Genomic DNA, 72089 nt, shown 5'->3' with positions numbered 1-72089 from the left:
AGCCTCAGATTCTGAAGGAGTTGGGTAAGTTGTGTCAACTTATTCCTGGACTTATCGGCTCCTGTAAAGGAAAAAATCAAAACGGGTGATTATGTGGATTTGCTTTACTTATTACCTTCCAGTAAAGAATTTCTAAAAACAAAGAAAAAGGGACTGGTTGAAAGCATTCTCCATATGCAAATATAATTACAAGTGACCACCCACAATTAATGTCTTTTTAAACATTTAGATAAAATATTAGAGGCTTATCAGAGTTATGGTGGTATTGGCTGGTATGTTTACGATGACAAGTTTAGTCAGAAGATGTCGGTAAGTAAGGATTTAGCTTGGGGAACTAAAGACATAGATTTATGGGGAAGCTAATCCCAATACCACAGTTCCCAAAAAACACTCAGCCTCAAGGTAAACCTAAAAGTTGTTGAGCTTTTAATGAGAGCATGTGCAGATTTTTTGAAAATTGTCGATTTAAACATGAATGCAATGTCTGCTCAGGCCAACACCCAGCATTTAGATTTATGGCAAATTCAACATACATTTTCAAATGCAGTGCAGAGAAAGGGACAGACACAATGACAGTTACACAGAACTATAAACCCAGTGAGAATGAGGAATGAATGGATATTGGGAAGTTGTATCAGGAGTCAGAAGCAGCAGTGCAGAGAAAGGGACAGACACAATGACAGTTACACAGAACTACTCTAAACATCAATATCTACTTTTCAGAACTCCCAACGCTCTCTCCAGCCCAACCTTGGGATCACACGGACTCTATTGTTGTTTTTGTATAACACTTGCAAGCCGCCATACATGAGTCATAAGCCAAGTTTTAATGGATACCCACTATAGAAAGTACTATATTTTATATTATACAAATAAATATCAATCCTTTGTATTTATTAGAAAGTTATAGTTAATTGTGACATGTTGTGTTATTCTTTCAATGAGGAACATCTTTACCATCTTGAAGAGCCTCCCATACCCAGGTGCTATATGTTACGTATGGTATCCCAAACCCAGAACAAGCCCCAAGGTCCTGGCCTCAGCTCCTGCTTCTGATTAGTATAGCCGCCTATCCCTTAGGGAGGAGCCCTCCGCTACTCACATGCCGCCAGGTCATAAAGTGAGAGGACCAGGGAGAGAGTTGTGGGCAGGCAAGGGAACCAGATGTTAGCAGAAGAACTGGCAACTAGGAGCATGCTTGATCTATAGAACGGGACAAATAGACAGAGTGGTACCAAATCAAGAGGCAAGAGAGTAGTCGAGGGAGTGGCATAACTAGATGTCACTGGGCCCCACAGCAAATACATTTTAGGGCCCCCAAAATATCCAGAGGTTTTCCTGTTTTATCAAGATATACTAAAATTACTCATTAATCATGGCCTTATTGGGCCAATATACTTTCTGGCCTCCCCTGCAGCTGCAGGGTCTGCTTCCTCTGTAGTTACACCCCTAAGTCGTGGTCACAGGCCAGGTCAATCACACCAGTAACACAGTACAGAATTGTGATCCAAGAGAGTAGTCAGAAACAGACTAGAGTCGGAACTGGCAGCAAACTAGACAAGGTCAGGGACAGGCAAGTTCAAGAACAGGTTAATCACACTAAGAATCACACCCAGGTGTTATTATAAAATAGCCAGGAGGGGGTTTCACTGCTATAGAGAAAGCCATGGGCTCTGCTTCCTCTATATTTGGCCTGAATGTCTTTGAAACATGGTCATTTATGACACTCATAACTCAAGGTGGCACGAGTGTGCAAGCAGTACACATTGAGATCTAGTCTATGGAACCTCAAGCTTCACCAATTCCCTTAGGCAGTTCCTTCCAGCTGTTGAGATCAGAATGTGGAAGACACTTCATTGGATTCCTCCGAGAGCTTCAGTTTGACACTAAGCATGTCAAGGACTATTTGACCACTAATGGTTGCACATGGATTTTTCAATACTTCTCATTCTTCCGACATGGGTGGATATTGAGATAGAATGATCACACACAGAATACCAGATTGATATGTTATTGGACTTGAGCTCCACGAGGCTTACCCATGCAGAAGTATCAGCCATAATCAATTCCAATGTCTACACATCCAGAATCTCCAGTTATTTTCACCCCGCCTACTCTTGTCACCCAAAAAATTGGGAATGCCTCTGTTCCACCTGGTGAATTTGCAGCAGGAAACCTCTACCAGAGTCAGCAGAATCATGTGGAGCACCTGGACAACTAGTTATGGAACAGATGGACGAAGGAATACCTCAATCCTTTCAATGGTGCAGGAAGTGGCAAACCCTGACACCTAATCTACAGTTAGGTGACCAAGTCCTACTAAAAGATTAACAAGCCCAGAGGTTTGATTGGCCAATTGGACTTATCACAAAGAGCATTCCTAGTGATGGTAAGGTACATAAAGAGAGTGTTGGCAAGGATGGTACCACAAAGACGTTCAACTGACCCATCAATGAAATTGTACTACTCTTACCATTTGGGGACTAGACTTATGTTTAAAATGTATGTGTTTAATTTCTTATTTCTTACATGCATACATATTGTTATGTTACTACATAGTGACCAAAGTCCTATTTTATTTCCTTTGTAAACTCTCCTATTCCCCTCCCTTATGTGTGATGCCCCTTCTTGTCATCATCCTTTTCTTGTTCCTAACTTCCAAGATTAAGGAACTGCTCCAGAGTTTAGGAACAGAAATACTCCTTTTGACCTCCAACATTTGTCCATCCACCCCAAATAAAGAATCTTTTATCAGGAATGCTCAGCTTTGTGACAAAGATGGCAGTGCCCATGGCCACAACGCCATCACATTGTACATTGGTGTGAACATTTGAAAATGATTCCAGAGACCCAGGTTCAATGGGCAGATATAGATCTTACTTTAGTGAGTTCCTGGATGTGCTATAATTATTCTCCTGACTAGTGATGAGCAAAATCTTTCGCTTGGTTTCACCGTGAATAAAACGCCAATAGACTCCAATGGGTCTCCAATGTCGCACATCAAAAAAATGTATTGTGCCGCCTCCTGCTTCAAAAAAGAATTGTTGTCCATAAACTTCAATGCATTTGTTGGATTTTTTTGCTCTTTCGCAAATTTTCGGCGAAGCAAAACAGGTCAGATGTGCTCATCACTACTCCTGACTAATTCTTGCTCCTGAACTTTCTGCTTCATTCTGACTTTGCTGATCTGCTGCTTGTCCTGACCTTTTGTGTCTGGACTTCCATCTTGAGCATCTATGTTGTACCAAATATTGGACTTTCCTGCCAGTCTGTAACTTTCTCCTTGGTTCTCCAACCTAACAAGAACCACTAAGCCCTGACACCTCTGTGGATTCCAAGTCCCTGGTGAGTGGAGGTATCTGGGAAAGATTGCCCATTGCAGTTGTTGTACCAGCTCCATATAGGCTGGCCAGAGACATTTCACAGGGAAACTCAGCCACTATCACAGCAATTGGCTAGTAAGAATACCTTTATATGTTTAGGTTATGAGTTATGGGTGCCAGTAAGAAACAAATCTAATTTAGTTCTAGTTTTAATAAGAGGCCCCCACTCTCCATATGTTCCTATATATAATATGGAGGGAGGCAGTTCAAGGTCCCTGTACATAGAAGGAAGGAAGAGGAAGCTGGAAAGCCTGGCAGAGGAAGCCAAGAGGAGGAAAGAGAAGGTTCCAGAGACCAGAGAGCTGCATATGAACCCAAACAGCTAGAAGGCCCCACCAGAAGCAGTCCTTTGGAACAGTGAGGCATTCCCTGTGCCTGGAGTGATAAAAATCATGTGAGGAGTCCAGACTGGAGGAACAACCACCTGCAGGAGGATCCACATTGGATAGAAACTAGTAGCCAAACTGTGTGTCTGTAACTACTGGACTCATCTGAGGATTTATGGAAAAGCACCAGAAGTTGACTTTGAGGTAAGTACTGACACTTACTGACAAGTGACTGAAGGAGCGTTTGAAGACTTACAGAAACTGTATTGCTGGGACTGTGAGTAGCACTCCATTACTTTACTGGACTTTATTCTATTAGTCTGAGACAGGTTGCACTGACAGGTTACATAGCGAGGCCCTTATTGCCATTATGAAAGGAGACTTTCCTGTACAGAGAAGCTCGAGTTTGTCCTAAGCCATCAGGTAAATCCACCTCCCAACATTGGAAAATTGGAAAGACGGAGAAAACGATCTACTGTTGTAACGCAGTGAATTTGTACCACACCCATTGTATGGCCATGCCCCCTAATTATCATGTCCATTTTATAAAATTTGGATGGTTATGACATTTTGAACATTTCCAGGAGTTTAAGGGCCATGTTTTATTTCTTATAATAGTTTTACTAATGATGCTAAAACTGTCTTTTAAAGGGGTTGTTGTCAGGGAGCCAGGAGCTCCCTCCAGGGAGGTAGTCAGGATCGAGGAGGAAGCCCTCTTGAGGGATCAAAGTCGCGGTGTCCAAAGGGTTAAACAAACGGATAATCAAAGTTCAGGCAAAGGGGTTGTTGTCAGGGAGCCAGGAGCTCCCTCCAGGGAGGTAGTCAGGATCGAGGAGGAAGCCCTCTTGAGGGATCAAAGTCGCGGTGTCCAAAGGGTTAAACAAACGGATAATCAAAGTTCAGGCAAAGAAGCAAGATCCAAAGTCCAGGCAGATAGAAGCAAGATCCAAAGTCCAGGCAAAAGGTCAGGAAACAAACAGGAACAAGATTCAGGGAACCCAGGATAAACACATGAAATGAATCCTATACTTGGGCGCCATTCTGGCATCTTGGTTGCGCTTTTAAGTTTGAATTTGGCTCCATAGCAGGCAGATAGAAGCAAGATCCAAAGTCCAGGCAAAAGGTCAGGAAACAAACAGGAACAAGATTCAGGGAACCCAGGATAAACACATGAAATGAATCCTATACTTGGGCGCCATTCTGGCATCTTGGTTGCGCTTTTAAGTTTGAATTTGGCTCCATAGTGATGTCATTATCGTCCTTACGCCGACGTCGAAGCGCTGGCGTGTTTGCGCTGTCGCCGCTACCCACGTGGCGGCCATGGACGCCGCCATTTTGGGAGCGACGCCGGAAGAACAGATGTGCTGCCTGGAGCTCCTGGAACTGCTCTGGGCGGTGTTCGTGACAGTACCCCCCCCCACACAGGGGGCCACTGGACCACCAAGACTAGGCTTCTGAGGAAACTTAGAGTGGAAATCCCTCACAAGATGAGGAGCATGAACATCAGAGTGTCCTTCCCAGGAGCATTCTTTAGGGCCAAAGCCCTTCCACTTGATGAGGTACTGAAGAGAACCCCTGGAGATTCTGGAGTCAAAGATCTTTTCCACCTCATATTCTTGTTGACATCCACAGAGATAGTAGGATGGGGAGGCTGGATAACAGAAAAGCGATTGGAGGTAGCGGGTTTCACCAAGGAGACATGGAACACGTTGGGGATTCGCATCTCAGGGGGAAGCTGAAGTCTGACAGCCACAGGATTGATAACCTATGAGATGGAGAATGGACCCACAAACTTTGGACCCAACTTGGGAGATGGCACCTTCAACCGAATGTTCCTGGAAGACAACCAGACTTTATCACCAACCGTCTTCGATCTGCAAACGTCTTGTGAACCAGAGTGCTCTTCTCCAAGTTCGACTTGGTTGCAGCCCAAATAGCAGACATGTGGGTTGCATGGTCATCTGCAGCCGGGACATCAGATAACATAAAGTCCTGTGGGAAGGCTTGAGGATGCTGACCATACACTGACATGAATGGAGACCTTTCAGTGGAAGTGTGGCAGGCATTGTTATGAGCGAATTCCGACTACGGGAGGAGATCAGACCAGTCAATCTTGACAAAGGGAAACGTGATTCCTCAGGAACTGTTCCAAAGCTTGGTTCACACGTTCAGCTGCTCCATTTGTCTGGGGATGATAAGCGGAAGAGAACTGGAGAGTAATACCCAGATCTTTGCACAGGGAACGCCAAAACTTAGCTGTAAACTGGGAACCTCTGTCGGAGACAATTTCCACAGGAAAACCATGCAAACGGAAAATATACTGGATGAAGTGCTGAGACAACTCCACAGCAGAGGGAATCTTCTGCAGGGGAATGAAATGGGCCATCTTGCTAAAGCGGTCAATCACAACCCAGATCACAGTGTTCCCACTAGAGGGAGGAAGCTCAACTATGAAGTCCATTACTAAATGAGTCCATGGACGAGAGGGAATAGGCAATGGTTGCAATAACCCACTGGGGCTAGGCTTGGATGTGGCACAAACGGTACAAGCAGCAACAAAGTCTTTGACATCTTTTCGGATAGTCGGCCACCAGACTAGACGTCGAAGGAGTTCAAGAGTCTTTTCAGGACCAGGATGTCCTGCTTGCTTGGAACAGTGGGTCTGTTGAAGAATAATGTGTAAAAGAAACGGATCCGCACACACACCGATTAGTGCAATCGGGGATTATCCCCTTTTATTCAGCCACCAAACATCAACGTTTCGGGGGGGAACACCCACCCTTCATCAGGATACAATTATTTGTGCAGTCACCCATTTAAACCCAACTTCCCACGCCTTCTTTTCCTATCATGCAATTTGCCATAAAAATTAACCCTTATGTGGGATACAGGAAATTCAACCTATATGTTACATACAATAAAGCAATCAATTTGGTACGACGGTCCACAAAATGATCTTTTTCTTTCTCAAAGTGCCCATGTGCAATAATTATTATAAAATATGGTATCAAAACATTATTTTAAACAATTTTTTCTAAAAAACCACATACATTAAACACCATATTGCAAAAATCCATGTGTTGTATTATAATACCTTACTGCCCTTGGGATTTTCTAATAACCCTTAATATTATATGTGATCATTCAGCAGTTCTTATCTGTAAGAAATGAATAAAAACATGCAAGAAGGTTAAAAACAGTTTTTCTCTCATAAGAAACACGTATAACTAAAATTCTCGTTAAGGCCCTTTGGTGTGAGTGTTTTTAGCTGCCAAATCCAAAAGGCCTCCCGTCTCAACAATGACCTCTTATCTATTTCACCTTTCTCCCTGTGTATAACCTCTAATATTTGCCATCTGAGTTGAGAAATGTTATGTTTTGCTTCGAAAAAATGTTTCGCCAGGAGGGTTTCCTTTTTAAATTTCTCTTTCTCTTTTTTTTGGCCTATAATAGCCCCTTCTCCCTTCTCTTCAGGTTTATAATTCCTTATTCTACTCTTATGGGCAGTAAGGTATTATAATACAACACATGGATTTTTGCAATATGGTGTTTAATGTATGTGGTTTTTTAGAAAAAGTTGTTTAAAATAATGTTTTGATACCATATTTTATAATAATTATTGCACATGGGCACTTTGAGAAAGAAAAAGATCATTTTGTGGACCGTCGTACCAAATTGATTGCTTTATTGTATGTAACATATAGGTTGAATTTCCTGTATCCCACATAAGGGTTAATTTTTATGGCAAATTGCATGATGGGAAAAGAAGGCGTGGGAAGTTGGGTTTAAATGGGTGACTGCACAAATAATTGTATCCTGATGAAGGGTGGGTGTTCCCCCCCGAAACGTTGATGTTTGGTGGCTGAATAAAAGGGGATAATCCCCGACTGCACTAATCGGTGTGTGTGCGGATCCGTTTCTTTTACACATTGGTTGCTAAGGGACCCGGCCCGGTCAACGGAAGGAACGCACCACCAGCTTGCAGGATTGGTGAACTACAGGTGTGCGGTAGGATAATTACATTGTAATCTGTTGAAGAATAGGCAGACGTAGCTCGGAGGGAACAAACGCCATCCCAATGGGGGTATCCAGAGGAGCAGAAGACTGTCCAGCCAAGATTTGTTCAGCAAATTGAGGAAACAGGGATGCAATAATCTTGGCAGGAGGAATAGTTGGTTCAAGCCTTTCAGGAAGACGATCCACTGGAGTGAAACTTCGGGAAAGCGCATCGGCTTTCCGGTTCTTGGAGCCAGAGTGGAGCCAATTTTTGCGGGTAAAACGCATTACATCTGATGATAATTTATACGATATTGAGTCCAATAAAATGTTAACTAAATTTGTGGAAAGGGGATATGAGAAAACTAGTCTAGAAGCTTTCAGGGATGAAGTAAAGAGTATACCCAGGAAACAATTACTTTCAAAAAAATCAGTAGTTCAGCGAATACCATATGTTTCTACTTATGACAGTAATTCTAAAGTCTATCACAAGATAATTATGAAATATTGGGGAATTTTGAGCACTGATCCTAAATATGGCCATTTATTCCAACAGCCACCCTTATTTTCCTATAGACGTGAAAAGAATATTGGGGATTTAATTAAACCTAAAACATCTGATTGAAAAATCTTATTTAAATTGGACTTTCCCATGTAGAAATTGTGGGCATTGTAACAGCATTATATTGTGTAATCATGTAACACACCCTCAAAAAGGTTCAAAACATAATATTAGAGGCTGTTTCTCATGCGATAGTAGCGATCTAGTGTATTGCATTAAGTGCCCCTGTGGCCTCGCATATGTTGGACAAACAGCTAGACCAATAAAAACTAGGCTAAATGAACACAAATGTATGATACGCAACTATAAACCACAAACCCCACAGACTCCAGGCAGTAAACAGAAAGAAAAGGATACATCAAAAATAAAAAGGGAAACCACTGTCATCTGGTATGGTGCCTATAGATTGGAGAAAAGCTGATGTTATTCCAATATTTAAAAAGGGATTATGATCTCAGCCTGGCAATTATAGGCCAGTAAGTCTGACATCTGTGGTGGGCAAATTATTTGAAGGCTTGTTAAGGGATCACATTCAAAATGTTGTCCTAGTGAAAGGAATTATGAGCAGCAATCACATGGCTTTATGAAGGATAGGTCATGTCAGACTAATTTTTATGATGTGGCAAGTAATATTCTGGACAGTGGGGGGGGGCAGTAGATGTGATCTATTTGGATTTTGCCAAAGCGTTTGATACTGTGCCCCACAAACGACTGCTTTCTAAACTAAGGTCTGTTGGGCTTAATGAAGTCGTTTGCACGTGGATAGGAAACTGGCTACAGGCAGGGTCGGACTGGGGGGCCCGGGGCCCACCGGGACTGGTGTCCAGGGCCCCCCCCACCTACTTGTAAGGTGAATCGCCGCTCGGCATAATTGCCAAGGCGGCGCATCGCGCATGTGCAAACGGCGCTAGGCGCGCATGTGCAAACGGCGCTGCAATGTGCCGAATTTTTTAAAAAAAAAACTGTTTGGGAGAGGGGGTCTGGCCCGGCGGGGGCCCACTTGGGTCGGGGCACACGGGGTATTTTCCCGGTATCCCGCCGGGCCAGTCCGACACTGGCTACAGGATCGGGTACAGAGGGTGGTTGTTAATAGAACATTCTCTACTTGGAGTAAGATTCTTAGTGGGGTCCCCCAGGCAGGAGGGGGGACTCCTGTAACACCCCTTTCCCTCCTCTAATCTCATTGGCTCCCTCCTGTCTGCTGGGTAGTATGCTTGATAAAGGGGCTCGCCCCGAAACGTTGCACGTTCGCACCTAATTAACCAGCAAGGGGTAACCCTGCATTGAAGTTTCCTTGAGTGCCCCCATAAATCAGGCAATAAATCCATATTCATTTCCAGCAGTATTCCCTTAAATAGCAATTATATAATGAGAACTGAAAGACTTAAGAGGAAGCTTTTATCTTCATGATACATTTGCCGTCCCCTGTGAGATTGGGAGATAAAACAAGTCCCACTGGTTATAGAGAGAGAGTAAAGGTCAGTTTCGTTTCTTGTTCCTGATTTCAGTGATGGCGGCTGCTGATCTGAGAGCTGAGCTGAGCTGCTCCATCTGTACGAGCATTTATACTGATCCTGTATCCCTGCCGTGTGGCCATAACTTCTGCCAGGTCTGTATTGGGACAACATGGGACACCCAGGAGGAAACTTTCCAAGAAAATCCTTCCTGCCCTGAATGTAGAAATAGATTTAGTAGGAGACCTGAACTGACAACAGACTGGAAGCTGCGTGGCCTGGTGGAGAAATTCTGTCTGACTGAGACTGAGCCGGGGGAGACTGGGATCTTCTGCACCTACTGTGTCCTCTCTCCTGTACCTGCTGCTAAATCCTGTCTCCTGTGTGAGGCTTCTCTGTGTGAGACCCACCTGAGGGGGCACAGCAAGTCAGCAGAACATGTACTGACCCAACCCACCGACTCCTTTATGGGGAGAAAATGTTCTGTACATCACAAGGTTCTGGAGTATTACTGCTGTGAGGAGTCTGTCTGTATCTGTGTGTCCTGCTGTCTGGCCGGAGAGCACAGGGGCCACAGGGTGGAGCTGCTGAGTGAGGCCTCTGAGAAGAAGAAAGAGACACTGAGGAAAGTTCTGGAGAAACTGAGGCCAGAGAGAGAGGAGACTGAGAGAGGAGCCCAGAGACTGCAGGAGCGCAGGAGAGAAGTGGCAGAAAAAGCAGCCGGTGAGAAAGAGAGAGTCACTGCCCTGTTTAGAGACATCAGGGAACAGCTGGAAGCCCTAGAGAAGCGACTCCTGAGTAACATCTCCAGCCAGAAAGAGAAGCTCACACTCACTGATCTGATGGAGCAGCTGGAAATAAAGAAGGACGAGCTGTCCAGGAAGATCCGTCACATTGAGGAGCTGTGCAACATGGCAGATCCACTCACTGTCCTACAGGAACGGGAATCACATGGAGCTGCAGATAATGAGGGGGGCAGAGAGAGACATGATATAAAGGTCCCTGCTGTAGGGGATCTGGATGTGGATCTGATCTCAGAGACATTACTCACAGGCTTAGCTGCCATTGTGACTGGGGTAAAGGGAAGGATCTATGGGCAGGAGGCTACAGACCTATTACTGGATATAAACACGGCTCATAATCCTGTATCTGTATCAGGGGACAGGAAATCTGCTTCCTACTCACTCACAGACCAGCGTCACCCACAAACCCCAGAGAGATTTCATGTTCCTCAGACTTTAAGCAGCAGGAGTTTCCCCTCAGGGCGACATTACTGGGAAGTGGAGGTCAGTGAATCGGGGAACTGGAGGGTAGGGGTGGCCTATCCCAGTATAGAGAGGAGAGGGGGTCAGTCCTTGATTGGGATTAATAACAAGTCCTGGTGTTTGTGGAGATGGAATAATAAATATACAGTGAGACATGACAGTAAAGACACACAGTTACCCCACGTTCCTTCCTCCAGGAGAATCAGGATCTCATTGGACTATGAGGCCGGACGTCTGTCCTTTTATGAGCTGAGTGAGCCAATCAGACACTTACACACCTTCACTGCCACATTCACTGAGCCCCTTCATGCTGCATTCTGTGTATGGGGGGATAATGTCTGGGTGAGAATCATTAGTTAGGGAACTGCCCAACAGGAACCTCATTGAGAGAACTGCCCTTAGCTCAGTGATGGCAGGAAAGGAAAGGAGTTCAGGAGACACATTGATGTTGGGCAGTTCTCTAACCATGACTGAACAGCCTTTGTAACTAATACATTCAGCTAAATTCAATGTCTGTCTCACCAGAATAACATGTATTGCTTTTTACTTAAAAATCTGAGTACAGGTCTGGCATCCATTATCCAGAAATCCATTATCCAGAAAGCTATGAATTATGAAAAGGCCTTCTCCCATAGACTCCATTTTATCCAAATACTATTCATTTTTATAAATGATTTCCTTTTTCTGTGTAATAATAAAACAGTCGCTTGTACTTGATCCCAACTAAGATATAATTAATCCTTATTGGAGGCAAAACCAGCCTATTGGGCAAATTATGGAAAGATCCATTATCCGGAGTATTCTGGATAACAGGTCCAATACCTATATTTGTGTTTAAGTCACTCAGTGCCTCCCCAGTATCTCTGCCCCCTCCCCCCAGATTTGTTCTTGTTATATAAAGGAATCAGTGTATCGGAGTAGCTCAGCCCAAACATTATATATATATATATATATATATATACACAGCTTAGACTAATATTTCCCCCTTCTCCGCTGTGCTACAAATCCGCAGGCCCCAGGTACAAGAAGCTGCTTCGGCCCCACTGCTAAACAAACTCCTGCAACAGCCCCTGTACTCACACTTCCACCAGCTTTCGCTTCCGTCTCAATAACCAACCAAAATGCTTTGCCTGAATGGAACAACCAATCGCTGCACTGAATTGGCAAGGTGTAGAGAAAGAACCACATTTGACCAATGTGAGGGAGGCTGCAAAACAAATTTGAATGTAGGCCTCGCCCTCTTGGTCTCCATGGGAACACAGCCAAGCTGTCACTCATATAGATAGGTTTTCTCGGCTACAGTCGCGCTTTTAGATGATGTCATTGCGGGTGCTCTTAGCGGAGAAGCCATAGCGAATGTGTCTGGAGTATGAGTGCAGTGAGAGACCATGCCAATATTGCTTTGTGCATTTGTTGGCGCCATACTTCCCAGCTGTCCTGTATTTGGAGGGACAGTCCCTCTTTTGACAGTTCAACCCGCAGTCCCTCATTTGCACTGGAAACTCCAGTTTTTCTCTGCACTGAACAGCCAGAAAAAGAAACAAAGTTTCTAACTTAATTGGCTTTTAGCAGAGAGCCCAGAACAGCCTCAGCAGTAGATAAGATATTTTTGTAAGCAAAAAAGTAATTGTAACAATATAAGATAAACAGGTCCCTTGGGAGAAGTGAGACTCACAGCTTAAAGGGTAATTCACCTTCATTAGCAAAACTGTAACAACTGGAAAAAAAAACACAGAAATGTGTTCAAACTTTCATAACCTGCCAAATTTGATAAAATAAACATAATTAGGGCTGTGGCCACAAAAATGGACGCCACCAAAAAAATGTTTTGCCTCGCTAAGCGCTACAACTTTTTGGTCCCTCTTTTTGTTTCCAAAATGTTGGGAGGTGTCTGTTTCCATCCTGCATCAGCAACTAAAAGTGTTTCTGTACCTGATCTGATCCCCCCACCTATTGTTTCTCTTCTATTCTGCACAGGCTTTTATACAAGATCTGGTAACCAATTCTTTTTCTATTCTTAATATCCTGCAGTCGCTGGTCTGACTTAGGACTTGTAATATATCTGTAACATCTCTGAACATCAGTGTTACAATTCTTATCCCCCGTGTCCCAACAGATGTTAAAGGACAAGGAAAGGCAAAACAATAAAATCCCATTTTTACATTCTTTAATGAAAAATAAACCTTTCTCCAATATACTTTAATTAAAAAATGCATACAGTTTTTATAAGAAACCTGACTGTATGCAGTGAAATTCTCCCTTCATTTACTGCTGTGGATAGGAATTGTCAGACGGTCCCTAACTGCTCTGCAGGGAAACAATCATACTTATGTACAGCAGGGGGAGCCCCCGCCTTACTTCCCAGCCATGCAGAACTCAGCCCAGACCACACTGAGCATGTGCAGGGTCAGGGTCAGGCCAAGATGTATAACAAAGTTACAAGATGACAGCCCCCAGTAGCCAACTTTGAAAGCATAAATCATTTGTTTGATTAGGCTTGTGGTGCAGTAAGTTTATATTTAGTATACAAAATACAGCATTTCTAGCCTTATTCTATTTTACACTTTCCTTGTCCTTTAATCCTACAGAGCCTGCTGCAGCAGTGTAACTACAGGGGAAGCAGACCTTGTGACTGCAGGGGGTACAGGGCTCGCATGAGCAATTTCAACATATATCAAATTAATCAGCAATTTCAACATATATTGGTAAAACATGAAAACCTCTGGATATTTTAGGGGCCCTAAAATGAATTTGCTGTGGGGCCCAGTAACATCTAGTTCCACCACTGTCCTTCTGGGAAAGCCCTGGCCCAATCAGGGGGTTCCTTTTGCTTCTGTATTAAATTATTTAATGAGAGTCTAGATACACAGATATACTGGCAAATAGTTCCATGTAACCAGTGTGACTGTTATTAATGAACGTGAAACAGGTGATACACTAGTGCTGGTATTTTCTGACTAGAAGGAGAAGAAGAGGATCTGGGGGAGACTCAGCCAGGATTTCCATCTACACAGAGAGATCCCATCCTGTTTTTAACAAATCTGTTTTATTAATGCACATCTGATAAGCGTTACCAGAGCAGCCATCAGGGGGGGACAGGGGGGAGAGTTGTAGGGGGCCCCGAGGGTAAGTAGGGCCCCGGCCACGCCACACTTACTTGATTAGCCGGCCCCCCCATCTTTCTGAGAGCTGCTGACTTCGGGAAGGCATGGACGTTTAAGGGGCCCTGGCCACCAATTTTTTTCTCATGTGGGGTCCTAGCCACCAATATTTTTTAATGGGGGGCCCTGGCCACAAATGTTTTTTTTATGGGGGGCCCTGACCACCAATATCTTTTTATTTTTTATTAAAATGTGGGAACCCTAGCCACCAATATTTTTTTGTTTTTTTACTGTGTGGTGGGGGGGGGCCTGTAGGTGGGGCTTGCGGTGCGTGCAGCCCAGGGGGCCCAGGAAATTTTGTTGTATGGGGCCCTGTAATTTCTGAGCGTTACAGACATTTATTTAGCAGTTACCTTTTTGTTGTACATATTTTAATAAAAAATGAAACATAACTTTACAATCATTAACCTGAGTGATGTTGTCATTTACATATACAATGCCATTGGAGAAAAAAAGCATATTAAATGTACCATTTGTTTCTCAGGACAATATTGTGGAGGGTAACCATTAGGGAGGCAAACCCAGTTGTACCGTAATTGTTCAGGTCCCTGGAGGAGGGCAGTACTCCTGCTAGATCTCCAGATCTCAAGTCTGGCTCATCATCTCTCCACAGTGCCCACACCTTGTGCCCACACCTTGTTACATTTCTCCAGACAGCCCCTTCTCATATAAGTTGTTTTATACATTGGAAGTGATTTTAAATGATCTGCTCCCAATCTTGGAGCAGGTCCATTTCTTGATTTCCACTTCACTGCAACCATCTTTTTTGCATACATACATAGAATAGTTATGGGATTTCTCTGTGCTCTTTTCGGTGATATTTCCATCACCTGGTTTAGTAATAAAACCTTGGGATCCAATGGTAAGGGGACCTCAGTTTTCATTCTGATCAGCTGTGTTACCTCCCTCCAGAAACATTGAATGATCGGACAGACCCAAACCATATGCAGAAACTCTACTGGGGAATCTGAGCATCTGGGACATTCATCTTTTATATTTGGGTTCATAGTGTGAAGCCTATGTGGGGTAAACCCTGTGAATGTAGTTCAGCTGTGTCATTTTATCTTTACTGCATATGATTGCTTCAAAGGCAGCTTCCAGTATATCCCCCCAGTCCTCTGCAGTAATCCCGGGAATATCCCTTTGCCATTTATTTAACAGTTAGAGAGGTGCTCCCTGCCTGAGACTACTGGGCATAAAGGGATAAAAGAGGTTTACTGAGGGTCTCTTTTCTAATGCTTAGCTCAATACTTCTGGGAGTTTTATCTACCGATACATTTTGAAATCTACCGCTTGTCTCAGTTGTAAGTATCTGAAAAATAAACTGATGGGAAGGGAATAGTTTTGTTTCAGGACCATGGAATTTCTGTGGGTCGGGGATAGTGCTGAGCTGTTGTAATTTGGGATTGCACCAAAGTGGAGAAAATTCCAAGCAGTTTTGTTGTGATTTGGGGTAAAAATTGAGCACCACTTGCCATGCTTTCACTGCGGCTTTCATTAGAGGGGAGACATTTTTGGTATGTGAGGTTCCTCTAAACAGTAGGTTTTTCAAACCCTCTAGTGAACCCACCAGCTGTGCCTCAATGAGTGTTCCGCGTTTGTTTGCGACGAGAGAACCAGTTTTTCACCACTTCCGGCTGCGCTGCGAGGAAATACCAATAGAGGTCGGGAGCAGCTAGGCCCCCTGTGTGATTGGCAGTTGTAAGGTACTGTAGGGACCTATAGGATCTATTAGGCTCCTATAGAGTTAATCCCCTACCTTTGTATGTAGTTCTCTTTTCCCTTGTTATTGGGCCAAGCCCTTCTAACTGGTAAAGTGTAACATCCACACCTATTGGACAAAGAGTGTAATGACACTCCCCTGCCACACTGCTATATAGTGTTGTGTAGGGAGTGGCCTCTTCCTCTTTGGCTCCTGGTGTCTGTGCTGCTAGGTGTTTCCCATTGAGCCTGGGATCACCAAGGCCCCAGTAAAGCCATTACCCCAAAGGGACCTGTACCTTTGGTGCTGAAGTCGGGAACCAGGCAATCCCGTGAATGAGGATTAGCTATCATTAGGGCAGATTTGTAATAGTCTCTCTAGGAGAGAGAGATAGCCAGATTAAGGTAGCATGAGCAGTTCTGTGCTCCAACAAGGAGAATAGGAGGGAGTAGCCTCCCAAAGGCTTTTAAGGTGCCTTTAGTGTAAGGAACTCAGTGATAGGGAACTCAGTTAGCAGAGCACTGCCTGACCCCTACTTGATCGATCCTGTTTCACTTTGGTCGCTGGTCTTTGAGAGTGAGATATTCTTCCTACTGTTTGACTTGAGGAGTGACATCTGTACATGCTGCATCATCATCAATGCTATCCTTTCTCCTCTGTGATGTGCTAACTCCTACTGCAACTCCTGCGTGAGTAAACCTGTGGTCATTTGCCTTTGCATATCCTTTTGAGCTAAATAAACCATTTCACTTGTTTTCACTATCTAAAGAACCTCCTGGCGTCCATTCTTCTATCTTTCACACTTATATGCCTGTGAGTTGTAGTTCAACTACAGTTTAAAGGGGAAGCTTCCATTTGGCGAAGGCTCTGCCCTGGGTGAAGATTCGCATTGTAACCCATGCTCACTATCTAGCTGGTCACCCTTAACTCCTAATTGGCAGATTAGGCCAGAAAAGCGTTACATTTTGGCGCCCAACGTGGGGCCCCGCCCCCATTCCAGGCTATATTGTGTTTTTGGCAATTTTTGTGAAATTGTGCACTGTCCCTTTAAATTTTGCTGACAGGCTGCCGGACCCATTAGGCAAAGGGCAGTCCTGCACGCACTTGCTATTTTTGGTGTGCGCATAGTAAGGCCGTGGGTTCGGGCTTGGTGGTTCTCCCCGTTTCCCCTATTCGCCTGCGCCACTAAAGTCCCGCCAGGCGCATATTCGCTGGCGTTTGTGTTTTGCACTGTGAGTCTTCGCTGGCGCCATTTTAGCCCTCGCGAGATTTCGCAGGCGCCATCTTGTCCCGCTCAGATACTATTTGGCGCGCTTGGAAAAGGAGGCGGTCTATGACTATACGTCACCGCCACCATTTTGTGGAGTGTTCTGAAGAGGAAGGACGTGTTCTGACATAGTTCCTGCCTTAGCCTACTTTACCAATCTTAGCGACTGGATTCCTAGGCACTTTTACTCCATCCTAACAGCGGAAAGTTGCTCAACTACTCCCGCTCCTCACTGCGGATACCCAGACGGTTATACCAACTTGTCAAGGTCCTCAGTGCCGCACCTTTACCGGTCCACGGCTGTGGTCGGATCCTGTGCGGAGTTCACACCAGCTTTGTCTATTACCCTGCGGCTGCGGGTACACCATTTGCCGACCATCTTTAGCCACGTGGCAAGCGGCTGTTTCAAGATGGCGGATCATGGATGGGACGGCTGGCCTGATCCGGAAGCCGGTTCTGCTTCCAACAACTTTACCCTGAAAGACCCAATACCTGAAACAAGCAATAAAAGGTATGTGTGGAACGGCACTTTTGGGGAAAAATACATAACTGCCGAATGTAAGGTGATTGTGGCGTACTGTGGGCGCTGCGGCGCTGAAGGGGATAGAGCTTTCCGAAGAATTAGCTCTTCGTGCCATGTGTGTGGGTTTGGTTGCTGGATGGGGCCCCTAGCTGTTGTAGAGGAGTCCCCAGGGCCAATGATCATGTCCCCAGCACCTCCCGCACCAGAAGAGATTGTCCCCAGGGTGCCTGATGTCGCAGCTGTGACTGGCAATGAGCCTGCACCCCCTGCCTGTCCATCACCAATGCCACGCTGTTCTAGTCCCACGGCTGTGGGTGAAGAGCAAGCCTCTGTTGCTATGGGGGGCATTTCCCTGGATCCTCCCGCTAAAGATGCAACACCAGCCACACGTGGTAGGGGCCGCGGCCGCGCTTCCTCCACGCTTCCAAGGAGCACAGCTTCCACTAAGGGGAATGCTGATGTCTCTCTACCCAGTTCCTCTGCGGAGAGTAGCTTTCTCTCTATAGCATCTCCAGAGCCAGACTGGGCTGAAATGGATTTTGGACCTCTGCCAACTCCATCTTCATCGAATGATACAAAGTTTTTTTGTTATGAGCCACTGCCTCCTAAGAGCCCTGAAGTCGATAATTCCTTTTGGGTCTCCCCTGGGCGTGCTGACCCTAAGAAGCAGCGCACCGTTTCTAGGATCCAGAGGATCATCAATATAAAGGTGTATGACCAGTGGGGCTATTACATGCCATATGCCCCGGAATGGGTGTATGATGAGATGGAAAAGCACCTTGATGAATGGATCTACGGGGAGCTCCTCAGGAAGGAGGGAATTGGTTCTGGAGGCCTCTTCCACAGCGACGCTACCAAGAGGGAGCGTGACTTGAATTTCCTCAGCAACGTGGTTCACGAGTGGTGGTACGGCCGTACCATCCTGAAGCACTATGTCAAAAGCTGCGGAAAGTTTCAGGAAGAGAAGCATTTTGGGCTTAGTGAGCTCATATCCAATGGGGGCCGCGTTGACAAGCCGCACCCCAACTACTACCTTTCCTATGAGGACACACGGGCCAGATCATGCCTTGGGAGAGGGATCGACAAGCCTTCCTTAGAGGAGGTGTGACTGAAATTCCTCCGGGTGTATGACCCCCTCTATGTTTGCACAGCTCTCTCTGGACTCCAGTTTGTGAGATTTCCTTGAGGGTTGTCTTTGTTTTCTATTCGTCTAGATTGATGCCCGTTTATTGGGGCCTTCTTCAAAGAAGTCGTCTAGATTGATGCCCCTGTTTGGGCCTTCTTCATTTGTTTGTTCACCATTTTCAGTTGCTGGACTTCTGAACATTGTCTGGACTTGTAAATAGTTGGGTTCATGAGACAAAGACTGCTGAGCCCCCACCAAAACTCTTCTACCTCTAACTACTCGCTGAGTAGCACCTTTATTCTTCACCTTACTACTCCCCAAGTGGCTCTCAGTGACTTTGTACACTTGGGTAGGGGGGGGGGTGTGTGATATGGAATAAAGCTTTTGGTTATGGTGGGGTCATGTAACTCAACTGCACTGAAAAATGAGTGTTCATATGTGAAAAGAAATCTATGCTAATTTTTCTTTTCAGCTAAGCCTGTGCCTGGACCTCCTGATACACTATGGATGGTTCACGTATCGTAAGTTAAGTGCCTGAGTGTCCTTAAGGGTTCTCATGAAATGTAATAAAGTTATGTAACTGATGTTATTTGCACTGAAACTTACTCAATACAGTATTTGCACTTTTGCTCTTTACTGTTCTTTTCTCCACAGTACCCATTGTTACCAGGTATTCCTCAGGAGAGGATACCAGAAGAGTGATGTTCAATGGTATTGTTGGTTTGCACTTATACAGATGGAGCCACTCTCTTTTGTGCGTTTAATGCGCTGTAACACAAGATAAGCAGCAGCAAGTGCGATATGTCAAGTTGCCTCGTCGCGTTTATTGCAGTTACCAACATGCAATACCAGCTGTGGCCACTAGAGGCCGCCAAGCGCTAGCTAAAGCATTAGGTAGCATTATACATGCATTAATGAGAGAGAAATCGTCAGCAAATTTAACAAGAACATTTTTCTGGCTACTGAGTAAACTAACAGACAGCTGAGATGTCATATTGATTAAGGAATTGGCTTAATTTTAATACAAGGCTGCTTCAATGGGGCACTGGAGGGGCCTCCTGCTAACATCTACAGAAGGGGGTAAACTCTTACATTGCATTGTGAACGACTACATGCAATTGTAGAAGTACCTGTGAAGAACTATTGGGTCTTACGCTCAGAACATGCAACCATTTTATTTGCCCTTATGTAAAACTTGGACTGTCTTGCCTTCATTCCATTCCTTGCTGTCTATTAGTTGTCCAGTGCCGTCTGCATGCTGATATAATGCCTGTAGCTGCAGTCACAGATAGGTGCTGATCACTTGTATGCTTGTGTATGATCATTCACACAAGAATTTGTGGAGCCATGGGGAGGCAGAAATCTTCATGGTCAGATGGGTAATAGGTGTGTCCCAGCGTTTGATTTTGATGTGATATTGGGCTGTGAGACTGATATTTGGACTGTTCCCGAATAAAGTTTTTTTTTTTTTTTGCTACAACTTTAAGCATAGTGTAGATAAAGATGTATTTTATTCTCTTTACTTCAGGTATGGTGTTTGTAGCCTAGTGGTTTAAGTGTTAGACTTTCATCATATTGTTAAGTGTTCAATTCCCCGAACATACTTTTTTTTTTTTTTTTTTTTAATTTATATTAAAAAGTAAAATGTTCATTTTAATTCAAATTATGCCCAATCACATAATAATAAAGCACATAAAGACTGAAAAGAAATAGTGGCACCATGAACAGTGCAAGGGTAGCTCCGGCAATTTCAAGACATTTAGTCTACCAATAAAATTCCACCCCTGAATTATAATCAGTTTGTTAATACCACTATATCTTTTCATTCCTTAACTCTTTAATCTGCCATTAAACGAAGTTTGCATTCCAATACCAATCAGTGAACTTAATAAAACTTGTGGAGGAAAAAGGGATTGAACTCATAACCTTTGCTATGTAAAGCCAACACCTAGACCATTAGGCTACCAGGTCTAGACGCTTCTAATTTCCTTCTATGTGTCTGTACTCACACAGACACATGAAAGTGCTGAACGCAGGAAAAATGCAGCATGCTGCATTTTTCTGCGTTTTTCCATGGTTCATCGCTTACATGTGCCTGTGTGAGTACAGACACATAGAAAGAAATTAGAAGCGTCTAGACCTGCGCTCCCCTGCGGCTGAACGCAGCCAAACGGAACGCAGGGGAGCGCACGGCCAAATGCTAGTGTGTACGAGCCCTAACGCTGCTTCTTAAACGCCCTTCTGGCCTCAAGTTGCCGCCACTAGGGTTGCCACCTGGCCAGTAAAAATGATGGTTAGACCAAATGTTATTAATAGGGAAAAAAGATAAATATATAGGAAGGCCGGTATTTTTTTCCAGAAAATGTGGCAATCCTAGCCGCCACCCAGAGCCAGAATGGGACACCCTCCCCGTTTGGCTAGGCCCATGTAAAAAACAAAATATGTGGGCCAGCACAGCGGTGTGCATGGCGCATACGTGCCGGCTTCGGTGCATATGTGCCGGCGTCCATGTATATGTGGCATAGTTGGCAGATGCACACATACATGCCCTAGGCAACCTGTCCAGGCGCAGCACTTGCTGAGAGCGTGCATGCGCGAAGTGACGCCAGCGCATGTGCATATGCGCCTGTGTCACTTTGCACATGCACAAGTTCAACTGGTGTGTGCATGCGTGTAGGCACAAAAACAAGATGGGTGAGGGGACTGGACATGGGGTAGGCAACAGAGCTGGTACATGCCTGGCGCCCCCCAGCTTTGCACCCTAGGCATGTGCCTACTCTGCCTCAAGGAGATTTCTCAGTTTGCGACTAATCTTACCATGTGCCACCACCCTTAAGGTGGCCATACACGTAGAGATCCGCTTGTTTTGTGATTTTGCCAAACAAGCAGATTTCTGATATGCCTATGCCTACATTAAAGTGGGCAATATCAGGCTGATCTGATCGTGGCCCCTAGAGCCCAACAATTAGATCATAATGCAGGCATTAGGATTGCGGAACCACATTAACGAACACATGTGATCGTGATCTAACTCTGCCCGATCGGCATTTGTCCAACTCTCGGCCAGCTGATCAGAGAAGCCTGTCAGAGTGCCCCGTGCACAGGCCAATAAGCTACCAACTCAGTCTGTCAGCAGCTTTTATCAGCCCCTGACCAGCTTTAGGGTAGGGGCACACGGCGCGATTTCGCCGCAATTCTGCGCTGGGCGAGTTGTCGCTGCGTTTTTTAAGCCGAAATAGCTTTGTTAACTTTGGCGCTGGCGTCAATGCAAATCGCGGCGAAATCGCTGCGCTAATTCACACGCGGCGATTCGTTTTCTATTGTCGCCCGAAGTTGCCTCGCTGGGCGTTTCCGGGCGACAGTAGAAAAAGAATCGCCGCGTGTGAATTAGCGCAGCGATTTCGCCGCGATTTGCATTGACGCCAGCGCCAAAGTTAGCAAAGCTATTTCGGCTTAAAAAACGCAGCGACAACTCGCCCAGCGCAGAATCGCGGCGAAATCGCACCGTGTGCCCCTAGCCTTATAGGTACTTGTCTGAAACTGTAACTTGAGATCACTTAGCTCTAAACCATCCCCCCATTGCTCTGACTGAAAGCTGCTAGCCAGCAGCTGTGTTTTCCCTAATCCTGTTACACCAATTTATAGCACAGGCAGTGTGATAAGGTGGAGAGGTGGGTGTGGGGCAAGTAGCAGCACTAGCCTAATGATTAATGCCTTGTTTTGTCACAATGGTAGTCTAGCGAGTCAGGGGCTTGATTTTCATGTTAGAGCTAAAGTATTTAGTTCCCTTCTGCACCTCTCTTTTACAGGGGCAGGGGAGCAGGGTTAGGGAACCTATGGCTCTGGAGCCAGATGTGGCTCTTTTTATGGTTGCACCTGGCTCTTTGCTAAATCTTTAATAAAAAAAAAAATATATATATATATACTATATAACTAAGCTCTAGAATTCCACATTGGTGGCCTGATAGCAGATACTATACCTGTACTATTTTCTTATAATTTGCTTATGTTGCCTAATTACTATTTAATTGAACTTTTTGCTTAAATTGGTGGATATATTCAATATACTTGTATTTAGTTTTAAAAATATTGTATTGAATTACATTTTAAAAAATGTGATGTTTATGGCTCTCTCAGCCACAAAGGTTCCTGACCCCTGCACTATGGTGTTGCTTCCCACTTGGAGTAGCATGGATTAATTTGGGAGAGAACAACCCCAGAGATTATATGAGAAAACAAAGTTTTATATAAAGACATTGTATAAGCCCAAAACAAAACAGAAACAAATGAATGGGTTAATGCTGCAAGCTGGAAATGATGCAGTCCATACAATACATTCTCTATAGCAGTGATCCCCAACCAGTAGCTCCTGAGCAACATGTTGCTCTCCAACCCCTTGGATGTTGCTCCCAGTGTCCTCAAAGCAGGAGCTTATTTTTGAATTCCAGGCTTGGAAGAAATTTTTAATTGCATAAAAACTAAGTATGGTGCCAAGTAGAGTCTCCTGTAGGCTGCCAATCCATATAGGGGCTACCAAATAGCCAATCACAGTTTGTATTTAGCACTCCAAGCGACTTTTTCATGCTTGTGTTGCTCCCCAACTCTTTTTACATATGAATGTGGCTCACGGGTGAAAAAGGTTGGGGACCCCTGCTCTATAGCAATTGTAGTGCAATTCAAAACAAAACACACACAATTACAACTATGTGCTTGAACACAGATGATGTAATTGTGGCAGATGATGTAATTGTGGGGAAAATGCTGCATTGGGCGTAAAAACATGTCAATACTAAAAAATGAATAGTAATTGCTCTGTGTCTAGAGCTTTTTTTATATAGTTCTACTAGTTTTGGATATGTATATTTTCAGGCCCGGATTTGCGGCAAGGCCACATAGGCCCTGGCCTAGGGTGGCATCAATTGAGGGGCGGCATGCCGCCCAGTCGCACAAGCAGTTTTCTTGGCGGAGCACTAGCGCCGAACGGCTAGTGCTCTGCAACCAAACAAGATGCGCATAAGCGCTTTCTTTACAGAAGGAGGGGGTGACGGAGGATGCCGGCCTCGAGGCGCCCTCAGGGCAAATACGGCCCTGTTTTTCCTGCGTCCGGCACCTACATGCACCTGTGTGACTACAGGCACATTGAAAAGAATTGAATGCGTCTCAACCTGCGCTCCCCTGCGGCCGAACGCAAGAAAATGGAACTCCGTGGACAGGACCTGCGCAGAGAGGTAAGTATCGACTTAGCGGCATTTGCCCAAGGGGGGAGGTAGGCCAGGGGGGAGGGGGGAGGGGGGCGGGGGGCCTATGGGGGGATGGGGGCGGCGAGTTTTGCGCTAAAGCCCTTGAGTTCTCCTTTAAGGTAACTTTTAGTATATTATATATAGGGTTGCCACCTGGCCGGTATTTTACCGGCCTGGCCGGTAAAAATAATGGTTGACCCCAATGTTATTAATAGGGAAAAAAGATTAATATATAGGAAGGCCGGTATTTTTTTCCAGAAAAGGTGGCAACCCTAATTATAGAAGTTTTAAGCAACTTTTCCATTGGTTATTTTTTACAGTTTTATAGTTATTTGGCTTTTTCTTCTGACTCTTTCCAGCTTTCAAATGGGCATAACTGACTCCATCTAAAAACAAACGCTCTGTAAGGCTACAAATGTATTGTTATTATTACTTTTTATTACTTATCTTTTACTCAGGCCTCTCCTATTCAGATCCTATTCAGATCCCAGTCTCTTATTCAAATCAGTGCATGGTTGCTAGGGTAACCTGGACCCTAGCTACCAGATTGCTTAAAATGCAAATTGAAGAGCTGCTGAATAAAAAACTAAATTACTCAAAAACCTTAAATAATAAAAAATGAGGACCAATTGCAAATTGTCTCAGACTATCCCTCTCTACCTCATACTAAAAGTTAATTCAAAGGTGAACAACCCTTTTAAGGCAAAGGGCATTTTTTGTTTAATAAGATCCACTTTTGTGTAACAGAGCTTAAGCTTTGTCTGCCCTTGTTAAAAGTACAAGTGATCTTGCTAGCTTACTTAAATATAACAAAGGTTGCACTGATGCACTGATTTGTGGATTCTGCTGAGAAGAAAAGCTGAAGGTGCTCACATTAAGGTAGAGACACACAGGCAGATTTGGGGGGAGAAACGATCGGAGTGCCAACCCGATGGCAATTTACATTCTAGCCGGCGGTAAAAAGAGATTTGTCGCCGGGCGACTAATCTCCACGAATCTGGTCTAGACGCTGCTAATATCTTTCTATGTGCCTGTACTCACACAGGCGCATGTAAGTGCTGAACGCAGGAAAAATGCAGCATGCTGCATTTTTCTGCGTTTTTCAATGGTTCATCGCTTACATGCGCCTGTGTGAGTATAGACACATAGAAAGATATTAGCAGCGTCTAGACCTGCGCTCCCCTGCAGCTGAACACAGACAAACGGAGCGCAGGGGAGCGCATGGAGAAACGCTCATCTGTAAGAGCCCTTACAGCAATTTAGCATTTTTTGTAGTTCAAATAATATGCAGCTGTGGCCATTAGTGATGTGTGGGTCATGGTTTTCCTGACCAGCACCTGACCCTAACCTGTCCTGCTCCAGCCCAAGCCTGCCCGTACCCATACTTCCGGGGTCCTTATATAAACTTGCTCCGACCTGCCCCGACGATGACGTCACAATGAAGTCACAAAAGGGGCGGGTGAGCAGAAGTGAGACTAAAAAGTTGGTGGGCGGGGAGAGCAGGAGCAGTGCGCAGTCGTCCCAAACCCACCCGACCCACAGGTAAACACTGTGATTTTTTAAAAACAATGGCATGAACCGTGCCAAACAAACGTATGTGTGCCTTAAAGATAGGGTTGCCACCTGGCCGGTATTTTACTGGCCTGGCCAGTAAAAATGATGGCTGATCCCAATGTTAATAATAGGGAAAAAATATAAATATATAGGAAGGTCAGTGATCCCAATGTTATTAATAGGGAATAAAGATAAATATATAGGAAGGTCAGTGATCCCAATGTTATTAATAGGGAATAAAGATAAATATATAGGAAGGTCAGTGATCCCAATGTTATTAATAGGGAATAAAAATATATAGGAAGGTCAGTGATCCCAATGTTATTAATAGGGAAAAAATATAAATATATAGGAAGGCCGGTATTTTTTTCCGGAAAAGGTGGCAACCTTACTAAAAGAGCAGTTTCTACATGGAATCTCTTGTATACATTTAACTCACTAAGAGGAGGGGAAGAAAATGAATACATGTAAAAATCTATGATCAGAAGAATCTTGTCCTGCCTCCTTCAAACATGTATCTGCTTCAGTATATATTATAGGAGTTTTGTAAGCTAAACAGTAACATTAGTACTGGTAGTCTAAAAAAAAAAAAAAAAAAAATGAACTGAGTAGATTCAAACCCACAATTCCCATATGATAACCCTCTGCCCTAACCACTAGGCTACCAATGCCAGTAATGTACTGTTAGCTCCAAAACGTTCTCTTATGGCTGATAGAGTCAGTTAAAAACTTAATTAAAATTGATGTACTAAGGATACTATAAATCTTAACAGAAAATGACAAACATTTGCTAGTTTTTATTTATTCATTTATTTTTACCAATTTATTAATTAATTCACTTTTTAAACCTAGCTACAGGGCCAAGTTTATGGAATGAAGAAAATGTAAAGTAAAGCCTATAGTCAAAAATGTAATGCCCAAACATTTACTTGGATTGACTGTGTGTGCCCCAAATGGTTACATTTGGCTCCGTTTCTAAAGTCTTATCAATATTAAGTTTACAGTAGTTTGCTTACTGTCACGACTCACGAGAGCTTACAGAGCATTGCAAATGAACGGTATATTAGGCGCCACCTGGTGGCCGATTGTGGAATTGCGCCTATTTTAATTTAATTCTCTTCTTCTCTGACCGACGGGGCATCGTGTTTCCCTGCACTTAATGCGAACAGCGCGTTTATCTGGATTAGTTACAGCGCGACAAACGTACAATCAATTCTGGCTTCATCTGTATATTCACTTTGTTACTATTGTGTCTATATCATTTCACCATTGTCGGGACGAAATGGATTTTTCCCCCGGGTGTATGTAGGGACCTATAGGATCTATTAGGCTCCTATAGAGTTAATCCCCTACCTTTTGTATGTAGTTCTCTTTTCCCTTGTTATTGGGCCAAGCCCTTCTAACTGGTAAAGTGTAACACCCACACCTATTGGACAAAGAGTGTAATGACACTCCCCTGCCTCACTGCTATATAGTGTTGTGTAGGGAGTGGCCTCTTCCTCTTTGGCTCCTGGTGTCTGTGCTGCTAGGTGTTTCCCATTGAGCCTGGGATCACCAAGGCCCCAGTAAAGCCATTACCCCAAAGGGACCTGTACCTTTGGTGCTGAAGTCGGGAACCAGGCAATCCCGTGAATGAGGATTAGCTATCATTAGGGCAGATTTGTGATAGTCTCTCTAGGAGAGAGAGATAGCCAGATTAAGGTAGCATGAGCAGTTCTGTGCTCCAACAAGGAGAATAGCAGGGAGTAGCCTCCCAAAGGCTGTTAAGGTGCCTTTAGTGTAAGGAACTCAGTGATAGGGAACTCAGTTAGCAGAGCACTGCCTGACCCCTACTTGATCGATCCTGTTTCACTTTGGTCGCTGGTCTTTGAGAGTGAGATATTCTTCCTACTGTTTGACTTGAGGAGTGACATCTGTACATGCTGCATCATCATCAATGCTATCCTTTCTCCTCTGTGATGTGCTAACTCCTACTGCAACTCCTGCGTGAGTAAACCTGTGGTCATTTGCCTTTGCATATCCTTTTGAGCTAAATAAACCATTTCACTTGTTTTCACTATCTAAAGAACCTCCTGGCGTCCATTCTTCTATCTTTCACACTTATATGCCTGTGAGTTGTAGTTCAACTACAGTTTAAAGGGGAAGCTTCCATTTGGCGAAGGCTCTGCCCTGGGTGAAGATTCGCATTGTAACCCATGCTCACTATCTAGCTGGTCACCCTTAACTCCTAATTGGCAGATTAGGCCAGAAAAGCGTTACACTACTTAGGGCCACTCTTGTGTGGGCCCCGTTCCAAAACAATGTAGTCATAAGATTTCTTAACTTTGTAAAGATTGAGCTTGGAATCATTATCGGGCCTTGTCTGAACACGTATGTGAGTTTAGGTAAAATTATCATTTGAAATAAATTGATTCTGCCTAATAAAGAAAGAGGAAGATGCACCCAAGCTTCTTTTTTTACCCCTTTGTACCTTAATATGGGTTGAACATTCAAATCTATGAACTGGGTATGGTCAGCGTGGATTAGAGTTGCCACCCGGCCGATATTTTACCGGCCTGGCCAGTAAAACACCTGCCAAGGCCGGGGCCGGTATTACAAATTTACCGGCACTGCAGCTGCCGGTAAATTTATAATACACCTAACAAAAGCCCATGGCCTGCCCCCAAACTCACCTTTTTTGTCAGCTTCTTGTCAATCGCAGTGCCGAGGCTCCGCCCCCTTGATGTCATGATCCTCCCCAGCTAATCACACGCCGTGGCTCTGCCCCTTTTGATGTCACGGCCCGCCCCTTTGTTTCTGCCCCCGACACTGGCCGGTGGAACTTTTATTAAAAGGTGGCAACCCTAGCGTGGATACAGATCCCTAGGTATTAGGGATGGGTGCCTCGTTTCGCCAAAAAAACTAACGGCCATAGACTTTTATGGCGGTGTGCGTCAAAAAAAAAAAGACACCTCAAAACATTTTCGCTGCGCAACAAAAATTTTTGACGCCCATAGACTTTAATGGGCGTCTGCAACATTTCGCCAGTGGTGAATTTTTGGCGAAACGGGTTAAATTTGCCCATCTCTATAAATGACTAATTGCAGGCCGAGAGTGCTTGAGGGCTTGTCAGGTGGGGGAGGGTCTATAGGGAAAATCACAGATTTTGACCAGTTAATTTTAAAGGGGTTGTCCACCTTTTCTCACTGCTACCAAATAATGGTAGAGTATGTTCCCCAGAGTATGAGAATATGTGTTATGTAATGATTATGTATTTATGTGGCTGAATATGCTGTTTACAAATCACTGTAATTGCTGCAGTTCTCACAGAGGAATCCAAGAAAGTTTCCAGGGGGAGGAGCATTTCTCTTCTCTGCAGTGTGAGTCACATGGGAGCAGCATGACATCATCGGCAAGATTTTCCTTTCACTTATTGGCTAGCAGAAGAAACCTTTTCATTGGCTGTGTGTCTGTGGCTTCTGTTTTTTTTCAATAAACTTTATTGCAACTGCAGCTTGTTCCTCAGTATTTCTTTGCTGGATTTGATGCACATTTACAATCTTTCTGGTCATTTAGTTAATTTGTCTATAGATACTTAAGGGATCTCATATAAATAACCATCACATTTTTGTTCCTTTACCTTGAAGGGTGCAGCGTCAATTCCACACCTATCCCTCTACCTCCCCCACACACCACAATTCTCCTACCCCCAAATAATACATATACACCACTGGTTTGGAAAGAGATGGCCGCAGTTATTTATTTAACACAATAATACAATTATACAATTATAATCATGTATAACATTTTTAACCTTTTAACAACCGTTTGTATAACAAACTTTTAAACCTTTAACATATTATTCCCCCACCTGGGGAGGAGGGAATGGGGGTGGGGTATCTGTACCCAAACTGCCAAGATAGGTTCCTGTTCCATTCTCCTAACCCTAAACCGGGCTGCATACCACACTATGAGGACCCAGGCCTACCAGGCTACTTCCACTGACTATGAAAGACCCCCCTTTTAACTTGCAAAGATCCCCCCTGTAACTACGGCTAACACATATTACAGGGAGGGAGGGTGGGATGCTGCGTCCTTCTTCCTCCACGTCCCAGCGCCGAATGGTAAGTATTACCGCTGTTCCTTCCTCTGCTCCTTCGCCCGGGACTCACCAGCCAATCAGCACCTGCAACAGAAAAAAGGGGGAGAGCGGGGATAGCTGTACTCCTAAGGCCCCGTCAAGACCCTGTTGCCCCTATTCAGGCCATGGGGTCCCCTAACTATCTTACCATACTATCTTACTTTTCATATCTATATATATATGTATATATATACACACTAAATACAAGACTATTGCACACACTTCCATCCAGGTTACATTCCCTGGTGCTCCCAGAAGCTCATCAGTATAATCAATTACTGGTGAATACATGGAATTCTCTTAATCTTAATTCTGAAGAAAATCCCCTGTCTGCACCAGCATTTGCCAGTATATATATATTTTTTTAAAATAACATAGTTTTATCATGCTCAAGTTCACTAGAGTGCAATGTTAAACAGTATATAATATATGTTTCATGTGCAATTGGTCTTTTTTCTTTGCTTTTACTTTTCTCTGTCCACTTTCCAGTCTGGAATTTCAACAGAGTTGTTTTGCATCAGTTTATTTACCAACCAACCACTGTTTTTTTTAATTTATTAATAATAATAGTATTACTATGATGGCATCAATGACCACTATCATTTACAGTAGGGGGTACATTATCCCTTATAATACATGAGTGATACTCAGAGTTCCCTGTATAACTCAGCCTGCAGCCTTGTGCCTTTATATGGTCACAGAACAACCCCTCAGTGACTTCTAATATCCTTATCATTTACAGTAGGGGGTACATTATCCCTTATAATACATGAGTGATACTCAGAGTTCCCTGTATAACTCAGCCTGCAGCCTTGTGCCTTTATATGGTCACAGAACAACCCCTCAGTGACTTCTAATATCCTTATCATTTACAGTAGGGGGTACATTATCCCTTATAATACATGAGTGATACTCAGAGTTCCCTGTATAACTCAGCCTGCAGCCTTGTGCCTTTATATGGTCACAGAACAACCCCTCAGTGACTTCTAATATCCTTATCATTTACAGTAGGGGGTACATTATCCCTTATAATACATGAGTGACACTCAGAGTTCCCTGTATAACTCAGCCTGCAGCCTTGTGCCTTTATATGGTCACAGAACAACCCCTCAGTGACTTCTAATATCCTTATCATTTACAGTAGGGGGTACATTATCCCTTATAATACATGAGTGATACTCAGAGTTCCCTGTATAACTCAGCCTGCAGCCTTGTGCCTTTATATGGTCACAGAACAACTCCTCAGTGACTTCTATTTTCCTAAGAACTTATATATATGGGGTACATTACTGTACATTACTCTTGATGATAGTTCTTAAGGGTCACCATTTGTACAAACCCATGTTTTATAACCATTTGTATGTTTATCAGTCACAAGGTGCCTTTGTAATAGCAAAATGCCATCAAGCAGTGGCAGCTCCGTTGCTGAAGGGTCAAGTCAGGACCTTAGGGTTATTGAAATGGTAAGTTTAAATACATACATAAAGCTATGTGTTTGTGCATTGTGTGTGTGTGTATATATATATTTACAATCACAAATACATATGCATTACAGATAGTGAGAGACTGAGATGCAGATATTTGTTTTAATTTTAGAGAGAACAGATGTTTGCAGAGATGCTATAAAGCTATATATATATATGTTATAGCATGAGCCCATATCAGAGGTGCAGATTATTGTTTTCACAATGACCCTGAAATAGCGCCTGAGGATCTGAGTTCCAGATGCAGATGTTGAGGGACGTTTGGGTAATACCAACTGGTGCAGATCTGGTAACTGTGTCGACATGCCGACAGTTGATGAATCTCTATGCTGTAATGAAATTCATGATTTCCAACAATTTTTGGATCAAGAGCACAAAGACATTACTCATAATCAGGATATGCTCAGGCTTTGTTTGAACAGTCATCTCCTCCTGGAATTCATGATAAAGTTTAGAGGCAGAACAAGTGCAAGAACTTTCAGAATTCATTACAATAGGTTAGTAAACTATATCTATATTGTATTTTTACACTAAAACATGTTTTAGTTATATGGCCATATAGTAATTTTTGTCCATGCAACTGATCTGCATTTAGTATTATTATTATTTAGCTATTACATGTGAGATTCAAACAAATGGGCAAATCTGATCAGCTGGTGCCTATGAATTTGCTTTCAAGATAATTAAAAGTAAATTAGTGTATAACTGAATTTTATGTCGCTAAAAGTAATTCATACTCCCCCGTGTCATCAAAAAGGAGTTCAGGCACGAGGCACTAATGCAAACGCTGCTTTATTTTGGCCGCATTTGGTAATACAGGTATTGGACTTGTGCTAAGGACCTGGGTTTTTATGATAATTCTGTCATTTTGATCTTCATACTATAAAAATCTACCAGAAAATAATTTAAAGATTTGGGGGCACATTCACCAAGCTCGGGTGAATGAATAGAGGGGGAAAAAAACTAATTTTGAGGTGTTTTTTATGCTCCTCGACTATCGAATTGGCGTAAATTCGCCTGAGTAGAAAGATTCGAATAGATAGAGCGAAAAAACAGTGCGACTATTCGCCCATTTGATAGTCGAAGAACCGTCTCTTTTAAAAATCATTCGACTGCCTACTTCGCCAGATTAAATCTACCGAATTGCTTTAAAAGCCTATGGGAAAGTCCCATAGGCTTTTTTTCTACGTTTTTATATTTTTCTATGTTTTTATATTTTATATCATATTTATATAATATTCGCCCATTCAACTATTCGCCAGCGTGTAAATTCGCCCGAATTCCCTATTCGATTCTACTCCCCAGTGGAATTTTGAGGGATTTAACCCCTCGAAATTCGACCCTTGATACATCTGCCCCTAAATAAACCCAATAGGCTGGTTTTGCCTCCAATAAGGATTAATTATATCTTAGTTTGAATTCATAATGAAACTCAAAAAATGTTCATACATACTAAGCAATGTTGCATGCCTCTTCTTTACTTTTATGGTAAATTTCTTTCTAATATTCTCTTATTAAAGGGAGATGCATAAAGTTGCATATCGGGCTTTCACCACTTGGACTCCTTGGGGCTAATTTACTTATACCGATTCCATCATGTGCGGTTCATTTAGTACGCTCCACATTTCCTGATCCTCAAGGCCAATATATGGGATTTTTCTGGGCAGAGGACTACCCAGCTCAACATATGGCACTTGATTAGTTTAGTTTGTGTATAAATAACATATCGGTTTATATTTTTGTTGTATTTGAATTTCAAAATATTTGTTTTCACAGTTTATTATTGTACTTCATAAATGGAAAATAAATAGAGAATGTAAAACTGTATTGGTTTCAAAAAGAGAACTTTATATTAACAGAAAAACGTTTTATTTTTGAAAAAACAATGTTTTTGAATAATATACATATACATTTCTTTATATTTGCAGTACACTTAAAGGGATCCTGTCATCGGAAAACATGTTTTTTTCAAAACACATCAGTTAATAGTGCTACTCCAGCAGAATTCTGCACTGAAATCCATTTCTCAAAAGAGCAAACAGATTTTTTTATATTCAATTTTGAAATCTGACATGGGGCTAGACATATTGTCAGTTTCCCATCTGCCCCCAGTCATGTGACTTGAGCCAGCATGGAGAGAAGTGCTTTCTGGCAGGCTGCTGTTTTTCCTTCTCAATGTAACTGAATGTGTCTCAGTGGGACCTGGATTTTACTATTGAGTGCTGTTCTTAGATCTACCAGGCAGCTGTTATCTTGTGTTAGGGAGCTGCTATCTGGTTACCTTCCCATTGTTCTTTTGTTTGGCTGCTGGGGGGAAAAGGGGAGGGCGGTGATACTCTAACTTGCAGTACAGCAGTAAAGAGTGACTGAAGTTTATGAGAGCACAAGTCACATGACTTGGGGCAGCTGGGAAATTGACAATATGTCTAGCCCCATGTCAGATTTCAAAATTAAATATAAAAAAATCTGTTTGCTCTTTTGAGAAATGGATTTCAATGCAGAATTCTGCTGGAGCAGCTCTATTCACTGATTCGTTTTGAAAATTTTTTTTTTTCCCATGACAGTATTCCTTTAAAAAAAAGGTTTTATAATTCTGTCTGTAAAAACAGACTAATAAATGCAAAGCCTTTTCATTCTAATTTACAAAACGAATGTTGATTGTATTTTATAATGAAACATAATATATACAAATGTAAAAAAAAAAGCCATGTATTGTAACTTTAGGGTGAAAGCATTGTCTAGAAAGACTACAACGATGGGAAGTTTGTCTCCGATAGTGAGCTGCAGTTTAACAAATACTATTGCAAACAGGACCTTGGCTAAGTTAAAGCAATAGTCAATATTGTTTGAGAATAGACATTTAGATGAAATAACATATTGGGGCAGTTACGCTTTATTTAGAAGCAAAGGTTTAGGAATGAAATCTATCATTACATTACAAATATAAGCATAAATCTTAGTCAATAAAACGAAATTATTGAGCAAAACGAGAGGTAGGTTTTTCCACCAGTTCTTTGTTAGATTGCCTTGGAATTGGAGCTATGTTTCCAGGAAGTTTAGAATTAGCAGATTCCCACTCTAAACACTTCTCACCGGCTAAGTAGGAGAGTACGTCACGCATTATGTCAAAGGCAAAATCAAAGTTTTTGAGCTTGTAAACTGGTTTGATAACCCAGTCTTTTCTTTTTATCTTGCTATACTCCATTCGGTGACGCAAATCACCTTCGGATCCCATGGACATAACATTAACTTGTAGACGGGCTTGTTCACGTTGCACATTCCTATTATGATCAATAGCAGCTAATTGTGTCCTTTCAATCATACCATCCATGAACTAGTGGTGTCTCTTGGAACGATGTTTAAAGGACAAGGAAAGTGTAAAATATTATAAGGCTAGAAATGCTGTATTTTGTATACTAAACATAAGCATGAACTTACTGCACCACAAGCCTAATCCAACAAATGATTTATGCTTTCAAAGTTGGCCACTGGGGGCTGTCATCTTGTAACTTTGTTATACATCTTTGCAAGACTAAGACTGTGCACATGCTCAGTGTGATCTGGGCTGCTTAGGGATCGTCATAAACAAAGCTGCTTGAGTTCTGCATGGCTGGGAAGTAAGGCGGGGGCTCCCCCTGCTGTACATAAGTATGATTGTTTCCCTGCAGAGCAGTTAGGGACCGTCTGACAATTCCTATCCACAGCAGTAAATGAAGGGACAATTTCACTGCATACAGTCAGGTTTCTTATAAACACTGTACACATTTTTTAATTAAAGTATATTGGAGAAAGGTTTATTTTTCATTAAAGAATGTAAAAATGGGATTTTATTGTTTTGCCTTTCCTTGTCCTTTAAGCACATTGCTGTGGTATAGTTCCAATTCACCAGCTGTTTTATGTTTTTTATCACTGTGCGATTTTCTACAATTTCACATAGCTTGAGGTGTGCAATCGATCCTTTCTTTAGCCAAAGTCGTCGTTTGTCAGCTTCATCTTCTATCTCCTCAGGCTCATGGTATAGCCGTCCAACTTTCCATCGGTGAACACCAGTTACATGATACAAGACGGAACACCATTATTCAAGGAGGACATCTACATTGCCATCACAAGTTCTGGCTGCCCACCAAAGATGATGTTTTATTGGAGTAATCCACTGTGCTAATTCTCGACAACTTTTCTTCTTACTTATTCTTCTTACAATCTTATTGCCAATGGATTTAGCAAAGTGCCATATGTCAAACTGGTGAAGGATTGTTTCAAATTTTTCTCTCATCGCCTTCCATACAGCACTATGCCTGTCAGTACATACCAGCTTAACATTAACCTTCTTTTTCAACAGTTTTTTCAGTGTTTTTTTAAATGTTTTCTTCTCTAGGGCCACAGAGGATGATGCCGGTGACACTTGGGGGCAGATTTATATAGGATCGAATATCGAGGGTTAATTAACCCTCAATATTCGACTGCAGAATGTAAATCCTTCGACTTCGAATATCGAAGTCAAAGGATTTACTGCAAATAGTACGATCGAACGAAAAATCGTTCGATCAAACAATTAAATCCTTCGAATCATTCGATTCGAAGGATTTTAATCCATCAATCGAATGATTTTTATTCGACCTAAAAATTGTTACAAAGCCTATGGGGACCTTCCCCATAGGCTAACATGGCACTACGGTAGGTTTTAGGTGGCGAAGTAGGGGGTCCAATTTTTTTTTAAAGAGACAGTACTTCGATTATCGAATGGTCGAATATTGGAACGATTTTTAGTTGGAATCATTCGAATTGAAGTCTAGGTCATAGTTGAAGGTCGAAGTAGCCAATTCGATGGTTGAAGTAGCCAAAAAAATCATTTGAAATTCAACGTTTTTTTATTCTATTACTTCACCCAAGCTAAGTAAATAGGCGCCCTGGTCAACATTAAAGTGTACAATTTTCTAGATTCCAGAAAGGTGTACACACAATATTTTGCACAAAAACCAGGGCTATCACACTGCCCATCGCCGGACAGACATACTGGTTTGTCTCCAATTTCTTTCAAAGTTTCTTTTGGCTCCATTTGCCAGTGATGATTGACTGTTGGAAAAAGATATGTGCGTTGGTTTTGATAATGAGTTGTTTTGCCAACTTGTTTCAAACCAAGTATCTTGTTCATGTGACTTACTTTATTATAGTTCGAACCACTCAGAAGAATAGCTGCAAACATCATTATATTGCCTACTGGCATTCTTGTTTTTTTAGGTTGACTGTCCCAAAGATGGAATTTATGTCCTTCATAACAATCGGCAAACACACTTTAGAAAGAGCCAATAATTTTCTTCTTAATGTTTTTTATTGGATGGGGACAATTGATTCCTCCCTTGCATCTTGAAGACATAAGAAGGGTATCCAGACATGACTCAAAAACCATAAACTTATTTTCTGTTATGAAATCTGGAATTTTTGATTGGTGGAAAACCTGTGAGTCAATTGTAGAATCTTTAATAGTTTCCTCTTGCTCCTTCTCCATTAATAATAAGCTTTCCATGGAGGGCTTATAAGTCTCTTCAAGATGATCAGCACCTGTAAGTTCAATGCTTTCTGCAGTTGTCTCTAATGTCTCCTCCAAAGGTTGATAATTATATGGATTTTGAAATTCACTAGAATGACCTTGATCAAAAGCAGTTGATTTAAAGAGGGTTGCAAGCCCATGTTCCAGAGGTGGTGACTGAAGTATATTGGGTATTCCTGATTCAAAGTCCAATATCACATTGTATAGATTTATGCTTCTGTGGAATATGTGTTTGAAGGGCTCTATTTTTAGAGAAATGTTTTGGATTAGTATTGATACCGATTGTCTTTGTATTTGCAAAATAGATAGGGTGGCTCCCTGTATCAACAAGTAATGGATTTTTGTTTCAGATCGATTTCTTTGGATGCCGTGAAGTGGCCGCCTCATGAAACGAAATGCTTTGTTGGACAACCGTAGAAATATCTTGAGAGAATGGTGGTAATTGAGTGACACCAGATGTTGATGGTACAGAGAATAAACTTTTTTCCATAGTAGTACTTGATGAACTTTGCAGAGAAGTACTTGCACTCAGCTCTGATAAATAAACATGAACTTACTGCACCACAAGCCTAATCAAACAAATGATTTATGCTTTCAAAGTTGGCTACAGGGGGTCACCATCTTGTAACTTTGTTATACATCTTTGCAAGACTAAGACTGTGCACATGCTCAGTGTGGTCTGGGCTGCTTAGGGATCGTCATAAACAAAGCAGCTTGAGTTCTGCATGGCAGGTAAGTAAGGCGGGAGCTCCCCCTGCTGTTCATAAGTAAGATTGTTTCCCTGCAGAGCAGTTAGGGACCGTCTGACAATTCCTATCCACAGCAGTAAATGAAGGGAGAATGTCACTGCATACAGTCAGGTTTCTTATAAAAACTGTACATATTTTTTAATTAAAGTATATTGGAGATAGGTTTCTTTTTCATCAAAGAAAGTAAAAATTGGATTTTATTTTTTTGGCTTTACATGCCCTTTAAGAGCTCTTTGGAGGAACAGACTGAACTGAACTGTGAAATATTTACCAGACTCTGTTCAACCACAAATTTTACTAACTCCCCATTTCCCCTCTCTGATCACAATATGGTCACATTTCAACTCTCACTAACTCCCTCCTCACCCCCTGCTATTCCCCAAACACGTACTTACCGTGACTTGCAAGCTGTAGTCTCATCTCTCTTCTTCCTTTGACTCTCTTCACTCTAATATCTCAGCCATCTCATGTCCTAATGTGGCTACCTCTGTCTACTACAGCACACTAACCACTGCCCTTAATGAGCTTGCTCCTGCAAAAACTAAACGTTCTAGACCCAATCCACTTCAACCTTGACATACTGCTCATACAAAAGCTCCAAAGACACTCATGTGCACTTGAGCATCGCTGGCGCAAATCCCATTCAGAATCAGACTTTTGGAGCTACAAATCTGCCCTGCGCTCCTATAACACCAGCCTCTTCCAAGCCAAACAAACTTACTTAACTTCACTCATTAACTCCCTTTCTAAAAAACCAGCACAATTTTTCTCCACCTTTAATTCTCTTCTTTCCTCTTCTCCATCCCCTCCATGCACATCTGTCTCTGCTCAAGATATATCTGCTCCTTCACCTCTGTTACTGATGAGGAAGTCTCAAAACTATTGGCCTCTTCTCACCTTACCATCTGCCCGCTTGATCCAATTCCTTCAAAACTTCTCCGCAATACCATTCCTTCTCAACTGGAATGTTTCCTTCTCAACTTAAACATGCTTTTGTCACCCCATTCTTAATCTCGACAACCTCCTGCCTATCTCTACCTTTCATCTCTAAACTACTTGAGCGTCTAGTCTACAACCAACTAACCTCATTCCTCTCTGACAATAACCTGCTGGACTCCCTGCAATCTGGGTTTAAGCCACAACACTCCACGGAAACTGCCCTGACTCGACTAACTAATGACCTTTTACCCGCTAAAGCCAACAATCAATTCTCACTACTAATACTGCTTGATCTCTCAGCTGCATTTGACACTGTAGATCATCCACTCCTCCTCCAGTCCCTCCATTTACTTGGCCTTCGTGACTCGGCCCTGTTCTAGTTCTCTTCTTACCTCACTAATCGTTCCTTCAGTGTCTCCTACAATGGAGTAGCATCTTCTCCACCATCTTCTACCTCTTTCTGTTGGGGTTCCTAGAGGCTCTGTCTTGGGCCCATTATTATTCTCCCTCTATACTTCCTCCCTCTGCAAACTAATCAACTTGTATGATTTCCATTACTACCACTACCAATACTATGCTGATGATACTCAGATCTATCTCTCCTCTCCTGATCTCAACCCAGAACTCCTAACTCGGGTCTCCTCCTGCCTGTCAGCTATCTCTACTTGGATGTCACAACACTACCTTAAATTAAACCTCTCAAAAACAGAAATGGTTCTCTTTCCCCCAAATAACACCAGTAACATCATGGAAGTAGGAACTTGGATGAAGCAGCGCACACTCTCCTCACAGTTTGATAGTTTGAGCCCGGTGCACAGTGTAGAGGGCACGGCAACCCCCAGGAATACGTACTAGGCAAACAGAATCACTGGCACACGTGGCAATTCAGGTGCCGGGTTACCCCGTGCTCTTTATTGTGCGGACGTGCAACGTTTCGGGGTGACAACCCCTTTATCAAGCATACTAAAAAAGACCAAAATGCAAGTATATAACATGTGATCAATTAACATGTTTAGCATAATTAATAAAGTGACCAGCCCCTGTAAGGGTTCATACAAAATAGTAAAACATTCATAAAATTCTTGTGAAAGTGTCCAAGCAGATGACAATGTAGTGAAGAGTAAAAGGTTTCGTATATGCAACAAATGTATCAAAGTGTCCATATTGTGAAAAAATGTGTCGCTTGTTCCACAGTTACAACATTGTTGCATCTATAAAAAGATAAAAGATGTACTGATAACAAGCACAATAAAGAGCACGGGGTAACCCGGCACCTGAATTGCCACGTGTGCCAGTGATTCTGTTTGCCTAGTACATCATGGAAGTACCCATCATAGCTAACAATTCCACTATCACCCCCTCTCCCCAGGCCCGGTGCCTTGGGGTTATCCTAGATTCTGCCCTGTCCCTCACTCCTCATATCCAGTCACTTATTAAATCATGTCACTTCCACCTAAGGAACATATACAAAATATGATCATTTATCACCATACCAAGCAACTGCCCCACTAAAGGCTGAAAAGTGTGGCATGGATAGGGGAGATTGGCCTCTTCAGTTTGGGCACCTCTGCCTTTAGTGCAGGCGAGTGGATATTTATTTCAGAAGTAACTGGAGAGGGTGGTGCCCTTTAATAGGTCTGGCCAGATGGTGACAATAGAGCAAGGTCGTGCCTTTGGGACAAGATGGAGACAGTAGAGCAAGATAAAGGCAGTAGGGAAGAAAGGCAAGATGGGGACAGTAGGACAATAGGCAAATATCCTACAACAGACCAATGATCCTACTCCAAGAGCCTGGGATGAAGGAAGGTCTCATTAGGAGAAGACAGGGTTGGGACAGTTTAAGTAATATCTTACTCTTTGAGTGAGAGGCAGGATGAGGGTAGTTAGTACCACAGTCAGAGGCTCCAGTGAGGGTTAGTACTGTGCAGTATCAGGGATAGGAGATTCCTAAAGAAATACCCACTGAGAGCATAAGCTACTACTGGGGACCAGCCTTGTAACTATAGATTAAGCTGAACCTATTGTTGCAGGGGGCCCAGACCATGGGGTCTGCTGTAAAGCTATCCCCAGCAGCTACTCTCCTATCTCAATAACTACAGTGCACACAAGCATATGGCCAGGGTGAGGAGGGGAGATGTTTGGGGATTGCTCAGCTCAATGGGCCCAATAGAAATGTTTTGCAGGGGAGCCTGGAACCATGTAGTTTTCCATCGCTGGGGACTAGTTCTACCTTTGTAGTTTTACAACCAGTCAACCAATTAGTAAACATCTGTGAGAAAGTAACATCTAGTACAGGTATGGGAGCTGTTATTGCGAAAGCTCGGGACCTGGGGTTTTCTGGATAATTTGGATCTCCATACCTAAATTCAACTAGATACTGAGCTTAGACTGAATACCAAACTAAATCAATCCCCTAATTTGCATATGCAAATAAGGACCCCCTTCAAAAGAAATCAGCATACCAAATGTGTCACCTTCAATTGTCAAGTCATGTGAGATTAAAGGCTCAGATTTGATTTCACAAAGAACCCAAAATTTGGATGAAAACCATGGATTAGGGAGTTTCAGATCTGAGAGTATCTTAGGTGTATATTGATCATATATCAAATCATAATATTATGAGTTTGTGCCAGCATGGTTTTATGCGTAATAGATCTTGCCAGACATAATTCAATTTCTTTGTATGAAAAGGTGAACAGGGACCTGGATTCTGGGATGGCAGTGGATGTGATTTACTTAGACTTTGCTAAAGCATTTGATACAGTGCCACACAGAAGGTTACTGGTTAAATGAAGGAATGTTGGCCTGGAACATAGTATTTGTACCTGGATAGAGAACTGGCTAAAAGATAGACTACAAAGAGTGGTGGTAAATGGAACATTTTCTAATTGGACCAGTGTTGTTAGTGGAGTACCGCAGGGCTCTGTACTAGGTCCCTTGCTTTTCAACTTGTTTATTAATGACCTGGAGGTGCCATTGAAAGTACTGTTTCTATTTGTGCAGATGAGACTAAATTGTGCAGAACTATAGGTTCCATGCAGGATGCTGCCACTTTGCACAGTGATTTGTCTAAACTGGGAAACTGGGCAGCAAACTGGAAAATGAGGTTCAATGTTGATAAATGCAGGTTATGCACTTTGGCAAAAATAATATAAATGCAAGTTCTACACTAAATGGCAGTGTGTTGGGAGTTTCCTTAAATGAGAAGGATCTTGGGGTCTTTGTAGATAACAAGTTGTCTAATTCTGGGCAGTGTCATTCTGTGGCTACTAAAGCAAATAAAGTTCTTGTATAAAAAAGGGCATTAACTCAAGGGATGAAACATAATTGTGTCTCTTTATAGGTCCCTGGTGAGGCCTCATCTGGAGTATGGGGGCAGTTTTGGACTCCAGTCCTTAAGAGGGATATAAATGAGCTGGAGAGAGTGCAGAGACTAAGTGCAACTAAACTGGTTAGAGGGAGGGAAGAGTTAAATTATGAGGGGAGACTGACAAGGTTGGGGGTGTTTTCTCTGGGGGAAAAAAGGCGCTTGTGAGGGGACATGATTAGACTTTACAAGTACATTAGAGGACATTATAGACAAATAGCAGGGGACCTTTTTACCCATAAAGAGAATCACGTACCAGAGGCCTCCCCTTCAGACTAGAGGAAAAGAAGTTTCATTTAAAGGAACAGAGTAGGGGGTTCATCACAGTGAGGACAGTGAGGTTGGGGAATGCACTGCCGGGTGATGATTCAGTTAATGACTATAAGAGGGACTTGGATGATTTCTTGGACAGACATAATACAAAGGCTATTGTGATACTAAACTCTATAGTTAGTATAGATATGGGGATATATCATTTATGTGACAGTAGGGAGGGGTGTGTGTATGGGGCTGGGTTTTCATTTGGAGGGGTTGGACTTGATGGAATTTGTCTTTTTTCAACCCAATTTAACTATGTAACTATGTAACTATGATAGGCAATGCCGTAAGATATAGAAATCAAAATTTACTGAAATACATTTAACTTTTTTTTTTAATGAAGGCCAATATTATGTTTAAATAAAACGTGTTGGGGGCTTTGCATTTAAATTAGGAGATACAAATCCTACAGTAGATTAAAAAATAATGTAGTTCATACAAAATATGTTTTAAGTGGCAGAGTAGCATAATCCACATATTTCTTTAAAAACGGCAGAACATATTCAACATTGTACTAAAAGTAAACTTGTTACAAATGTACAAATAATGTTCATTTATTCAGATTCTTTTTTCCATTTATGGGCCAGATTTAGTGATGGGCGACTTTGTCCTGATTTGCCAAATCGAAATTCATGTCGAAATTCATGAAACGGTAGAAAATTAATGAAACGGGATGTTTGACGCCAATGACAATTTAGCGCACTTTAGTCAATTGCCGCATATTAAATTGTCACCTGTGTCAAAATGGTCGCCACCAACCAAAACGGTCACCAGCGTCAAACTTTTTTTGATGCCAGTGAAGTGTTTCATGAATTTATTCGCCAGCTGCAAAACACAGAAATTCGCCGCAAATTCTCACCTGCCGAATAATTTCACCCATCACTAGCCAGATTCAATTAAGAGAGAAAAACTTATCTCAAGGTTTATCATGGGAAAATTCATGGACAAGATTCAAAGAGAAATCATTTTTAAAGCTTATTTCTATAATTCATTTGGATCCAATGTTAACAGAACATCAGTCACAGGAATCCATTGATGCTGTTTCCCTCAATTGAGCCCATAAAGAATTGTTACAGTTGCCGCACAAATTACCCTGATACCAAAAAAGGCAAAGACCTGTCTTTCTGTGACTTATTTTATCCAATATGTTAAATAGAGATATGACAAGTCATTCCCAACTGCCAATATCATAGACTTTCCCAGGCAAGTTCTTCTACTGCTCATTCTAATGCGATACAGTCAAGGCCTCAGACTGAGCGTAGTGGGTGTGTTTATAGAAAGGTATTGGTCTCAAGTGCATTGCATACAGCCTTAATTATGGGCTCCTTATTATTGGAGCAAATTTGTTATTTTTCCACTGGATCCCAATGCCAAACAACTACAAATTAACCTCTCAATGGCTTAGTGATTTTAGTTAGGGGTTACATGTACTTTACAGGGCTTTTTTACTAACATTTCATTTTTTTTCCATGATTTTTTTAAAATGCGCGGTTTACCTTTATTTGTAAGAATTTATAAAAATATTTGAGATTTATTCCCTCCAAGGGAAAACATGTTGAGGTGCTGTAGAAGTCAGTGGGAGCTGCGTTGAACTTTTTGGACCTCTTTAAATGAATTATGATTTTTTTTAGAGGTTTTTGGATTTTTTCTCTGCTACAAATTGTCCAAAAAAACTCACATTTTTAGAGTTTTTTTTATTTTTGGTTCTAAATTCTTTGTATAAGTTTAGCCTACTTTTACGTGTGTTTTATGTAATTCATTATAATGAACTTTTATTTGTGGGCACTTTAATAGAAATGTTATCATTAAGATTTATTATGAAAGTAAGAGAGTAAAAGAGCGTGTACATAAACATATAGAAAATCCTATTAAATAAGGCAGAAGTAGTGATGGGCGAAATTAGCGAAATGGCGAAAAATTTGCAAAATGGGACGTTTGTCGTGTATTCAATGGGCGCGCTGTAAATTTTTGCCGGCATCAAAATGGTCACCCGCTTCACAAATGGTCACAGGCATCAAACTTTTTTTTGCGGCAAATTTATTCGCCAGCCGCGAAACTCGGAAATTTGCAGCAAATTTGCGGCTGGCAAATAAATTTGCCCATCACTAATTAACTAAATGTTCACATTATTTTATAGTAAATCTATACCATTATGTTACATTTTTTTCTCATAGTCTATTTAACACCATTAAGGATGGGCGAATTTTTTCACCTTGTTTAGCCGCAGAATTGATGCCCATAGACCTGAATTTCATCACACGTCAAAAAAAACATTTTTTGCCGCCCATAGACTTTAATGGATGTTGGCGAATTGTCGCCGGCGGCGAATTTTTGGCTAAACGGGTCAAATTCGCCCATCTCTAAACACCATTTAATACTGTTGTATTGTATTGACTGGTGCTGGACTGGAAATTCAAAACGTATGGAAGCAGATTTAGACTATGATCTGCTATGAATGTGTTCTATTGTCTAGCTAACCTGTTTAAAATTATAACAGTTTAACATGAACTAAGCCTGTGGTTGATTCAAATCTTAATTCTATTATGACATAATCAACATCATCCATGATGACATCAATAACATTATCATCTATTGTGACATCATCAACATCACCTATTGTGACATCATCATCACCTATTATGACATCATCGACATCATCCATTGTGACATCAATAACATTATCATCTATTGTGACATCATCAACATCACCTATTGTGACATCATCATCACCTATTATGACATCATCAACATCATCCATTGTGACATCATCACCTATTGTGACATCATCAACAGCAGAGGAATAGATTAATACACGGCACAGAATAGTCATTTGCATTTCAGACATCAGAGGTAAGTGCAGCTGATCATTTTACAGGTTTCTAACAATCGTTTATATCATATATATCATATTATATTATATTAGTTGTGAAAAATATAGACATAGGACAATATCCTAACTATCCCTGATTTTGGTATAAATTAATAGTGATGAACAAATCTGGCTTGTTTTGAAAACTTCTCAAAACCATGATAAACTTGGTAAAATGGTGACATTTCAGTAAAATATGAGCAAATCATTGGAGTCAATAAGCATTTTTTTCCATTGTGGTTTAAAAAAAAACAGGTGGAAATATTCTCATAATGCCATGGGCATTTACCCAATGAGGTTTTAAGTGTTTTTGTTTGTTTGTTTGTTATTGCTTCTGGTGTATCACAAATTTGTTAAAAAAATGTCACCATGAAACTGTACCAGGGGAAAAGTTTGCTCATCCCCATAAATGATTAGCAATAATGTAAATAGATGATATAGATCCATTGGATTGCACTAAATAGGCTTTGCTTTTGTTACAAGCTCCAACCTGATGTTATTTCTCTTCTCTTTCATCAAACGTGAAGAATTCGAAGACTCACTTCCAACTATCTGTTGTCAGAAATGGGATTTTTGGACTGTTTCTGCTGTTCTTCTTTCAGGAGAAAAGTAAGGCCATTGCAAAGGCTTCTCTTTTTATTTATAATAATAATAATAATAATAATAGTGTTTCTATATATGGTAGGAAGGACAATTGTCTGTTAATGGATTGTTAATAAAGAAATAAAACAAATTCTATCTTTTTATTCACAGAAGCAGAAAGAGACAAAACCATTTTCAGAACTTTACAAAGTAAGCAAGAGTGTATTATATGTTGTCTGAACTCCAGTGGGGCCCTAAGTGGATGAAAGAACCAATCACTGAGCTTTATCTGGGATCTATAATATAAAATATTGGTTTAGCCGAAGTGTGGGAGCCTTTATAGCCCTTGATCTATTGCTGCAATATGATGTCTTTTTATTTAATAGCACTGCTTCTTCATTTGTGGACGGCTTTATTCTAAAATGTATTCCACTTTTCTATCATTCCTGCTTTTACCCCTCTCCCTCTCTTTCCATACACATGTTAATATCTCTGGTAGGAGGTTATCAACTCCTTACTCACAATTCTATGCACCCTATTATTTCTATATTAAAAGAGTGGTTCACCTTTAAGTTAACTTTTAATATGTTATAGAGTGGCCAGTTCAAAGCAACTTATCAATTGGCCTTTATATTTTCTTTTTTATAGTTATTGCATTATTTGCCTTCTTCTTCTTTCTCTTTTTAGCTTTCTAATGGGGGTCACTGACAATGGTGACAACGGCCAAAGAAATTAAAACTCTTTTATTTCTTTTTTTAGCCCATTACCAATAAAATCACCTTAGGGAAAGAACTTGGCAGCGGAGGCCATGGACAAGTCTATCAGGTAAGACACAAAATGTTTCCAGAAAGGAATAAATACAGCACATTGGATTGATCTGTTAGTGACAGCTAATACTAAATCTTGTAGAAAAGTCCCAACAAAACATTTCTGCATTACAGGGTCAACATGCCAAGAAAGGCAAAGTCGCTGTTAAAGTTGTCAGCCTTGAAGATGAAGAGGTAAGTTGTCTTTGGTGTTTCATTGAATATTTTACTAAAGTTGAATGAGAGGGATGTAGTTCGGGGTCTAGTGATGCATTGTCTGTAAACTAAAGTTCTTTCTTTTATTCTGCTCTAGGATCAAGACTGGGTCAGAGAGGAGCTGTATTTCCTCAGCAAATTCTCTGCCCACAGAAATGTTGCCACTTACCATGGGGCATATTTTCAACCAAAAGCTTCAGAGGAAGAACCTGACAAGCTTTGGGTAAGTAAAAGTTTTATGATGTTCTAAGCCTTGTGTTTTAGTGCAATGTCGGACTGGCCCACCGGGATACCAGGAAAACTCCCGGTGGGCCAAGGTGTCAGTGGGCCCTCCTGCTTCTAATCTTTTAGCCTATATCATGGTCATTCTCTATTTCTTTATGGGAATAAAGAGGCTTGATAATGGAAGAATAGAGTATAGTATGTAGAGAAAAGAGACTAGTAGAATAAAGAGGTTGAGTGAGGAGAGGAGGTATAATAGTTTGGTGAGCCCTCAACCTAAGGTTTTCTGGTGGGCCCCTGGTATCCCAGTCCGACACTGTTTTAGTGTCATTTCAAGGGGAAGCTCTCCCGATTGGCTACCATGCTGGAAGTTGCCCGGCTACATCTAAATTTAACGAAGTCTATTACTATAGATGTGGAATTCGTTACAAAGCTTTTCCAGTATAAATCAGATCTTTTTTTTCTTCTTCTTTTTAGATTACGATGAAGCTCTGCGGCGGCGGCTCCATCGGTGACTTAGTCAGCAGCATGAATGGTAGTCCCCTTAGTGAGAAGTGGATTGCCTATTTCTGCAGGGAGACCTTACATGTATGTCTAAATATTTCCATTTCAGGCTTCTTCTTGCACCTCTTTAACACACCTTTACGTCATTAACTCTATCACGTGACTTTTCAATCCTAATAATTGTTAATTCAATTTCTACAGGGTCTGAAACACCTACACAAGCACCGCGTCGCCCATCGAGACATCAAATGTCTCAACATTATGTTGACAGAAGAGGCAAAAGTCAAAATAAGTAAGTGAAGCTTTTTTCTCAAATAATGATGAACAGTTGCCAAACACTAGGACACAATGTATAGTTTAAAGGTCAAGCGGCACGTGTATTTTTACTAATTAATTGCTGTGCACACGCAGGCCATTTCCCTACTAATTAATTGCTGTGTAACTAGGACTGAGAATATTGATGATTATAACATGTCTCATTTGTGCTTTTAGTTGATTTTGGCATCAGCGGAATGCTTGACAAGGAAACAGGGATGTGCTATGAAGATCTAGGAACCCCTGATTGGAAAGCCCCGGAAATTTCCACAAGCCAACAGGGATATGACGTGAAGGTAAATCACATGCTTGATTACTGTTTTATCATAATCATCTATTGTGCTTCATAATTTGGTGTGAAATTTAAAATAACGAGTGGAATTAGTTGCGCCTTCCTCTATCAGCGAGACACCCCGTTATTTTTGCGTGATAGTGTATAGCTCAATACACTTTGGGGAATGCAGTTCTCATAGTAGAAGGATGTTATTAATTCACCATGTCTAGTCTTTTATGGATATTTTTTAAAATAAATCACCATCGCAGATTATTTTTACCATTAAAAAGACTGAAATGAGGAAAAATATTTGTATCTGTGAATTATATACAATCCATTTAATTTCTTTGTATTATTCTTTATTTTTTTCAGTGTGATATATGGTCATTGGGGATGGCAGCATATGAAATGGCAGAGGGACAACCTCGTAAGTAAAACTCAACAAATCTCATGTCTACATTGTAATCAAGGCAGGAGGTTTTGAGATTAAACCTTGTGCTATAGAGACGTGTAGGAAACCATATCATGTAGCGGAATATTTAAGATCATTATTTTACTGATCCTATTTTACTTTGAACAACTTTTAGCATTTGTTGATATTGACCCAGAGGACATCGTAGACCATATCCTTCAAAATCCTACACCAAAACTGCCATCAAACAAATGGTGAGTCATTCTCTAAATGGGGGTTTCATTTACAACCTGACTTTACCCATTTACCCAAAAAAGATGCATGGGTTTATTTAGGTTCTACATTCATTGCACAATCTGCTGTATATTCTATAAAGTCAATGACATCCACCAAGGTGTAACCTTGTTATCTTATTACCTCAATATATTATACTTTCTACTCACTGATGTGCCCTTAAGAATGGCCATTGTTTGCCGTGCCATTTTCATATATGCACAGTAATTATTGGAGCCTACAGTATGTATTTAAGAGCCTTCTCTCAAGGGGAGTTTAACCAGAAAGCTGAAGTTAACAAATATATTCATCTTTTTCCAGGTCAGAAAAATTCCAATCATTTCTGGAGTTATGTTTGGAGAAGAATGTTAATAGCAGACCAACTGCAAAGCAACTCCTAAAGCACCCATTTGTTAAAGATCTGCCCCCTGACAAACAGATCAGAGGGGAAATTAAGGACCACCTTAAGGCTCTTAAAGCACGACGCTCTATAAAAGGTAAGTGAACTAACAGCTAGTACTTGACGTTTAGGCATCAGCATTATAAATATTAAGTTCATTGGACATGGAACTACCGGCTCCTGGAGGTGATAATGGCTGTTTCTGTAGCAACTTTTTAGAAAGATAGATTAGTTTGAGTAAGAATTGTATATTGCTATTAGTTCCGAATCTGGAAGGGAAGGTTTTTATAATTGTTTTATATGCAAAACAGAGTAACCAAGAATTCCATTTGTATTGCAGAGAGTTGTCCACATAAAAGGAACCTCACACCATGCCTGAAAATAGTTTCAGATGAAGAAGAAGAAGATGAGGAGGAGGAAAAAGAGAGCAAGACGCCTCAAGGTAAATTTGAAAGGGGGGTTCAAGCCATGATGGGAATAGTGGAAGGAGAATGGTTTTGTACCAAATGCAAAATATAAAATTGCCCTTTCTTTGCTTTGTTTAAATGTTCATATCCCATACTTGCTCAAAGATATAATATATTATATTTATATATAACTAGATATATGGGCAAAATATGTACAATGGATCCCAACCCTCTGTCTATGAAAACAGACAGATCTATGGTTTCAGGATGATTATAGGGACAGTTATGTAATGAAGGTGCCACTTGTTTTTTTGTTTTAGAGAGAAGTCCAACAATACCTCTTAGAAACCGGAACACACCATTCCGAGAGAAAGTAAATCCGCTCACTATAAAATACTCAAGTGAAGAGGAAAGTGAGGAAGAAGAAACTTCTAGAGCCTCACAAGGTACATTATGAAAGGATGTCCTATCTAAATCCCACAGAAAACATGTGAAATACAGACCCACGTCTCTTACATTCATTCACCTACTCACAGTCACGTTTCAGACACCAGTTGCCATCAGTTTAGAAATGTGTATAGGAGACATAGAATAACCATGATGGATCCAATCTAATATATTTGGGATGGGGCTGGAAATGCTACAACCATAAAACACATTAGAAACATTTACACGAGCCGTTTATCTTCCCACACGTTCAATGTTTGCTGTTATTTCAGCTTTAAGTAATGCATAAGTTGCAAGATACAATAGTTGTAAGTTCCTGGTAGAACCAGATACATTATTATTATAAATACTTGTACCCATATAACATCTCACACTCAAAGTCAATATCACCTGAGATTCTTTCACCTTTATATGAAAATGTAACTGTATTAAAGGTACAATGGTTTAACTCTGATATTCCCCTTTATTTAGAATTACAAAAGACCAGCCAATGTAAACGGCAAAGTACACCTTATAAGAGTAAACTAAATCCTCTAAAGATACAATATTCTTCAAGTGAGGAGGAAAATACTGAAGAACCTACTAAAGGTAAACATAGAATGGATTTTAAAATCAAATATATTAGACAATGTTGTAGTTCAGTTAGATTGTGAGGGCTGTTGCCTACGCCCAAGGATGATCAGAAACACAAGAGATGAACACAAGAAAAGACCCTCTTAGATTGTAAGCTTTATGGGGCTAGGACCTCCTTCCTACTGTGTCTCTAACCACATGGCACTTAATCTCTGTATAGTTGTACTTAATTATTTTATTTATTATAATGCTTGTCCTACACAAATTTGTATCAACTGAAAAATTGGGTTATTCCTAGTTGACATGTCTCCAAACTAAGCAAAACATACAGTATCTGTATTAGGGATGTAAAACAGAGATACATTATCAGTGCACGTTTGTCTAAAGTCAATTTAAAAAGAAAGTCTTTGATTTTCTATATTGTAATTTTGTTTAAATTATTTTAGACCTTGAAGATAATGAATGTGAAGAGCTTTCCAATGAGTCAAATGAAGTAAATTCTGTACAGGACGATGACTCATGTGACCAGGCCCCTGAGATGAAAGAAGAAGCCTCAGTTGGTGATGGTTCATATAATACTGAACCTGGCACTGGAAATGAGGCTGATGAGAAAGAAGGATCATGTGACCAGGCCTCACAAATTAATGAAGAAACCTCAAATGCTGATGGTTCTTTAAATCCTAAACCTGAAAATGGCATTGAGGAGATAGATGGCCCATTTCAACAAACTGCAGAAGAAGAGGAGCCATTGAATCCAAACCCTGGAGTTGAAGAAGCCTCAGTTGGTGATGGTTCATGTAATACTGAACCTGGCACTGGAAATGAGGCTGAGGAGAAAGAGGGATCACATGACCAGGCCTCACAAATTAATGAAGAAACCTCAAATTCTGATGGTTCATTAAATCCTGAACCTGAAAATGACATTGAGGAGATAGATGGCCCATTTCAACATATTGCAGAAGAAGAGGAGCCATTGAATCCAAACCCAGGAGTTGAAGAAGCCTCAGTTGGTGATGGTTCATGTAATACTGAACCTGGCACTGAAAATGAGGCTGATGAGAAAGAGGGATCATGTGACCAGGCCTCAGAAATTAATGAAGAAACCTCAAATGCTGATGGTTCATTAAATCCTGAACCTGAAAATGACATTGAGGAGATAGATGGCCCATTTAAACAAACTGCAGAAGAAGAGGAGATATTGAATCCAAACCCTGGAGTTGAAGAAGCCTCAGTTGGTGATGGTTCATGTAAAATGTATTAAATCCTGAACCTGAAAATGACATTGAGGAGATAGATGGCCCATTGCAACAAATTGCAGAAGAAGAGGAGCCATTGAATCCAAACCCTGGAGTTGAAGAAGCCTCAGTTGGTGATGGTTCATGTAATACTGAACCTGGCACTGGAAATGAGGCTGAGGAGAAAGAGGGATCATGTGACCAGGCCTCACAAATTAATGAAGAAACCTCAAATGCTGATGGTTCATTAAATCCTGAACCTGAAAATGACATTGAGGAGATAGATGGCCCATTTCAACAAACTGCAGAAGAAGAAGAGCCATTGAATCCAAACTCTGGTGGTGAAGAGGTGACAAGCCAGGAGCTGATTCATCCCTGAACACCACAGAAATAGGGTCATGCCCAATAACATTCTAGGCTACTGGCCCTACTGATGCAGCATACCTTACCCCAGTGGGAGCACAAAAAGCTACGGGTGGGTGGAGGGGTTAAGGAAGCTGCATCTTATCAACCGCCTCAAGCAGTATGGGGCATAGAAGCCCCTGCATGTGTCCATATAATACATTTAAATAAAGCTAAATAAAACCAAATAAGCAAATCTTTATTCTTGTAACTGCAGTATCACCATTTTGGCATAGGATTGTGAAGTTTCAACTTAGTGGAATATTCGTCTGTTGTTGGCTTGTAATGGGTAGGAAGCTCAATGCTTTATGCTCTCTGGGAACTACCTTATAGCACTCTATAGGGAGAGATTAGTTAACCGTATAGGTAGGAATAGGCAAGTTAGTAAAGTAGCCCTAAAATGTGTTATTTATCAAAGTAAAAAAAAGCAATGAAAACCTTGTTCCCTTTTAAATGAACTGTTAGTATGATGTAGAGAGGGATATTCTGAGACAATTTGTAATAAGTTTTCATTTTTTAGTTGTGGTTTTTGAGTAATTTAGATTTTTATTCAGCAGCTCTCCACTTTGAAATTTCAGGTATCTGGTTGCTAGGGTCTAAATTCCCCTAGCAACCATGCATTGATCTGAATAAGAGACTGGAATATAAATAGGAGAGGCCTGAATAGAAAGATGAGAAATAAAAAGTAGCAATAACAATACATTTGTAGCCTTACAGAGTATTTGTTTTTCAAGATTGGAAAGAGTCAGAAGAAAAAGGCAAATAATTCCAAAACTATAAAAATGAAGAGCAATTGAAAAGTTGCTGAGAATTAGCCATTCTATAACATACTCAATGGCTGAAAGTAACGTCTCAAGGAAGGTGAAAGCTCCTTTTCATTCCTTCTACTTTGCACCTTGTGTGTGGGCTTTATCAGAGCCGGCTGAAGGGCACATTGGGGCACATTGTAAACAGCAACTCCATTATACACGAGAAATGGGAAAACCCAGGGGCCCGGGGCCCTAGTGTATAACATTCAGCAACTTATTCATAAATATTTAAAATTGCCAGAGGACATGAGCTTTTGTGGCAAGTCACATGTCCGTACAAGTCAGTGTAGAGCGTGCGTTACATGGGACTCTCTGTTATAATGATTATATCACGGTAAAACTTGTTTTTTTCAAAATAGATTTTTTTTTATATATATATATCTAATTCAGAAATCTGACATGGGGCTAGACATATTGTCAGTTTCCCAGGTGCCCCCAGTCATGTGACTTGTGCTCTGATAAACTTCAATCACTCTTTACTGCTGTACTGCAAGTTGGACTGATATCACCCCTCCCTTCCCACCAGCAGCCTAACAACAGAACAATGGGAAGGTAACCAGATAGCAGCTCCCTAAAACAAGATAACAGCTGCCTGGTAGATCTAAGAACAGCACTCAATAGTAAAATCCAGGTCCCACTGAGACACATTCAGTTACATTGAGTAGGAGAAACAACAGCCTGCCAGAAAGCAGTTCCATCCTAAAGTGCTGGCTCTTTCTGAAAGCACATGACCAGGCAAAATGAGCTGAGATGCACCTACACACCAATATTACAACTAAATACACTTGCTGCTTCAGGAATGACATTTTATATTGTACAGTCAATTATTTGCAGTGTAAACAGTGTCATTTAGAAATAAAAACGGCACAATAAAAATCATGTCAGAATCCCTTTGTATAAACTCTCGCTGTAAGATAGAGGAAGCATTAACCCCCTAGAGAATCTTTCTTGACACTAGGGGTGAGTTGAGAAAAGTTTGGCCAAGTCTGAGGTTCCACATGTGGGAATAGCAGCTCAGTTTTAACGTAAAGCTACTGATGTAACTAGCGAATGGGGGTTTCCTAATCAGCAACTCAGACATTTTTATATTGAAATCAGATGGATCCAAACTTATACTGCTCCCCAGCCTGGACACAAACAGTAAGAACAAAAAGACTCACTGCACTACAGGACATTTTCTGGAGTAAAACAAAGGATCCTCTGGGGTTTAGATCAAGTTCAGTAATGTGACTGCAATTTCTCCTTGTCTCCACTAGATGGCAGAGAGCGCTCACCATGACTCCTAGTGAAGAGAGATCCTAGTTATGAGTCAAAATGCAGGAAAACCTGCGATAGACAAAGTATCCAGCGGTTCTGCCATGCCATGCAATGTATATACAGATTATATTACAGATCAGTGCAAACGATAGACAGGGGCCTGCTCAGAAGAGCTTGCAATCTAGTAACTGCTAATATGTACATTTCCCTTACAGAGCATTAGTGAATGCAGTTGATGAGGGAAGGGGGCAAGTCTCACTGCATTACTGGGCAAATTGATGTAAAACATGCGGCATCTCTATAAAGCGCTGCAGACTATGTTGGCGCTATACATAAGGGGCTGATCTCCCCACTAGGAGACCTTGCAGTGAAATCATTTTAGGGCCTGACAGAATTTTGGAAATAAGACCATTTCTAAAGCACATATATCAAACCCCCCTTATAAATCAGTATCCCTCTGGCATAGCTTCCCAACTGTCCCATTTGTGACGGCTCAGTCCGCTCTTCTGGGTTTCTTTCTGAAATGTCCCGAGTTTGTCTTTGATTTCCTACACTGACACCAGAAAAAGAGACAACATTTCTGAAACTTAATTAAATAAGAGGCTTTTGGCAGAGAACCTAGAATAATCAGCCCCTGCACTGAGATACAACTGTAACTATTAAATAAGAGACTTTTGGCAGAGAACCTAGAATACTCAGCCCCTGCACTGAGATACAACTGTAACTGTTCTCTGAGACTTGCAGTTTAAAAGGCAATTTCACTCTCATTAGCAAAACTGTTATAACATATAAAATAAGACTAAAACCCCCAGAAATGTGTTCAGACTTTCCATAACCTGCTGAATTTTGTAAAAATTGACATGGTAATTAGGAGGGGTGTTCAAAAATGTGTGCACGTGACTAATCTTTTTGTTCCTCTTTCCAATTTTCAAATGTTGGGAAATATGCTCCGGGCCTGGGATCCCCAGCAGTTGCAGGGAGAGCTTGCACTCTAGTTAGCTTGCCGATGGGTCATGTGACCTGCAAAGGTTCTTATGTACTATTATAGGGGAGTGATTGGTTTCTGTACTATGTGATCAGCCGCACTGTGCAGGGGAGGTGAGCGAGGGAATGACACCTGTTATAGACCGGAGCACATTCCTTCAGTCTTATATTGAGAAGGTGCTGCTCCAATGTGTCTTTTCCATCAGGTGCTGAATGTGAGAATGAAGCCCGAGATTTATAGCAGTAAATACTGAGCCCACACCAGCCTCACCTCTCCATCTAATCTCCAGGGGCGCTGCCCCCCCTGCACCCAGCGCTTACCTTTTCGAGTAAGTCAAGGGGGGGACCAATCAATTCCAATTTATAAATCAGAATCACGTGGCAGCAGGGCCCCTGCCAATCTCCACACCTTAAGGACAAGTCACACACCCCTGTGGGTTTCCAAATGATAAAAAAGAGAAAGAATCTCCACTTCTCAAGATCAGGGGTCTGTCTCTCTGAAAGAAAAATGGGACCAGATATAAAACATCCCATTTGGAATTTTATTTATTTTTTTATTTGCTGCAAGTCAGGATTTCTCGTGCTCAGGTTCAGCAAAGTCACTCCTGACCTGGACAAGACAAACAGGGGTCTCCCCTGGAGCCACATCCAGACTTATCCAAACCTTCATGGATTCCAAAATGGTGTCCCCCAGTCTCCCTGCAGGTGATGGACCTGTGACCTGAAGAGATGTCACTTCTTTGTGTATCATCCAATAAAGAGACAAATGGTATCTGATTTATATATATACTGTATATAGTGTATCTAACTGGAGCTCAAGAGGCACATTCCCTAAGGAGGAGGGAAGGAAAGATAAATATATTTAATGTGAAATCATAACATAATCAGGAGATTTAGTGCCAGTCATGGGGGTGCAGAGATTTCACTTTTGTATAAATATTTTTCTCTATCGTTGCACATTACAGTCAGCAGTTTGCTCTGCAACATCCTCATTCCAGGGCTAAATTTATGCTGAAAGTGGAAGTGGGAACAGGAGGTTCATTGCATCAGCAGAAGTTATTTTTTTTAAATGTAATATTATTTTTAAAATGTGCCTTAAAAATAAGGAAACATCCAAAGGGCTGGTGGTAATGGGTGAGCAAGAGGCAGTGATGAAGAGAGAAATAATGGGCACTAAGCATGGCGTGGATTTCAGGCCACATTATTCCCACGGCCAATGTAAAGTCTCACCCAGAGTCACATACAGAACTGTCATTAATGGGACGGACTGAACTTCCCCAGGCCCCACATATAGTCCATTGCAGCAGAACAGCAGTGGCAGTGAGAGGAGTACAGCTTATACAGTAACGCTACAAAGGGCAATGTACACATAGGACAACATGGAGACAAGATGAAGAAGGTAGAACAAAATGGAGACAGTAGGGCAAGATGGAGACAGTAATGCAAGATGGAGACAGTAGGACAAGATGGAGACAGTAGGGCAAGAAGGAGACAGTAGGGCAAGATTGAGACACAAGGGCAAGATGGAGACAGTAGGGTAAGATAGAGACAGTAGGACAAGATGGAGACAGTAGGGCAAGATGGAGACAGTAGGGCAAGAAGGAGACAGTAGGGCAAGATTGAGACACAAGGGCAAGATAGAGACAGTAGGACAAGATGGAGACAGTAGGGCAAGATGGAGACAGTGGGACAAGATGGTGGGATGAAACATGTGACTGGATTGTGAATTTAAATGGTTACACCCTTTTTAGGAGGGACAGAGGGATTAAATAGCGGGTGGAGGAGTGTGTTTGTATGTAAAGCCTGAATTAAAGCCATGCGCTAAAGAAATAACAATAGCTGCCACTGGTGAGGGTGTAGAATCCTTCTGGGTAGAGATTTTGACTGGGCAAAAGGTAACAAAGAGAATTCTCATTGGTGTATGTTATAAACCACCTGGTATAAGTGTCGAGTATGAAGCCCAGCTACTCTTGCAGATACAAGCGGCTTCACAGCTGGGTCACGTTGTTGCTATGGGTGACTTCAATTATCCAGACATTGACTGGGGTAATGGGGTTGATAAGCTAGTAGGTTTGTAAATATGCTGAATGACAACTTTTTATTCCAGCTCGTTCAAGAACCTACTAGGAATAACTCTCTTTTGTACCTGTAATAACTAACAATACTGAACTCATCTCTAACATTTGTGTGGGTGAGGGGCATTTAGGGAATAGTGATCATAACATGGTCTCCTTTGAGATTCTGTTGCAGAAGCAATTCTATAAGGGACCAACTAAAACACTAAATTTCAGACGTGCAAACTGTGACAGTATAAGGGCATCTCTGCAACATATTAAGTGGGAAATGCTTTTCACAGGGTTAAACACAGAACAAAAATGGGAAGTCTTTAAAATGCTGCTTAATAAATCTACTTGTCAGTATATTCCACTTGTAAGCAAGGAACGTCGTTGCAAAGCAAAACCTTTTTGGTTCAATAGAAGCGTTGGTGTTGAGGTGGGTAAGAAAAGACCTGCTTTTAAGGCTTTCAAGTTAGCTGGTACAGCCGAAACATTTATAAGGTACAAGGAGGCCAATAAATCATGCAAAGAAGCTATAAGGCAAGCTAAAATTGCTATAGAAAAGGATATTGAAGCAAGCAGTAAAAAAAATCCAAAATTATTTTTTAAATATGTTAATAGTAATAAAATGAAGCAGGAAGGGGTGTGACCCTTACTATCAGAGGGGGGTCAGCTGATTGATGAAAACAAAATAAAAGCGCAGATTCTGAACTCATATTTTTCATCTGTCTACACAAATGAGGAATCGGTAAGTGAAGGTTTCCTTCTTAACACTCCCAATTCTAGTAATACAACTAATGATGCATGGTTCATACATGATGAAATTCAAAAGAGACTTGAACATGTTAAGATTAACAAAGGTCCAGGGCCAGATTTTATTCATCCCAGGGTAATTAGCGAGCTTAGCTCTGTGATTGCCAAACCTCTTTACTTAATTTTTCAGGATTCATTGAGATCTGGCATAGAGCCGAGAGACTGGCGAATTGCTAATGTGGTGCCTCTATTCAAAAAAGGATCCCGTTCTCAGTCTCAAAACTATAGGCCAGTTAGTCTGACGTCAGTGGTAGGAAAGCTTTTCGAAGGGTTAATAAAGGATAAGATACTGGACTTCATAGCAAATCATAATACTATGAGTTTGTGCCAGCATGGTTTTATGTGTAATAGATCTTGTCAGACTAACTTAATTTCTTTTTATGAGAAGGTAAGTAGAGACCTTGACTCTGGGATGGCAGTGGATGTGATTTACTTAGACTTTGCTAAAGCATTTGATACAGTGTCACACAGAAGGTTACTGGTTAAATGAAGGAATGTTGGCCTGGAACATAGTATTTGTACCTGGATAGAGAACTGGCTAAAAGATAGACTACAAAGAGTGGTGGTAAATGGAACATTTTCTAATTGGACCAGTGTTGTTAGTGGAGTACCGCAGGGCTCTGTACTAGGTCCCTTGCTTTTCAACTTGTTTATTAATGACCTGGAGGTGGCCATTGAAAGTACTGTTTCTATTTGTGCAGATGAGACTAAATTGTGCAGAACTATAGGTTCCATGCAGGATGCTGCCACTTTGCACAGTGATTTGTCTAAACTGGAAAACTGGGGAGCAAACTGGAAAATGAGGTTCAATGTTGATAAATGCAAGGTTATGCACTTTGGCAAAAATAATATAAATGCAAGTTCTACACTAAATGGCAGTGTGTTGGGAGTTTCCTTAAATGAGAAGGATCTTGGGGTCTTTGTAGATAACAAGTTGTCTAATTCTGGGCAGTGTCATTCTGTGGCTACTAAAGCAAATAAAGTTCTTGTATAAAAAAGGGCATTAACTCAAGGGATGAAACATAATTGTGTCTCTTTATAGGTCCCTGGTGAGGCCTCATCTGGAGTATGGGGGCAGTTTTGGACTCCAGTCCTTAAGAGGGATATAAATGAGCTGGAGAGAGTGCAGAGACTAAGTGCAACTAAACTGGTTAGAGGGAGGGAAGAGTTAAATTATGAGGGGAGACTGACAAGGTTGGGGTTGTTTTCTCTGGGGGAAAAAAGGCGCTTGTGAGGGGACATGATTAGACTTTACAAGTACATTAGAGGACATTATAGACAAATAGCAGGGGACCTTTTTACCCATAAAGAGAATCACGTACCAGAGGCCTCCCCTTCAGACTAGAGGAAAAGAAGTTTCATTTAAAGGAACAGAGTAGGGGGTTCATCACAGTGAGGACAGTGAGGTTGGGGAATGCACTGCCGGGTGATGTTGTGATGCTGATTCAGTTAATGCCTTTAAGAATGGCTTGGATGATTTTTTGGACAGACATAATATCAAAGGCTATTCTGATAATAAGCTCTATAGTTAATATAGCTATGCGTATATAGAATTTAATTAAAAGTAGGGAGGGGTGTGTGTATGGATGCTGGGTTTTCATTTGGAGGGGTTGAACTTGATGGACTTTGTCTTTTTTCAACCCAATTTAACTATGTAACTATGTAACTATGTAACAGTAGGACAAGATGGAGACAGTGGGACAAGATGGAGACAGTAGGGCAATATGGAAACAGTAGGACAAGATGGAGACAGTAGGACAAGATGGAGACAGTAGGGCAAGATGGAGACAGTAGGGCAAGATGGAGACAGTAGGGCAAGTTGAAGACAGTAGGAAAAGATGGAGACAAAAGTGCAAAATTCAGACAGTAGGTCAAGTTGAAAACAGTAGGACAAGATGGAGACAGTAGGGAAAGATGGAGAAAGTAGGACAAGATGAGGACAGTAGAGCAAGATTAAGACAGTAGGGTAAGTTAAAGACGACAGTAGGGCAAGTTGAAGACTGTAATGCAAGATGGAGACAGTAGGACAAGACAGAAGGACAAGATGGAGACAGAAGGGAAAGATGAAGACAGTAATGTAAGATGGAAGCAGTAGGAGTAAGTTGGAGAAAGTAGGGCAAGGTATGGACAGTAATGTTAGAAGGAGACAAGAGATGAAGATGGAGACAGTAGGAAAGATTGGAACAGCTAGATGACAACTTTTTTTTTTTAAAAAAACTTGTTTTTATTAAAGATTTGTACATAATGTATGTGTTCAAAATTAGACAGTAAGATTCTGCATTGTTGCATTTTAGTTATGTGTCTAGTTTCTTATATCAAAGTAACAAAATTAACTAAGTCAACAATACAAACTATCAGCTCAATTGACAGTTAACAGTTAGGACCTTACATAGGGTTCTATGGATAAGAGGTTAACAAGCTGTTAGTAAGGAGGCTCTCGGGGGGTGCGTAGCTCAGTTGTTGTCGGTCTTGTAGCTGGTCTCTGAGGTGTTGGGACGATTCCATGAGCAAAGGCTGTTCTGTTAGTAATACTGTATCATACTATGTTGTACTAGATGATCCCATCAGTCATTGTTGTTGTTAGTAGTTCAGCAAGAGCTTTATGTGCTTATACTGATGTAAATGAATCATTGATGGTGTTGGAAGGTGGGCACTTTCTCAGTATGGTGATGTTGCAAGCTGAACCATCAAGCCTATATCTATGATTGCCATTGCCCCCTTCTTGTGCCATAATGTTTCAGGCTGAGCTTACATGGGAGGGACCCACAATGAAAGAGCCGGAGTCAGTCTGGTCACATCAGAGGAAATGTTCATTTAGAGAAGAAAAAGTCAGGAGTTTGATCACTGACATTATCCACCAGCAACTCTCCAAGGACCTGCGTTTTGTGCTGCTTCACTGCATGTGGCTCCTGAGCACCAGGGAAGGGCCAGTGTTGGACTGGGAAACCAGGAGCCCACCCAAAAATCTTATACCAGGGGCCCACCAAAAGACCTTAGATCAGGAGCCCACTCTCACTACTATTATAATTCCTCTCCTCCCTCAACCTCTAATCCCCTAGTCTCTTTTCTTTACAGACTATAATCTATTATTCCATCTATTTAGTCTCTTTGTTCTCATAGAAATAGGGAATGGCCATGAAATAGGCCAAATGTTTATCAGCAGGAGGGACCCCTGACACCTGGGCCCCCCCGGGAGTTTTCCTGGTATCCCTGTGGGCCAGTCTGACACTGGGAAGGGCTTTCAGATACACAAAGTCATTTACTGATTAAGTTTCATTTGGGATGGTTTAGATTGTATTTTAAAATGAAGCAATTTTTTCAGATTTCTACGTTCAGCTTCCAACCCAATCTGACACCAAAATCATTTGTGCAGAAATCTGGGCAGGAGATTCTATTGTAGAAAAAGCCTCAATCTGCTTTTTGGTGCCGTGACAGTTAGAATGGACATAGGAGCCGCGTTTGTTTGTGGTCTGATTGTCAGCTCTTTAGATTAAACCTACACAAACAAATGTTCTGTTCTTGCCTTTCTATCCACTGGGGGCGCCATAGAGCTTCCCATTCCTATTCAACAGGGCAGCTCCTTCTTCTGATGAACAGCAGGAAAAACATGTTCTAATAAAAGGTTCTACTAAAAAGGAAAATGAGGAACGTTCAACATCTAAGATTTAATTAGTAGATCCTTGATGTACCCCTCCCCCCCCCAGTGATTTAAAAATCTTGGTGTATCCCATAAGACGACAAAACTTGTGGTACATCATTTGAGAAACCCTTGTTCTTTGTAATCCCTCTTCCAGCCCCCTATCTTGCGGGTCATTCGGCTGTACAAGTTAGGGTGCAGCGGCAGATTCAATCAATTGGTCTATTTGGGGCGCTCAGGGTAATTAATGGCATATGTTGTTGGGGTTGTTGACCTTTAAATTAACTGTTAGTATGATGTACAGAGGGATATTCTGAAACAATTTGCAATTTGGTTTTAATTTTTTATTGTAGTGGTTTTTGACTTATTAAGCTTTTTATTCAGCGGCTCTTCAGTTTGTCATTTTAGCCATCTGGTTGCTAAGGTCCAAATTCCCCTAGCAACCATGAATTGATTTGAATAAGAGACTGGAATATGAATAGGAGAGGCCTGAATAGAAAGATGAGGAATAAAAAGTAGCAATAACAATATATGTGTAGCCTTACAGAGCATTTGTTGTTAAGGTGGGGTCAGTGACCCCCATTTGAAAGCTGGAAAGTGTCAGAAGCAGCAAATAATTAAAAAACTATAACAAATAAATAATGAAGACCAACTAAAAAGTTGCTTAGAATTATCCATTCTATAACATACTAAACGTTAACTTAAAGGACAAGGAAAGGCAAAACAATAAAATCCCATTTTTACTTTCTTTAATGAAAAAGAAACCTATCTCCAATATACTTTAATTAAAAAATGTGTACAGTTTTTATAAGAAACCTGACTGTATGCAGTGAAATTCTCCCTTCATTTACTGCTGTGGATAGGAATTGTCAGACGGTCCCTAACTGCTCTGCAGGGAAACAATCATACTTATGTACAGCAGGGGGAGCCCCTGCCTTACTTCCCAGCCATGCAGAACTCAAGCAGCTTTGTGTATGACGACCCCTAAGCAGCCCAGATCACACTGAGCATGTGCAGGGTCAGGGTCAGGCCAAGATGTATAACAAAGTTACAAGATGACAGCCCCCAGTGGCCAACTTTGAAAGCATAAATCATTTGTTTGATTAGGCTTGTGGTGCAGTAAGTTCATGTTTATGTTTAGTATACAAAATACAGCATTTCTAGCCTTATTCTGTTTTACACTTTCCTTGTCCTTTAAAGGTGTGTTTGTTGTATCATTACAGGTGCCCTGGAGAGATAAGCGCCCCCTGCAGATAATCGTGTGTGTGACGCCCTGATGACTTTGTTATGGTTCTGTCTGCTCAATATCCAGGGGAGGGATCCAGCATCGCTGCCATTGGGGATGACAATTAGTTATGTGGTTGCCTTACAGTCTGCGTCCAACCCATCAGCTTCAGCCTCTTCTTCTCCCTCACGTCTTCCTTTATATTGGGTTTTATATCCTACTTAAAGGGGTGGGATTTCACTAAAATGCAAAATAGCTAACGCTGGCGAAAATTTGCCAGCGTGACGTCATTTTCGCCAGCGAAGTGGATAGTCTAGCGCAACTTCGCACTCTAACGCTAGCGAAGTTGCACTCTGGCGAAGGGGGGGCGAAACTACGCAAATTTACTAAGATTTTTTTTTTGTGAACGTTACCTCCTTCGCCAGAGTTTACTTCGCGAGGTCAGAGCAGGCGAAGTTCAATAGAGTAGATAGGAGTTTGTAAAAAAAAAGTTGAAAAAAGTCCCAAAAAAAAAAACACTGGTGTTTTTTGGGTGATGGGCTGAAAAAGAGCAAAAAATTTTTTTAGGGTGCCCACCTTCCCCCAAAATGTGTTAACATATGGCACCTTACATATACTGTGGGCACAAGTGTAGGGCATTAGAACACCTATTTAAACTTCTATTACGTTTCCCGGGGCTTGTGTAGTGTTCTGTATGCGCTGCAGCATTACACGTCCATTCAAATTTCAATTTGGCGCCATATGCAAATTAGCCTACGCTAGCGCAGCTTCGCTTGGCCTGGTGAATTAACGCTAGCGCGACTTCACTACCTTTCGCCTCCTGAGTGCAACTTTGGATTTTAGTGAATTAGCGGCGGCCTGGCAAAAATTCGCCAGATGAAGTGCGGCGAAGGCTGCGCTAGCGCAACTCCGCAGGTTAGTGAATTTGCCCCTTAGTATGTTATAGAATGGCTAATTCAAAGCAATTTTTCAATTGGCCTTCACTTCTAATTTTTAACAGTTTTTTAATTATTTCCCGTCTTCTTCTGGCCCTTTGTAGCTTTCAAATGGGGTCACTGACCCCATCTAAAAAACAAATGCTCTGTAAGGCTACAAATGTATTGTTATTGTTACTTTTTATTCCTCCTCTTTCTATTCAGGCCTCTCCTATTCATATCCCTGTCTCTTATTTAAATCAATGCATGGTTGCTAGGGGAATTTGGACCCTAGCAACAAGATGGCTGAAATTACAAACTGGAGAGCTGCTGAATAAAAAGCTAAATAAAAAAACACAAATAAACCAACTGCAAACTGTCTCAGAATATCACTCTCTACATTACACTAACAGTTCATTTAAAGGTGAGCAACCCCTTTAAAGGATAAGTAAACCTTTAAAATAAATGAATGTAAAACTGATGAGGGGGAATAAAATTAGAAACCTTTCTCACATCTTTCCTAAGCAGAAGAACATCCGCCTCTTTCTTTCTCCTGACAACTTCCTTGACTACTTGCTGGTCAGACTGGTGGGAAACTGACCAGCAGGTGGCGCTGTTGTAACACAATTCATTCATATTAACAGCACATGTATCCCTTAATATCTTGGAATAAAAACAAAATAAATAATGAATGTAAATGACAAAAGTGCTTGGAATAGCCCCCTCATCCGTTTTACATTCACTTATGTTAAAGGTTTACTTATCCTTTAACATCCTTTTCTATTACCCCATGTCCAGTTATTATTGCCCCTGTCCCAATCTATTGACAATGAGGCAACAGAGAAACTCCTTTCCCAATGTGACACCAGAGAGAAAAGTGATCCTGGCTGAGAGGAGAACACGGGACATTAAATATTCAGAGAGTCCTGGGCAATATAATGAACTTGCCTGATCAATAATTCATTGGCCAAGGAGGAGATGAACAGCACCAAGAGCTGTCGGCATCCCCCAAACTCACATTATACTGAGACGTAACCAGGGTGAGGGTGAGAGCACCCAGTAGTGCCCCCGTCCTTGTACACAATATTGTATGAAACAATAGTATTGGGCAACTATACTGGGGCCACACACTGTAACATTCACTTGTTCAGCCAACTTGGCCTCCCATTCACTGGGCAAAACTGGGGAGATCTGATCATTCCTCCCCCCCACACCAGTCCTGGCTCCCACCCAACTGTACCTCGAGCTGCACAAGAGCTGACACTTGTTGTGGGTTTGGCATATTCCACATTAATGAAACCTGCCCCCCCTTTCACTCACAGTAGGGTGTCGGCTGCAGTTCATTTCTCATACACTAATTATCACTTAATATTCGTTACACTCCCATGTCACTGTTTATTAGGAAACAGATACAATGCTGAGCGCCCCCCAATGTGCCCCCATATTTACCCCAGTACTTACCCCTGTGCAACTTGCAGCACTGGCCAATGTGCCCTTTAGTCTGTTGTTATAGTTCTGCACCGACACAAGGGAACCTGCAAATGACTCCAGTCTGGACCTACCTCTACTTCCCACAGTGAATTCCACCAATGGGCACAAGTGGGCCGGGGGCATGGGACTCTAATGCCAGCGCTGATGCCACACAGTGGATGGAAGAATGTGGGGTACAGGCTGGGATTTAAAATGGCAATTTTCTATTTATGATTACCCAATGGCACATACTACTAGAAAAGTATATTATTATGATAATGGTTCATTTACATGAAGCAGATTTTACATATGAGCTGTTTTATGCAATATCTTTTTATAGAGACCTACATTGTTCGGGGGGTATAGTTTTCCTTTAACATTTATGGGGGGCTCTGACCAGCAATGTCTTTTGTCAATGGTGGGGGGGTTAGTTGTGATGAACGTGGGGCCTTTTTACTGTGGGTGGGGGGACCAGATAATGTTGTCTTAGGGTAAGGACACACTGGACGATTTGTCGCCCACGTTGTAAAAAAGTAAATGGCGGCGACAAGACGATGGTCTTTTTTGAACAGACGATTGACAGCGACTATTGGCGCAGAGCGATTTGTATCCCATTACTCTGTGCGGAACGTGCTCCACTCAAGCCGGAAACGGTTTGTGCTTCCCGCTGTAACCTGGCGACTTTACGTTCTTGCGTCATTGCGTTCGCATTGTAATTTGAATACGATTGCTGCTACTTATCTGTATGTGTGTGCGTGTCTGGGAGATTTCAGTGCTTTGCTAAGTACAGGCTATTTCTGATAAATCCCTCGCAAAAGGGTCTCAGTGCGTTTTGGAGCTACAGGCGATTCACAAACGCGCCGTGGGCACAGGAGCTGACGTCTTTCATTTGGTTTTGTTCAGAGACAAAACGAGCGATATGTCGCCGCGATTTGCTTTTTAAAAACGTTGGCGACCAATCGTCCGGTGTGTCCTTACCCTTAGGCTGGAGACACATTCGGGAAGATTTAGTCGCCTGGTGACTTATCACTTGTTCTTCTGGACGAGAATCTCCCCGAACTGCTTCACGTCTCGTCCCATCGTCTGTAATGTAAAGTCGCCTGCGCTAATCACACGTGACGCTTCGTTTTCCCAAGTTTCCGCGTGCGGTATCTTCGGGCGATTTCGGAAAATGAAGCGTCACGTGTGATTAGCGCAGGCGACTAAATGTCGGTGTCTCCAGCCTCAGAGTGACACTGGGACTGGACATAAAGGGACAGATTTTGGGGCAATTCAGGCAGTTGTGGGAGGAGTCATGGGGGGGCTGAGAGCATTTCCATGGCAACCAGCAGAGGCCATACACGTGAGAGGATTGAGCGTTACTGAGCGACAGATTAAGGGGAGAATGTCCGAGGCACCGTCCTGCAGCAGCTCCACTGGAAATCTCCCCAAATCAGCCAATGATGTCACTTCCTCATTCACTAACGATTCTCCTGTCAGAACCCGAACACCCGAGTGTCTCTAACTCCTCCAACTGCAGCACAACCCACGCACGATGCGTCCCTCCGCTCAACCTCGCTCTCCGCCCCGCCCCTGCGTCATGACGTCTCTGTCCCGCCCCCTCAGATTCCCCTGCCAACTCTAGTCCCGCCCACCACATCTCACTCCGCCCTTTCCTCTGACAGCCGACCACGCCCACTCTTCGTCTCCCGCCCACTCCAGGCCTCCCCTCTGGTCTGGCCGCGACCCGGAGCCCTGGGATGAGCAGCACAAGAGACCGCGGAGGAGCCCGGGATTATCCCATTTCGGACACAGAGGAAGGATTCGGCCAAGGCTCGTAGTTCGGAAGCAGTCGGGGGTCACAGGGGTCGGAGAAGCTCCGGGGAGACGGGGGCGGGAGATAAAGGGGCTGATCTGGGATTTGTCACGTTCTGTTTCTGTGGCACCAAGTGGGGGGCTGTGACATAGTGAGAGCAGTACTAGTGGGGGGCTGTGATATAAAGGGGGTATAGAGTGAATATAGGGGCTCGGTGCTGACTGAGAGGAGGAGACTGTAGGTTCTGGAGGGTCGGCGACCCATCGGACTAGGGGAGGTCAGTAGGTGGGAGGAGTTACAAGCGGTGGCACTTACCTGCAGGGCTGATATAGGTGGCTATGTATTGGCTGTACTCATTATTATTATTAGGGTTCTATTGACTCATTGGGGTCCCCCAGGCCTGTAGGGGGTCAGAGAGTTTCAGTGGATCCCATTAGATCCTTCAGGGAATGTCCCAGTCCCAGATCTGCTCCTTTTTCTCTCAATGGAGGAGACCGGACCATCCTCAGCCCCCCTTAACTTTTATATGGACCTATGAGACCCCCACTCCCTCCATCCACCCCAGAGACCCCATTATTCTCCTTGTGTGATCTGTCGGGTATGTGATCACTTCTCTGATATGGAACCTGATGGAGACTCAGATTTGGGGACCCAGATTGACGTCATCCATGGACTCACCCCCAACTCCCAAGGGACTGGCCGCCTGCGCCCCTCATCCTACCGGGCCCTGCGCAGCGCCGTCTCCAACTTGGCCCGTATTGATGACTTCTACTGTGAGAAGATCGGATCTGGATTCTTCTCTGAGGTCTTCAAGGTAAGAAGCTTCTGGATTTATAGGGTCTTCTAGGGGTTTCTAGTTGTCTGGATTCTTCTCTGAGGACTTCAATGTAAGAAGTTTCTGGATCTATAGGGTCTTCTGGGGGTTTCTGGTTGTCTGGATTCTACTCTGAGGTCTTTAAGGTATGAAGCTTCTGTATCTATAGGGTCTTCTGGGGGTTTCTGGTTGTCTGGATTCTTCTCAGACGTCTTTAAGGTATGAAGCTTCTGTATCTATAGGGTCTCCTGCTGGTTTCTGGTTGTCTGGATTCTTCTCTGAGGACTTCAATGTAAGAAGCTTCTTGATCTATAGGGTCTTCTAGGAGTTTCCGGTTGTCTGGATTCTTCTCTAAGGTCTTTAAGGTAAAAAAGCTTCTGGATCTATAGGGTCTTCTAGGGGTTTCTGGTTGTCTGGATTCTTCTCTGAGGTCTTTAAGGTAAAAAGCTTCTTGATCTATAGGGTCTTCTGGGGGTTTCTGGTTGTCTGGATTCTTCTCTGAGGACTTCAATGTAAGAAGCTTCTGGATCTATAGGGTCTTCTAAGAGTTTCTGGTTGTCTGGATTCTTCTCTGAGGTCTTTAAGGTAAGAAGCTTCTGGATCTATAGGGTCCTATAGGGTCTATACAAGGAGCAGAGCTAAGCTCTGAAATTATTGTGGTTGTTGCACTGCTCTGGGGTAGGTGAGGCTTTAGGGGACTATGGGCATCACTAAACTAAAGTTACAGTCAAATTGGGGGGCTTGGACTTGTATGAAGCCAATGAAAATCAATGTTTGCTTGTTTTGGGTTGTGCTGATGGAACTGGCAGACCTTGGTGCCCCACAGTAACCTCTGGTGTAGAGATTGTGCCAGCGAGGTCTGCTCCATCCATTAATATACAGGTGTATCCAGAGAGTATCCCCTGCTATTATCTCTATGTTGGAGGGAGATCACCTGAGTCGGCAGCTGATGGGTCGATAATTCTGCATTGGCCTGTGTGACAGCAGAACTGTTTAACTGCAGGGAGGGACTCGGCCAATCAGATCATCTCTCACGGCTCCCAGAAATCTACATGGCAGCTCCCGTCCTTCCTCAGTCTGAGCCTATGCAGGGCATGGAATGTGTGTGTATAGGGGGTGTCGCTCTGCAGTCTCCGCACGCCCACGTGTTTCTGGTGGTAAATACAAAATAGGATTGTTAGCTCTGGAGGTAATTTGCATGCGGACAAGTGCAAATATTTATGATCCCACTATTCAGTGAAGTCGGGGCTGGAATGTTACACGGTGGGTGGTGATTAAAGGGGAAGTGTAATGTATAGAAATCCCAGCTGGTTACTGTGTCCAGAAGGGTTAACAGCTCAGATCCAGAATATTAATTAGGCAAATCCTTGGATCAGCTCATAAAATATGTCATTAAAGATGAGCAATCTTGTGTCTTCTGCAGCCTCGTTTTATATGTGTATTTTATATGTGTATTTTATATGACTCACGGAGTTTGATGTGTGCGCCTGTGTTTGTGCAACAGAATTCCTATTTGTGCTCCTGCGGTCATACAAATATTGTTATTGTGCCTGAAAACAATCGTTTTTATTGAGAGAGAGTAAAGTGTTTAATAACATCGCATTCCTATCTGATCCCCATTGTAAGCAACAGTCCTGTCCTGCTTTATGGCAGCTGAGATTCTAGCTATCTGATCCCCATTGTAAGCAGCAGTCCTGTCCTGCTTTATGGCAGCTGAGATTCTAGCTATCTGTATAACAGAACATTCTGTCCCAGTGGCTGCACAGATCCTATCTGATCCCCATTGTAAGCAGCAGTCCTGTCCTGCTTTATGGCATCTGTGATTCTAGCTATCAGAGCATTCTGTCCTAGTAGATGAAAATTGTATCTTGATCCCCATTGCCTACAACACAGTAGCATTTGGTGCTGGGGTATGGAGTATATTTATTGCTAATGAGTGGTGGCAATTAATCATAGTAGGACATTCAGTGACAGCCCTTATGTGTTGAAATAAGAAAGCAAAACAAAGGAAGAGAAAACCAAACCACTGTAGTTTTAAAGCTAAAAATAGGACTGGACAGAAGTAACAGAATATTCATAAGAACACAAAGCTTCCATGTTAAAAGCAGTGTGAAATATTAAGATCTAGTCTCACAGGCTCAGTTTAGCTGTTTACCCTATTGAGAGAGTGACGGTATCAGAAAGCACCAAGGTTTTCCTGCCTGGATCCCTTTTATGGAATGTTCTCAGGGGACACAATAACTGTGGGGAGGGAGGAACGTTGGAGATAAGATCTGGACTTTGCTGCTGGGAGGATTAATAACAGGTGAACCTGAGCACAAGGGTTGGGCCTTATCCACCACATTCCTGTCTTCTCTCCTTCACCTGAACTTCACTCTTTGACCCCAAACCTTAAGCACCCCAACAATATGGCTTCCAGCTCAATAATATCCCTGTGAGTTCCTTGTGGATCCTTTGTAACCATCACATGAATTCCAAAAAAGGTATCTCCTCTTGTCGTGTGCCTACAAGCATCAGCTCTTGGGTTCACCCACCAGCATCATTGTCTCCACAGAACCCAGCTGAGGCCAGAAACCATGATTTGGTTATTCCTTATCAACTAAAAAATCTCCAGTGCCGTGAGACTTAGAATAAATAAGAGACTTGTCTCATCCAGACTATCCCCACCCTCTCCTTAAAGACCCAACCCCTGGCTGTTTAGATATAAACCAATGGAAGTATCTCACCTCAGCAGCAAACTGGGAACGAATATGCTTGACGTTCTATGGCGTTTGTAACTTTAAAGGTGACAGCACTTACATTGGTAGAATCAATTTTCAGTCAGGACAGATCAACCCCCTCCCCCCCATGGCACCCCTGGCCTAGTGACCAAAAGTCCAAATTGGCCAACGACCAATATAAATGTCCAACCAGGTTTCCAAAAGGATCTCTTTGATAGTTGTACAGACTCAGATTTTTTTTATAGAAGAAAAACTTCTTAAAATAATGTGTCCCAATCCAGGGGTTCAGGGTTTCTGAAATGTATTGCAGGGGTGGAACCTGTACCTCTGTGATTGAAGGAAAGGAAGACGAATACCAGCAGACAGTCACTCCCTTGTATTCATTGAGTTTCTCTAAACCAAACGTCTGCTATTCTGCTATATATATATATATACACTCATGCTATATCCACACCAAGAAACAGGTGTCTCCTTGTTTTTAATTCTTTTAAACCCTTCAAATGTACCCAACGCTCAACATATTCTACATCTTCTACCCAACTCTAAATATATTCCTAGATCTTCTACCCAACTCTCAACACATGCCTACATTATCTACCCAACTCCCAATATATTCCTAGATCTTCTACACAACTCTGAATTTATTCCTACATCTTCTAGCCAATTCTGAATATATTCCTAGATCTTCTACACAACCCTGAATTTATTCCTAGATCTTCTAGCCAACTCTGAATATATTCCTACATCTTCTACACAACCCTGAATTTATTCCTAGATCTTCTAGCCAACTCTGAATATTTACCTAGATTTTCGACACAACACTGAATATATTATTACATTTTCTACACAACTCACAATACATTCCTACATTTTCTACCCAAGTGTGAATATATTCCTACATCTTCTAGTCAACTCTGAATATATTCCTAGATCTTCTACACAACCCTGAATTTATTCCTAGATCTTCTACACAACTCTCAATACATTCCTACATTTTCTACACTACTCTGAATATATTCCTAGTTCTTCTGTCCAACTCTGAATATATTCCTAGATCTTCTACCCAACTCTGAATATATTCCTCAATTTTCTACACTACTCTCAATACATTCCTACATCGTCTACCCAACTCTTAATATATTCCTAGATCTACCACCAATATTTTCCTAGATTTACTACTCAATCCCTTTCTGCCAATAAACGTAATAAAGGAAAACGATCTGTACTTGGTCCTGTACTCCTCACTCCATCACTGGCCTTTCTGTACCAGGAAAGATTATGCACAGGCTGCGAACCCACATTTTTGATTCTGGTTGTTTCCCCTGGGAATTAATTTAAGTTGTAGGATCAGCTTCATGTCCCAAAAATTGGTAGCAGTCAGTTTGTGCTGGTGCACTGCAGTTGTATCAAGTTGTCTTGTGTTGGACAGGTTCCTACAGTTGAACCCTATTACTTAAGCTCAGACTTGTCCTCAATGAAAGAGAAAGCTCTTACTGCCAATAACATTGTTTGGTGCAATGGAGGAAACATATTTATTGCAGAGTATTTAGGTGCACCCTATTTCCTAAATACA

At 42.0% G+C, this 72089-nt stretch overlaps 4 protein-coding genes and 1 long non-coding RNA gene across 6 annotated transcripts in view; all 5 read left to right on the top strand.

The window, feature by feature from the left end:
• Window positions 1-9743: 9743 nt before the first annotated feature.
• Window positions 9744-11611, top strand: LOC108704994 (E3 ubiquitin-protein ligase TRIM7). Its single transcript, XM_018241738.2, has one exon. The coding sequence runs from the start codon at window positions 9778-9780 to the stop codon at window positions 11344-11346; it is 1569 nt and encodes a 522-aa protein (XP_018097227.1). The 5' UTR covers window positions 9744-9777; the 3' UTR covers window positions 11347-11611.
• A 15894-nt stretch (window positions 11612-27505) lies between these two features.
• LOC121398735 lies at window positions 27506-29051 on the top strand. The gene is made up of 2 exons (XR_005964474.1): window positions 27506-27545; window positions 28860-29051. It is a non-coding gene; the product is annotated as an uncharacterized LOC121398735 (long non-coding RNA).
• A 16060-nt stretch (window positions 29052-45111) lies between these two features.
• On the top strand, window positions 45112-46815 carry LOC121399205 (misshapen-like kinase 1). Its single transcript, XM_041579279.1, has 4 exons — window positions 45112-45123; window positions 46295-46360; window positions 46477-46536; window positions 46655-46815. Exons 1-4 carry the CDS (start codon window positions 45112-45114, stop codon window positions 46805-46807), a joined length of 291 nt encoding a protein of 96 aa, XP_041435213.1. The 3' UTR covers window positions 46808-46815.
• Window positions 46816-47262: 447 nt separating this feature from the next.
• LOC121399204 (traf2 and NCK-interacting protein kinase-like) lies at window positions 47263-52408 on the top strand. The gene is made up of 9 exons (XM_041579275.1): window positions 47263-47367; window positions 47485-47575; window positions 47776-47894; window positions 48387-48538; window positions 48879-49054; window positions 49298-49399; window positions 49685-49810; window positions 50283-50399; window positions 50831-52408. The coding sequence occupies exons 1-9, from the start codon at window positions 47263-47265 to the stop codon at window positions 51643-51645; spliced, it is 1803 nt and encodes a 600-aa protein (XP_041435209.1). The 3' UTR covers window positions 51646-52408.
• Window positions 52409-66822: 14414 nt separating this feature from the next.
• LOC108704989 (dual specificity testis-specific protein kinase 1) overlaps window positions 66823-72089 on the top strand; it is a 39894-nt gene continuing 34627 nt past the window's right edge. The window contains exon 1 of one of the 2 annotated variants that reach the window (XM_018241734.2): window positions 66823-67796. In XM_018241734.2, coding sequence (XP_018097223.1) covers window positions 67602-67796 — 195 coding nt within the window. In that variant the 5' untranslated portion in view covers window positions 66823-67601. Of the gene's footprint in view, window positions 67797-68247; window positions 68382-72089 lie in introns of those variants that run through there. The other variant, XM_041580711.1, reaches the window with a different exon arrangement.

Source organism: Xenopus laevis, chromosome 1S, assembly GCF_017654675.1.
Source record: "Xenopus laevis strain J_2021 chromosome 1S, Xenopus_laevis_v10.1, whole genome shotgun sequence".
NCBI classification, from domain to species: domain Eukaryota; kingdom Metazoa; phylum Chordata; class Amphibia; order Anura; family Pipidae; genus Xenopus; species Xenopus laevis.
This window is presented reverse-complemented; position numbering and strand designations above follow the sequence as displayed.

Bases quoted from the DNA above. Each gene is read 5' to 3' on its own strand.
- LOC121399204 (XM_041579275.1), top strand. From the start codon at position 47,263: ATGAAGCTCTGCGGCGGCGGCTCCATCGGTGACTTAGTCAGCAGCATG. The intron at 47,576-47,775 runs GTAAGTGAAGCT...TTGTGCTTTTAG, and splicing joins AGAGGCAAAAGTCAAAATAA to TTGATTTTGGCATCAGCGGA. The intron at 49,400-49,684 runs GTAAATTTGAAA...TTTTTGTTTTAG, and splicing joins AGAGAGCAAGACGCCTCAAG to AGAGAAGTCCAACAATACCT.
- LOC121399205 (XM_041579279.1), top strand. The intron at 46,361-46,476 runs GTAAGACACAAA...TCTGCATTACAG, and splicing joins GCCATGGACAAGTCTATCAG to GGTCAACATGCCAAGAAAGG. The intron at 46,537-46,654 runs GTAAGTTGTCTT...ATTCTGCTCTAG, and splicing joins TCAGCCTTGAAGATGAAGAG to GATCAAGACTGGGTCAGAGA.
- LOC108704994 (XM_018241738.2), top strand. From the start codon at position 9,778: ATGGCGGCTGCTGATCTGAGAGCTGAGCTGAGCTGCTCCATCTGTACG.